General features: G+C 47.4%; 1 non-coding gene and 2 pseudogenes across 1 annotated transcript; all 3 read right to left on the bottom strand.

The window, feature by feature from the left end:
- Positions 1–28,759: 28,759 nt before the first annotated feature.
- LOC144778571 (28S ribosomal RNA) lies at positions 28,760–29,778 on the bottom strand (annotated as a pseudogene).
- A 13,558-nt stretch (positions 29,779–43,336) lies between these two features.
- On the bottom strand, positions 43,337–43,490 carry LOC144779673 (5.8S ribosomal RNA). Its single transcript, XR_013600708.1, has one exon. It is a non-coding gene; the product is annotated as a 5.8S ribosomal RNA (ribosomal RNA).
- Positions 43,491–61,836: 18,346 nt separating this feature from the next.
- Positions 61,837–65,559, bottom strand: LOC144781601 (18S ribosomal RNA; annotated as a pseudogene).
- Between the last annotated feature and the right edge of the window lie 6,530 nt (positions 65,560–72,089).

Genomic DNA, 72,089 nt, shown 5'->3' with positions numbered 1-72,089 from the left:
GTTTACTGCTTATTTACGTATTTGGCTTCGTGTTGCTATGGAGATGAACCTTCGGCTCTTGTCCTAGATTTTTGCACACAAGGAATCAAACTTTATTGGGGACGCATACATATTCATTCATTACAGTCCGTTGTTTTGAATATGGTTCTGATTTTGTAGCAAAAAGAGTGGAGTATCTTTATTGTCTAGTAGTCTGTATTTTATTTGTCTCAAGTTATTCAGGTATCGATCTTCAAAGATATTGGACACTGATAGTAATTGGTGACTATATTGAAAGACAGGACCCAAGGTTTACACGCAGTTGGTCAGCTCGGATATTTCATTGAGTCCATTTTCCATTGTTCCCAGGAACATAATTGTCTTTGCTTCAATACATGACAGTGTGTTTTCAATGTTTTTTCCAGTAATATGTCTTAGTACAGTCCATTTGATGTCATTTGGTCCATGACCTTTCTCTATACAGTGAGACACCATCGGCGCATTTAGTGTATTACATCTAATCCTTGATCTGTGTTGCGGAATGCGCGTTTTCACCGGTTGACTTGTTTTGCCGATGTAGGCCTTGGTGCAGGAGCACAAAATACAGTATATAACATTATGGGTGTTACAATTAGTAAAATCATCATGTCTTATATTCTTGTCCCCATATGTAAATGTTTTGCCTTCTAATGTACTGTCGCAAGAAACACAGTTTCCGCATTTCTTATGTCCCTTGATGGGAGGCAAAGAAAGCATTGTTCTTAAGGAGGTTTCTTGTTTTTGTATGGATGTGTCTGCTCTTACAAGCATGTTCTTAATGCTTCCATAAGTGCAAAAATAGGTGTTGTTTTAAATGGTTTAAGGCCTTTCACTGCATTCCAATTTTTCCGGACAATTTTCTGTATGTCATTTGTTAGGCCAGAGAATGTGGTCACACATACTAAAGGCATCTCTTCTTTCTTATTACGAGGACATAGCAATGAATTTCTCAGAGTGAACCAGGCCCTCTTCATGGCCCGTTTAAGGAGTATTTTGGGATAGTTCCGCTCCAGCAGTTTACTCAATAGTTCTTTCGCGTTGGTAAAGTAGTCTTCTTTCTTTGAACAATTTCTTCTTAATCTAAGAAACTGGCTCAGGGGTAAATTTTCTCGAAGATTTCGCTGGTGGAAACTCGAGAAATGTAGAAAAGTATTTCTATCAGTTTCTTTGGTGTATAGAGTAGTGTACAGGGATGCGTCATCGTGTCTTATCATGAGGTCCAAGAAGTTCATTTCTACTCTACAAGAGTTCAATGTGAATTGGATTTTAGGGTTCCGATCGTTCAGCCAGTTGACAAAGGCGTTACGTTCGTCTTCTTTGCCCCTCCATAGCATAAAAACATCATCAATATAACAACGCCATATATTGATATGGCCGTCGTAGGGGTTGTTAATGTAGATCCACTTCTCTTCGTAGAGTGCCATAAACATGATGGCCATTTCTGGCACAAAGGGACATCCCATCACCGTTCCCATCACTTGCAGGTACTGTACAATATTGAAAGTAAAGAAGTTATACTTTAAACACAGTTCAGCTAGTTGAAGTAGAAAATTTGACGGAACATTGTGTGGTCTCTCACGATTTTCCAAAAACACTTCTATGGCCTCTAGGCCACCTTCTTGGGGGATGTTTGAACATAGACTTACTATATCAAGTGTTACCAATATTTCATTTTGTTCGTCAAAGGGTTGGTTTTCCAAAAAATTTATTGTCTGCATTGTATCTTTGATATAGCTTGTTGTTGAGCACACCAAAGGTTTCAAGAATGTATCTATGTATTTAGCTGGACGTTCTAGTATTGAATTGACCCCCGAAATGATGGGACGTCCTGAGGGACATCTAGCAGCAGCATGCTGTAAGCATAGTCAGCCTCCTGGGCCACTGTTGCATGCTCTCCTGACAGTGCTGAATAGCACTGGAAGGCCTCATGCTGATGTAGTTCACCCAGCCCTCATGGTCCAGTCCCCATCAGGGCAAAGATGTCAGGCCAAAGGTCTCTGGGACCTGGGGGTGTTGTCAGTGGTCTGAAGCAGCCACCATCATCCGCATCTGCATGCACGCAACAGGGGCTCCAACCAGCACTAAGATTGGATTACAGCTAGGTAGCCAACCGAGCTAGGCCCAGCGTATGCCATGTCCCGATCAGAGGGTAGGCTGTAGTGGCTGCTGCAGACCTCCGGGAGCCGCTCCTCTGTGGAAATTGAGGGCACCATGCAAGCAGCAGAGCACAGGCAGCACAGAGCAATGGTTGAACAAATGCTTTATATCTCAATGGAGCAGGATATTGTAGGATGAACAAAGCTCCGAAGGAGCTCGCCTAGCAGGCGGCCATCTTTGGCCAGGCAATATCCGCCCCCTGCAGAGAGGGAGAATTATGCAACAGCAGCTCCAGCCTATAACATATAGCTCTAAACTATACATAAGGGGGTCAAGGTGATGCTGGTAGCTTGGCTTGTACAACTGTGGCAGAAGAATCCCTATCATTAGGATTAGCAACACAAGAGGCCTCAGTAACACAAAGTCAGATTGGAATTCATGAGGAATTTACAAGATTCTATAAGAGTCTGTACAGGCGGCACCCACAACGCACTCTGGCAGAAATAGACACACAGTGAGGCTCTCCTGTCCTTATTGGCAGAGGTAAGCGAGGCAATTGCTTGGCTGATCACAGAGACAGAGATTATAGGGTTAAGCATGTAAAAAATGAGTTCTATTCGAAATACCCAGCACTACTAGCACCTCCTTTGATGGAAATGTACTGGGAGGCACTAGAGAGTGGCACATTGCCAGTTACCAATTGAGAAGCCTTTGCAGTATCTGTCCTAAGACTGGGAAGGGAACCAGTTGATGTATACTCCTACAGGTCTCTATCAATGCTAAACCTAGACTATAAAAACATGAAATACAATTCTGGCAGATCCACTGTACCCTTGCATCATGACTCTAACATACGATGACCAGAATGGTTTTGTCCCTGGGTGCAGTAACTTCCTCAATAATATAGGGGTTGTTTAGCTACTTGAGAAAGCCCCAGCAGACAAGTGCCGTGATGCAATTATTCTCTCTGTCGAGTTACAAAAGGCATTTGATATGGTACAGTGGGACCACCGATATCCAGCAATGGAGTGTATGGCACTGGGTGAGAGGTGGATTCGATCGATCATCCTACTTCATGCAGCAGTGAGTGCTTGAGTGCATACGGGTCAATGCTTCTCTGACTCCTTGGCGTCCTGTTGCCGAAACATTGTGGAGGATGTAGAGCTGCGTGTGCAGCTTCTTAAGGAGCTGGGCTGAGTTTCTGGCTTCTAAAATAACTGGTCCGAAATGTGCCCCTTCCTGATATTGCCAGACCAACAACATTCCCCACAAGCAATACTGCAGGTGGGTATCACTTGGTTACACGCTTTCTGCTACTTGGGAGTCAATGTGTACCACAGGGACAGATCTCTGTACTGGGGTGAATGCATGACATTGTTCTGCATTCTGTCCATCAACTGTTGTTTTTGCATGTGTCACCCTGAGTGGGACTGGTATGCTCAGACGTGAGTCTCGCGCCCTGCCCTCCATGCCACTGGAATCAAGCTATCCTGGCTGATGAGGGCTGAAAGCCCGAAATTGGCCAGGATAGCTTGTTTCCTGTCCAGGGAGGACCTGGCTTGGCAGTTCGGGCTGGACTGTTCCCATGGGCACAGGGTTAAGACTTATTTGCATATGGCTGGGTTCCAACTGGAATGGTATGGTGAGCAAAAAAACGATGGATTTACGCCCAGATCTCTGTACTGGGGTGAATGTATGACATTGTTCTGCATTCTGTCCATCAACTGTTGTTTTTGGTTTTGTCACCCCGAGTGGGACGGGTATGCTCAGACATGAGTCCTGTGCTCTCCATGCCACTGGAATCAAGCTATCCTGGCTGATGAGAGCTGAAAGCCCAAAACCGGTCCTAGGGTTGCTTGTTCCCAGTCCAGGGAGGACCTGGCTTGGCAATTCCGGCTGGACTGTTCCCATGGGGCACATGGTCAAGACTGATTTGCATATGGCTGGGTTCAAACTTAAATCCCATGGTGAGCAAAAAACTATGGATTTAGGCCCAGATTTCTGTACTGGGGTAAATGTATGACATTTTTCTGCATTCTGTCAATCAACTGTTGCTTTTGCATTTGTCACCCCGAGTGGGACGGGTATGATCAGACGTGATCCCGTGCTCTCCATGCCACTGGAATCAATCTATCCTGGCTGATGAGGGCTGAAAGTCCGAAACCGGTCCAAGGATGCTTGTTTCTTGTCCAGGGAGGACCTGGCTTGGCAGTTCGGGCTGCACTGTTCCCATGGGGCACAGGGTCAAGACTGATTTGCATATGGCTGGGTTCAAACTGGAATGGCATGGTGAGCAAAAAAACTGCGGATTTAGGCCCAGATCTCTGTACTGGGGTCAATGTATGACATTGTTCTGCATTCTGTCCTTCAACTGTTGTTTTTGCATTTACATAAACTAATACTCAAGGTCTGGGGTCAGTGCATGTTTCATTTTTCTTGTTCATTTGGATTATGTAAACAAAGGTGCTTTTTCAACACAAATTTCAGAATGTCCCGATGAAAACTACAAAAAAGTATCAAATGCAGCGTGTACTGAGGGGACTTACCGTCAAAAGGACAATTTGGAAGGTTGTGACTCCACTTTCCAGATCTAGGTCAAAACTCCACCTTTAGTCTAGAAGTTCTCTTTGGCTGTCATGGCCTGGTCCTGGGACCTGCATCACCATTACCTTGCAAGGGTTCAACATAACTCGACTTGTAAGTGACCTATTGTCACTAGTGATTTTCCCATCGACCACAATGTTACATTTTCACTGTATTATTTTTTACTGATTTTATATTTCTTCAAAAATCTATAATTCTGGTTATATGTATGGTATTCCATTTGTTTTGGTGTCTAATTAAGATAAAAATACACTAGATTTTTATCAACTGGTTTCAGATTTCTCTTGTGTAGTGTCCATTACTTAGTATCCATGTTAGTGCTCTGAAATGCTTAACATGTTCCTCTAGCAAAGCTGGACTGCTCTTTGCTGCACTTCAAGGACTGAGCTAAGGATTTATTAGGGTAAATCCAAGGACCATCGTAGGGGTTTGTGGCAGGATTGCTTGTAAAGTTTAACCAGCATCATCACATAATACTCCACCTTCCTATACATATTCTAGTTCTCATATTCTAGGGTGCCACAGCGTAGAGGTCTCTGGGCGTACTGTTTGAGTACAACAACGGACAAACCTTCCCAAATCACCATCTCTATCAGCGAACTCTGGCGGAATAACTAGGGGCATAGATGGCGATCCTGGGCTTGTAGAGACCCGCCGGAACACCAAGGCGGACTCCAAGTCCCAGGAACCTTTCCCTCACACCACCTGGGCCGGGAGCAAGCCGCGCCCACACCTTCAGGAACTTCAAAAGACCTCGCCGCACCCGCTCTGCGGGTGCCGCAGCATAGAGGTCTCTGGGAGTACTGTTTGAGTGCAACAACGGACAAACCTTCCCAAATCACCATCTCTTTCAGCTAACTCTGGCAGAATAACTAGGGGCATAGACGGCGATCCTGGGCTTGTAGAGACCTGCCGGAACACCAAGGCGGACTCCAAGTCCCAGGAACCTTTCCCTCACAGCACCTGGGCCGGGAGCAAGCCGCGCCCACACGGCTCCACCAATATAACTCTTATACCTCGCCCGCCTCGTGGGAGAGCGCGGGAGCGTCCCGGGAGAAGCCCGGGACAAGGGCGGGACCGTTTTTGGCCGTTAGTGGCCGGAAGAGGCCGGGTCGGGACACCCCCCTTGGGTTTGTCAGTCCGTCACTCTGGTGTTATAACGGTTGGTGGTTTATTGTATTTGTCTTTGGTGTAGTGTGTGAGCTAATAATCAAAACCATATTCACATACTCCCCGTATTGACAGGGGTAAAACATGGAGAAGAACAATCCTGTCATACCACCCCCTGCCCCAAAAAATGCCCCATTACCCAGCTTGACAGCAATCGATCGCATGCTCCAGAAAACCATAGGGGTGGTGGTCAACGCTATAGAACATACTGAACGCCGCCTCTCGCGTCCACCCGGCTCACTTTCCCCTTTGCTCTCTACTAACATATCAACATTTACGATTAATTCCCAAGATTCGATGATGGCACCTTCTTTTGCTGCCCTTCCTGGGGGTCACCATCTCCCAACAACTCAAGACACTGCCCCAGCTATGGGCAATTTACCTCATGAGTCCCTGCCTGTATTAACTAGGTTACCTACACCCCTACGTCTTTTTTAAATGGGTCTACTCCTGGCCCTCTTCCTCAGGTAGAAGATGTAATAGTTAGTGAGTCTTGTGACACACCATTAAGCCCAATTTTGGTCTCTCCCTCATCCCAGAGTGTAAATAACGTTAGCCCAGGGTAACTACTAGAGGGCAGAGGGCCAGGAATAAATCCCAATATGCTAATTTGCAAGGCCCAGTGGCCAAAAAATCTGAGGGGTTTGCAGGGGGTTCCAAACAAAAGAAAGCTGCTGCTAGAGATAACGCAACAAAAGGGAATAATGTTAACAATACTGTCCCGCTAAAACTATCCATTATAAATAATGATGTAGGCCCTTACATTGCAAACACAGAAAAGCCTGCTAGTTTCCAACTTTTCTCACCTCCCCTTCCCGTAATGATGGACTCTTTGATAAAATTGAAACCCTCATGAAATCTTTAATGGCTCCCCTTGTGGAACGGGTAAAGAGTCTAGGTGAAAAAATAGACAACTTGGAGCAACTGATGAAGAACACTACGTCCACCTTAGGTCATGCATTGGTCGGGGTAACTACAAAGCCCACTGAAAAAGAAAAACAACCGCCCTTTTTAGTTCAACAAACTAGCTCAAAAAGTATTGCCCACCCCCCACCTGATCCCAGCTTTCTAGACTCTCAAATAACGAAGACCAAGGGAACTACGGGCAGGCCTTTGCAGAGAGTCTAGAGGAGACCGGAAACACACAAGATGCCCAGGGGGGAGGATACCCTAGGAATAGCTACAGAAAATCCGGGACAGTTGAGTAATAACACCAGAGAAACAAAGGTTCCCACCCCGCAGCCTAGACCAAAGAGGTTTTTCACATGCATAGACTTACCCCCACAATCATTACTATACACGGTAGTGCTAGTTGGTGTCCCGGAATTGCCCTAAGGAAAAGTAGAGTCTTTCTTCTAAATAAGAAATAAAGCCGCATACTGGCTGTTTAAGAACAGACCACTTCCGTCTGATATATCCGGGAAAATATTATTTGCAAGAAGGTTAAGCTGGTTGGGGTATAGGAGAAAGGACCTCCCAGGGGACTGTATCGTCATCAATTTTGGGGACAAGCGGGCGGTTTGAGTTTTTTCTACCCCCAACTCCCCTCCCTACAAACAACTATAACCCGAATGGAACTTGCATATACAGACTTGGAAGAGGGAAGGGGAAGCAGATACAATATTCCAACTTTTAATTACTTTGACAAACTCTCCGATCTGGAAAGGGTGGATTGACTTCAGCCCGGGGACTCTATCTCAAATAGTATGGCCAACACACATACCCTTTGCAGAAAAAAAGGTAAAGTGGAACATAGGGATGATACACATAAAGAACCCCTCCCAACCATCAATAATGCCACCCACCATGAAGAATTCACGGGAACAATTATTGATCGTGTAACAAACAAAGACGTTCCATATATGAAGATACTATTTTGGACCGTCGCAGGGCTACGTGCAAAGGTTGCGAACGGCGTCTGGTTAGACTTCGTTCTCAGCTTTAGCATCTTATGCCTACAGGAAACAAGGGCGCCATCAGAGCTACACATTGAGGGATATAGAACATTCTTCTCTCCAGCACTACCCTCTTCCTCTAGCAGAGCCAAGGGTGGATTAACTATTTTTGTATCAAACATCCTCCATTTTACAAGCATAGTCCCCATAAAACTGGATACAAATTTCCAAATCCTCATCCTACACCACAGTAACACTAAAGCCCTTGTCATTGTGAACTCTTATAACAACCTTCCCATAGTCGACCTAATAAAAACCATAAAGGAAATAAATGTCTCCCTTTATGAATTACCAGCTAACGTACGGAAGGAGCTGACCATAATCTGGGGCGGGGACTTTAATCAGACTCTTTTCAAGCAGAGTGCGAGCACAGTTTGTGGCATTGAGGATGAAAATGGAGACCCGATAACTCATTTTCCTCACACTCTGGTTGGGCATTGTCTGAATGAAACTCTCTGTGGTATAGAACTTGCCCTTGCTAATGATTTGGTGAATCATCTCATCCCGGTTATACCTACTTTTAATGGTAGAGGCAGGCCAAGTGCAATTGATTTCATCTTTATCTCAGTAACAGCACGAAAAGATCTGATTAACTGTAAAACCTACGATATCACTATCAGTGACCACTTTCCAATCAGCATTACCCTAAATCTCACCAAGAATGATGAGAGGTTTAATATTAAGATGGCTGTAGGAGAGTAGGGTCTGCTATCCTATGGTCACCCCAAATTTTAGCTTTTTGCTTCACTGGTTTATGACTTAATGTGGCTGTGGGCCTGCTAATCAGACCCACAGCCTGCTGTTCTCTCTCTAAATTAATGCCAATGCACATTAGGTGCATTACGAAATTGGAACTGGTTCACCTTATTGCCCCCTGTAACAGTGTACCCCAGGTACCCAGGGCATAGGTGCTTCCAAGGCCTACCAGGGGCTACAGCACGTATTGTGCCACCCCTGGCCTGGCCTCCATATTTGACACAACTGGCTGATCACTCAGCTGTGGTAAGTCTGTGTAACCACCCCTTACTTAGGTATAGTATATCTATATCTAAATTAAAATGGACAAATATGTTCCTATCAGCCACTCCTATGGAAGGCCTCATCAATCCTGGAGGAAGAGTGCTTGGAAATATGTGAGATGGTGCTCTGGCATGAGCTGAGCCTGTCTGCAGCTTTCGGAACCATGTCCTTTAGCTGTTTCATGATACTGCCATACCATATACTCTTAAGTGCATTATGAACCTCGCGGTTAAATGCTATCTTTGGTTTGGCTTTATCAAAAAATGTCGAGTAAGGTGTCATACGAATTGGAATACTACCCCCTCGCCAGTTCTGGTGACGGGGGTAGCATTCTACCCTTCTAGAGGGACACGACATGTACATAACCTGAAACCCGGGTAAAGTTAAACATGAGCCTCAGCATCACAAAATGGATGCTGCCACCACAGAAACAAGTCTGACCTCCTGCTGCTGGGAGTCCTTCCAGCGAGGGATGCTTGGACAATGGGTTTCCTGCCTTGGGAGGTGCTAGCACCCCCCCAGACAGGGTTTTGTGTATTGGGTAGGACAGGGCTGAATAGAATCAGACATGCCTGGGGCACACATTTGCCAGTTCAAACCGATGCTGGATCTCTCCAGCCCCAGTCTTGGCGCGAAGCTGCACAAAGGAAAGGGGGTGTAACCGCCCCCCTTCCTGGTCCCACCCAGAGGAGGGACCTAGTAGGTGATCCGGCCCCTAGAATTGGAATAAGAGTAGGAGCTGTGTCCCAGGACTTCAGATCATCCTGAACTCGCCTTGAAACTAAGAAGAAAACTGGACTTCGACATTCTGCTGCACAGAAGACTGAAGAGAATCTCCCTTGTGGCCAAGGAGTGACCACCCTGTGAATACAGGCACCAACCAGCAACTCGACGTCTGCTTTGCCGCCACCTCCCGCCAGAGCCCGAGCCCAGAACCTGACAAGACCCAGACTCCCAGACATCTCAGAGCCCGATCCACAGTCCCTGAAAAGAAGAGACCCGTGGAGGCACCGAGAGACGTGGGGCCGGACATCTTGGAAGACCCCTGAGAAGCTGACTGCGCAGCACCCGAGGCACCCTTGATGCTGTGCTTTGGGGTTTGAGAAGCCCTGATACGGAGCAGCATTTTCACTGAAGATCAGCCGCCCAGCATCTCCACGATCTGCATGGGGCCCTTTTGCACTGTGCCACTTGACGCACCATCCTGGCCACTTGCCACGTGGCTAGCGGCCATCTTGGCAAAGAAAACGACAAACTACACTGCTGGTCTGATTGCTCCAGACTGGCCCTTGCTCCCCTGAATAGGAGCACCCGCTCTGATCTTGCTGGTCCGAGTGATAAGCTTGCATTGATTCCTGCGTGGCTTGCATTAGCCAAGGCCTGTTTGCTCCGATCAAGAAGCCGACACCGCCAACAGCTAGAGCCTTTGTAGGACAGCTTGTGACCAATGCCTGGGTATCCTCGACCTCTTCGTGTCTACGTGGCTGCAGAGACAATCTTCACATCTTCACCTGTTTGCACCCGACATTGCCTGGTTTCATCCTGGTTCCACGGTAGTCACTGGCTAGTGACTTTGAACATTGTCCCCTCTGCTTTCAGGTCTTCACCTCTTCATATCCACCCTTGGATCCACCGGAACTCTCCTCGACGTCCCGCCTGCAGCATCTTCAGCTCCAAGCACCATCGACCTGCGTGACGAAAGCTGACACTACTTCGCACCTGTGCACCCGCTTCCTGTGGGTGAGGTAACTCAGCAATGCCAGTGTTCCCACACTGGTATACACCTCTAGTGCTTGTGTCTAAAGTTTTATCCTTGTAGGTCCATCGGAAGGTTCCTTAAACACTAACTTTGTAACTTTTACGCACTATTGACATTGCATTGGTGCATGCGTGCGCTTTAAGCGCTGCACCCGAGTCCCGCGGGCCTTTCCCGACTTCATCACTGCTAGTCCCAAACAGCTCCAGCGATTCCCCAGGCCCTAGGCCTCTTTCCTTTTCCCATAGTGGTCCTTATACCACTATTTTAGTATATGGTTTAGGTGGCCCCTAGGGCAACTTTTGTATATATAAACTGTGTTTTGTTTTAACGGATTTGCTTCTGTGCTCATAAAGAGTATAGGGGATATTTGTAGAAATAAATCTATATATATTTTCAATATATATCTGTGTGGTGTCCTTTCATTTGGTATTCAAGGGGATTGTGTATGGTAAAACAGCTTGCTTCAGAAGGCAAATCGGGGAAAACATGGCGGCCGGCTAACAGCAGGTCGCGGGTGTTTGGAGGTGTGGCGGTGTGAGCGACTGTAGGCGAGCACAGGTGGCGGTTCTTGGAGCGTTTCTGCTCATTTTTTTTTCAGTTACGGGCACTGAGGCGCTGAGGCTTCGGAGGTTGGAGACTGAGTCGGTGGAGTCGGCGTTCACCGCGGCAGCGTTTCCTGCCGCGTCTTTCCCCGCTGAGAGGGAGAACGCGCTGCCACGGAATTGCGTGGCAGCAGGAGAGATTGCAGGAGAGATTGCAGGCAGCGGCTTCTCAATTAGGCTCAGAGGCTCGAAAAGTACAGGCGGTGGCTTCTGGAGCGTTTCCGCCCGTTCTCTTTAAAGCGCCCGAATTTTTTCCAGGTTACGGGTGCTGAGGTTGTTTTCTTTTCGGAGATTGTAGCTGCGGTATCAAGGATATAGGGGCAAAGTGAACGAGTTGCAGCAGAGCTGCATGGCGGCAGAGGGTTCAGATAGCCCTCGGTGTGAGGACAGACTGGATGTGCTGGAGGAAGCAGTGGAAACGGAGGAGGTGCGTGGTGTGGGTTCAGTCGAGCCCACGAAGGTAGCTGGTTGTTGGGGGAGAGCTGCACATGAGCTTGGGAGGGAGCGCCGAGCAGCAGCAAGAGTAGGTTATAAAGGGAGAGGTGGTATTGGTAGAGGTATCGAATCAGGGACTGCTCTAGGCAAGTGTAATTCATTGACTAACAAACCTAATAAAACCAGCAAGGAGGCTCTTTAGACTTCAATGAGGAGCGTGGGGGTTTGTTAGAACATAAGCAAGCAGCAGACCTAGCGGGATTTGAGGTGTCTGGATATAAATTGAGGAGCGCTGCAAAAATTACTGCAGCCCCGGATACTGCTAGGGCACAAGGGCAGGATAAGGCTCTCACCCCCATCAAGGAAAAAAACAAAAACTCATGCGAGGTTAATTCCAAGAAAACTATAAAGAAAAAAAACAGTTAACAAATATAATAGCAAGAAAACTAGTATTTTGGAGAAAAAAATCAAGACAACGCCCTCACTTAACTTTTTTTTTTTAAGGTTATCCCTAAAACTTTAATATTGAAGCCCAACTTGGTAAATTCTGCCGAAAGTGTGACACCGGCATCAGGGGACGAGGGGGCCAGTGCTTCACCGATAGAAACTACTGCTATAGATTGGTCTGGTGTTTTAAGTCCTAATCGATATCAGCTTCTTATGGCCGATATGGAGGGGGAAGAGCTGGTGGATATGGGTAAAGTGCCGGCAGTGCTAGGACTTGAGGAAATAAATGAGATGATTTTGTCGGATTCGAATTCGGGGGCAGTGAATGAGCTGATTTCCTCAGACCTGAATAGGGGGAAAATTCTGATATGGCAATAATAGCCCTTTTGAAGAAACTGGACTTGGATATGCATAAAGGGTTTGAGGAGTCTAAGGCGATTCAGGAGAATATACGTGCTTCATGTACTAGCCTGGAGACTAAATTTAGCGAGCTGAGCTCACGTTTGGTAGTTTTAGAGGTTGAGGCAAAGGAGCTCCGAGATTCTGTTGCAGACAACTATAGAGAGATCGAGGAAATTAAGTTCAGAGAAAGGGCGCAGGAAGAGCGAATGGAGAGACTTGAAAATATGCAGAGGCGAAACAACTTAAAGATACTGAAATTGCCAGAAGGAAAAGAAGGGGCTGACATTAAAAAATGTGTAGCCCACCTTTTAAAATCTGAGCTGGAACTGGAAGAGGACGAAGAGACGATCTATGCAGATATACAGAAGGTCCACCAAGATCCTTTTAGATTAAATGCTAACCGTACCAAGCCAAGAAAAGTTTTGATACATTTTCTGACATTTAGTTTAAAAGAAAAAATTTTGTCAGTCGCTTTGAAGAAAAAGAATGTCTTGGTGGACGGGGTAAAAATTGAGGTGAGGTCTGATCTGTCACCAGTCACAGCTAACAGGCAGTGGGAGCTAGGCAAACGCATAGAACCACTTAGGGCTTTGGGGGCTACAGTTCAATTAAAATTTCCAGCCTTTTTAAAAGTAATGTGGCGGAACAAGATGCACAATTTCCGGGTAGTAGAGGAGGTTGATGCATTTATTGAGCAATGTCAAGATATGACCCGGCAAGCTGCCGTATAAGATACATTTTTGATACAATGTTTACTATTAAGCCTGTGTTTATTGGTGTAAAATGTTATAATAAAATATGATGCACCGCCACAGAAAAGCACCCACATGGCCTTCGCCAAAGGGAGGATGGTAGGGTTTTCCACGGGAGGGGTGGGTCGGAGTAGTTGGGGCGGTAGGGATGGTAGGGGGGGGAAGGGGTGGGAGAAGGGGGAAAAAAGTCCTTAGAAGCTTAGCGACCACCAAAATGTGTGTTATGTTTTTTTAGAGATCAATATGAGTGGGGCTAGCACAGGTGATTTAAAATTTTTGTCATGGAATGTTAACGGACTACGTACAAAATCTAGCAGACGAGTAATATTAAAATAATTAGAGGATTCAAAGGCCCATATCATAATTTTGCAAGAGACGCATTTGACCTCAATAGAGTGTAAGGAGGTCATGCAGGGTCAAAGGTGGGTTGCACATGGGTTTTGTACTTCGCAGACCATAGTTACAAAGGGTGTTGCTGTTTTGGTTAGACATGGGGTTCATTTTTGTCTAGAATTTTTTTTAGCAGACCCAAAAGGTAGATGGCTCATTTTAAGTGCAAGAATTTATTCTGAGTTACTAACCATAGTTGGATATTATGGCCCAAATCTTGATGAAGTAGATTCTCTGGACACTTTGGCTAGGGAATTGTTAGGATCTGCTGGTAAAATTATAATGGCCGGGGATTTCAATGCAGTTCTGGATTATAAATTAGATCGATCTGTAAACTCACGTGGGCATATGAATCCCAAAATGTCAAACAGAATAAGGTTGCTGATGACTCAGTTTGGGTTGTGTGATATTTGGAGATTTAATCATGGACAACAGTTAGGATTTACATATTATAATAAGAAATATAAGCATAAATCTCGGATCGATTATGTGTTGCTGGATTTAAGGTTAGAAGATTCAGTTACAGCAGTGGGGCATGTAGGCGTTCATATCTCTGACCACTCGGCCATTACACTTAATATTAAAATTAAAACATCTGAAGCAGAAACAACCTGGAGGTTGGATCGCACAGTACTTTTAGATCAAGAGTGCTTGCAATTTATTAGTTCAGAATTAGAGTTTTTTTTGGATGCAAACTTAGGCACTGCAAAGATAGAGACAGTATGGGAGACTTGTAAAGCCTTTTTGAGGGGCAGACTGGGTGCCCAGGGAGCAAAAAAACGCAGAACCTATTTTAATAAAATTACTGATTTGGAAAAGAATATTCGAGAATTAGAGGTTAGTATCAATTCCTGTGAATGTATAATGGAAGAGCAGATGCTGAAAGATCTAGAGGTGTTAAAACTGGATCATAGCAGTTATTAACCACAGAATTAGAGAGAAATGGGAATCCAGTCAGTTGGCCCATTTCAGTTATAGTGAAGGGTGCAGAAAGCTACTGGCTTGGAAGGCCAAGAAAGATCTAGTACGTAATTTTATTAAGGAATTGAATTTGCCAGGTATGAGTGAGCCTATTACTGAGAGCAAAGGTATTGCGGATGCATTCTTTGAGTACTTTTCAAACGTGTATAAGGACGATTTGAATCCTGGTACTTTGGAAATAGTAAAATGGTTGAGGCTGGTGGATCCGCTTCCAACTGAGTTAAAACAGGTATTGAACGGAGAGATACTCTCAACTGAGGTAGAAAAGGCTATAAGATCAGCTAAGAGAGGGAAGGCTCCTGGGCCTGATGGTCTACCAGTTGAGGTCTATAAAGTATTTATGGAAAGCACCGTGCCTCTATTGGTTCAGCTATTTAATGATATTTTTCGAGGAAAGGCGGGGTTGCCGGACTCGTGGAATGAGGCAACTATTGTTTTAATTGCAAAAACTGGAAAACCACCAAGTGATCCTAATTCGTATAGGCCTATCTCGCTGTTAAATTGCGATTATAAAGTATTTGCAAAGATAATGGCGGATAGGCTTAGTTTGGTTATTCCTAAACTAGTGCAGGAAGATCAGAAAGGCTTCATTAAAGGTAGGTTCCTTAAGGAACTCACTTTTTCTTTAATAGGTACAATAGATTTGGCCTCAACATATAAACTCCCACTAGCAGTAATAGCGCTTGACGCCGCTAAGGCGTTTGACTGAGTAAATTGGATCTTTTTAAAAGCACTTTTGACTCATTTAGACCTGGGTTCATATTTTACTAACACACTTCTATCACTGTATAATTCTCCCACCTCTAGAGAATTGAATAATGGGATCCTAACTAATTCGATTAAAGTAATGCGGGGCACCCGACAGGGATGTCCCTTATCGCCTTTATTGTTTGACCTTTATATAGAGCCTTTGGCCTGTAGGATTAGGGGTTCTGATAAGATCCTCCCTTTCTCGGTAGAAGCCTGGTCCAAGAAAATAGGTCTATATGCTGACGACATTATAATTTATACTTCCAATCTCCAGCAGACACTGGAAAATATATCAGTAATAACTAAAGAATTCGGAGCTGTCTCAGGGTACAAAATCAACGAGGATAAAACGGAAATTATGAGCTGGAATTTGGATCCTGGCCCTATAAAACGCAAATTAGAAATGAGATATCTGGGGTTTAGGATTACTCAGAACTTGGATGAGCTAGCAAAAATTAATTTTGTAAGAATTAAAAGAGAAATAGGGGGTATGCCCTGAGGATGGAGTCATTTGTCTATTAATCTATATGGCCGCACAAATTTGATAAAAATGATGGTTCTTCCAAAACGAACTTTTCTATTTGAGACAATCCCTCTTACATTTAAAGGAGAATGGTTTAAGAAGCTTCAGAGTGAGGTTAGTACATTTATATGGGCCGCAAAAGGATCTCGTCTCTCATGGACTAAGATAAGGCGAAAACTGCTTAAAGGGGGGTTGTCAGCCCCGGATTTTCAGTTATACTGTTGGGCTTTTCAGTTAAAAAATCTTAGAATTCTTTTGAACACTCCACCGACCTCAGGTATTGGTGTATTGTTGGCAGCAATGCTAAAAAGCTGCCAATATAAGGAATCTGGTTTTCTGTGTAAATTTGCGGATCCAAAGTATTTAAAAAAAGTGCGTATTAAGGTACTGCGGGAAGCAGCGGAACTCTGGTACTGGATTAGGAGGTTACTAAAAATCCCGTATTATGGATATTATACTTCCATTTGGGACAGCCCGGGATCTCCTGCATGGACCAAAGATGCCCTGGCTATTCCTCTAAGATCAGCAGGGGTAGAAATATGGGGGCATCTTTTTCCGGATGGAAAGTTGGTTGGGTGGAGTCAGGGAGCGGCCATTTGGGGGCAGGCTATATCGAAATTTAAATATCTGCAAATTCATAGTTGGGCCTGTAAAGCTGAAATCATCGTGGGACTTCAGAATGAATTGGAAGAGAAGATCTACTCAAGTCAAGTGTATAAAAAGGAAGTAGGACTTTGGTACTGGTCAATGTTGGAGACGGCGGACGGCCAGTTCTCACTACCAGAAACTCTGTGGAGGGATTGCTTGCCGGACATCGCATCTGACACTCAATGGCAAGTAACTATGGCTATGTTGTACAAAGTTGTCAAACCCGCAAATTTAAGGCAAAATCATCTTTTTACACTCCACAGAGCATACTGGTCTCCACATAGACTTTCAAAGTTCAAGCCTGGAGGGCTGGTGGAATGCCCAAAGTGCAGAAGTCCCAATGAGAAGGATATACACATGTTCGTGGAGTGTCCAAATATTAAAGAGTTTTGGGAGGAAGTAAGTAAGCTATTGACCATACTATTAAGGTAAGCCCTGAACTTATTATAACTGGAAGGTTGAATTTGCAGATAAGAAGCATGGATGATAAAGTTAAACTTGTATTTTACTGGATACTTTTGGCTCGTAGAGAGATATGTAAATTGTGGGTGTCCCCGCTATCTCCAGGGATCTCAGACTGGTTGCGAGCTATGAAATTCACAGCTAAAATGGATACTTTGGGTCCGACAAAAGTTAATTGTAAATTTTGGACATTATCTTTGGCACACTTTGGGTGAAGAGTGTTTTGTTTTTTAGGGTAGGGGATAGGTGGTTCTGTAAATAATTTAGTCCAATGATTAAGGTCTTGGCCTATCTCGCCGGTGGTGTTTTCAACATGACGGTGGAGTTCACCTATGCACCAACCTCTTACAAAGGGCGGCATATGTAGAGAGGTGGTCGTGGGGTGGCACTACTAGTGTGGTTGTCAACCACCTCGGTATATGAGATAAAAAACCCATGGGCGGTATCGTATGGTTGGAAATGGGTGGCGTAAAGGCTAATGAGGATAAAAGAAAAAAAAAAAACAGCTTGCTTCACATGCCTTTACAGAGTTTAGCCTAAGACTGCTTAGTCCATGCTACCCCTAGGATAGCTTGTCTATAAGGTTGACTTACAACCAATCATCATAAGGGTTGCTTGGCATGGTACAAGGTGATCACTAGAACTAGTGAGCATCATATACCAGGCCAACTTCTCACAACGGCCTTAACCCAAAATAACCTCACATTAGATAGACTCAATGGCTATTCGCTAAGGTGAGAAAAGGTGGACCCCCTGGCCATTACTACCAAACTGGTTACAAATCTAAGACCAGTCCTTGAGAAATGTCTTGACCCAGCCACCACTAGTGAGGTCATTATGGCTAATTTTTTAACTTTAATAACATCGATTAGGGAATCCCTTTTCGTTAATATGAATACAGGAAAAACTAGTAAGAAGGGATGGTTCGATAGTGCTTGTACGAAAGCCTACCAGAAACTAAAAGTAGCATTAAACAAAAAGGACAGAATCCCTAAGGAAATAGCTGTCCATCTGAAAAACTATAAACAGGCTCTAGAGCGTAGGAAGAACACGCTGAAAAAAGACCTCTGGACCCAATTACATACTTCTTGTTCCATAAGGGACAGTGCCGCCTTCTGGAAGGTCGTGAAGTCTCCTTTCTTAACTAATACAACGGTTAACCCCAGCCTTGATGTTGCGATTGATGAACAGACGTGGGTTGATTATTTTGAGCGGATATTCAGCTAACCTTCATCTGCAACTCAATTATTTCCTCCTGGGTCAAATTCGATTTCTTTTCCGCTGTCCATTTATATAACTCATGAGGAGGTGGAGTTAGCCTTAATGGCCAGCAAAAACGGTAAAGCACGGGGCCCCGACGGGGTTCCAATTGACTTTTTTAAATTCAATATGGAACTCTGGTCGCCTATTCTAACTAGGGTCCTCCAGGCAACATGTGACGTGGGCCTTATTGATTGATGGTCCCAATCCATCCTTGTGCCCATATTTAAAAAAGGGGACCGTCAATCACCATCTTTGTACAGGCCTATTTCCCTGCTGGACTCGCTGGGGAAAGTGCCGGTCGCGTTATTCTAGAGCGTCTCCAGCAGTGGGCTTCAGACAATAAAGTTCTGTCTGACCTGTAGTTTGGGTTCCGCGAGGGTTTAGGAACAATAGAGCAAGCCCTTAATCTTTCGCTATTAATTGGTAAATATGTAATGGCGAAGGGAGGGGCCATTTACATGGCATACGTTGACCTTTCAGCAGCATTTGACTGCGTTATTCATAATAAGCTGTGGACCATCCTAGCTGATATGGGAATAGAGTCATCTCTTATAACATTCTTGCGAGAATTATATTCAGATGCCACAGCTAGAGTTAGATACGGCGTGGGGGGCGAGCTAACAAAGGCGTTTAGAGTAGAACGTGGGGTAAGGCAGGGTTGTGTCCTAGCCCCGTTTTTATTTAATCTTTATACCAATGGCCTGGAAAAAGCCATGGTTACGGGCTGCAAGGACCTCCCCATTATAAATTTCCAAATTTTTTTAACTACGCCGATGACCTGCAATTGGTGTTCCCTCTGAACTCCCCTGAGGCAGTATCAGAATTCCAACAGGTCATGTGCCATATCCAGGGATGGATGAACCTAAATCACCTGAAGCTTAACCCAGGCAAGACAGAGTTGGTCCTGCCTGGGAAAAGCAAAATCAGCTGGGGCCCACACTTCTGGCCTTCTGACCTGGGAGTCCCCCCGACCAAATCCAATACTGTTAAGAGCCTCGGGGTCACCCTCTGTAGCGATTTATCCCTTAAAGCTCAGATTGGAACGGTCGTATCTTCCAGCTTCTTCCAGCTACGGAAGATTAAGAAAATCTCCCATGTGCTGACTCATTCTGCCCTTATTCTAGCAGTGACTGCCCTAGTCTTATCTCGTCTCGACTATTCCAACAGTCTTTATCTGGGTCTTCCTGTAGGCCAATTGAAGAGGCTTCAATACGTTCAAAACCAGGCTGCTAGACTCATCCTTAATTTACCTAAATGGCACTCTATCAGATCAGGAATGGCCGAACTCCATTGGCTACCTATAGATCAAAGGGCCATATTTAAAACGGGCTGCATTATATTTAAGGCCTTACTAGGGAAAGGCCCGAAATTCATCATCAACATGTTGTGTAGACACAATCCGTCACGTAATCTCAGATCTGCACACAAAAATCTGCTGACTATCTCCTCTGTCAAGAGGAAACGCCAAGGGGGCAGCTCCTTCCAGTATTTGGCTGCATCCTTATGGAACTCCTTGCCTTCTTCTCTGAGACACAGTGACAATTTGCTTACATTCAGACATGCCTTTAAGACCCTGTTATTTAGACAGGCATACCCGTAGACTGGCTTTCTCTCTTTGGTCATTCTGTGTTGTGTTATGGTTTCCAAAAGTTCTAGTAGCGCCAAGAAGCCCATGGGCGTACGTGCGCTGTATAAATAAAAATTTAACATAACATAACATAACATAAATAAGCACCCAATACTGATCCTACTCTACGCGGATGACGCTGTAATTTTAGCCCGCACCCCCATGGAGTTACAGCGTACCCTCGTAATGTACCACGATTTCATGGCTAACCTTGACCTAAAGATAAACATCAAAAAGACGTTTGTTATGTCCGCAGGTTCGAGGATGAAGAACATTAAGTCCATGTATATTGAAAACCAAAAACTGGAGAGCACAATCACGTATCTTACTTGGGCGTAGTATTTGATCACAAATGCTCCTGGAAGTTTGCCATTGAATCAAGGAAACTTACTTTTAAGAGGACAACAGCTGCCTTGGTTAACTTTGCAAATAAATTAGGCAGGCGCTCCACAGTAGAACTCCTTGAAATCTATAGGGCAAAATGTATTTCAAGTGCAATATATGGGGCTGGGGTTTGGGGATTTGCCAAGGTTGAGGAGGTGCAAAGGGTGGAAAAAAACGTTTTAAGATTCCTCCTGGCTGTCCCGCAGTGTACTTCGCCCTATGCATGTCACGTGGAATTGGGATTGACTTACATAACAGATCTGATAAGGATCCAACCCCTTCTTTTGTGGCACCGCATATGGTCGTCCAGTGAAACCTCTCTCTGCAGGGAATTCATTGAGGACTGTATTTCCCTCGACAAAGCACACAGAATTACCTGGATAGCGTATGTTAGGCAATTCTTCAGCGACCTTGGCATGCAACAGTATTACATTTCTCCTTCCACAATTGTAGTAATACCAAGGAAGCGGTTTAAAAAGGCTTGCTTGACCCATCTTGAATCCCTATGACTGTCTAGTGAGGTTTCTAAAGCCACCGTGCAACACTCACTACAAATTCAAACATCAATGACGGTCCAGCCCTATTTAACTTTTGAGTTTTCGGGCTATGAAAGACTCTTGCTAACCAGGCTAAGACTAAACATTTTTCATCATCTGGTCACCTTCCCTAAGATGAACACCTGGGAAAAATTCCTTCAACCTTGCCTTTGTGACGATAGTTCCCCCCAAACTACGATCCACACAATACTGTTTTGCAAATTCTATCAGGATTTGAGGAAACAGTGGCTTGCTCCCATTTTAAAAATCATGGGCCTACGCAGGTGTCGCCCGGCATTTCTTGCTCTTCAATTTCTAGACGCTAAACCTTTTGCCAAATCGATAGTAAACTTCCTGAAATTGGCCATTAAGCACAGGCAGTATCTAGAGTAATAATGGCCTGTTTCTTCTTTGATAACAAGGTTGGTCTGTTTTGCCATTGCCCATAATTCTGCTGCACCTTTTATCAACTTTAGTATTTCGAAGTTTTTAACCTGTAAGCTCTTAAGTTGATTGTATTGTTTCATTCTGTGTACGTGTATTAGCATCTTATACTCCAATTGTCGTAGCTTCCATATTAGGAGTTAAAAGTGCTTTCCTATGGGAGGAATGAACATTGAGAAAACCCAATTGTTGTTAATTTTTTAAAAACTGTCATTGCTCTGATATTTTACTTCCTTTTTAATCTGCACTCTGTTTATCAAGATGTAAACATATTGTGCTTTTATGGATGTTTTCTCTACAACCGAATAAAGCTTTATTTGATATTTGATAGTTTGCAGCTGCAGGAGCATGAGCCAAAAAGTGAAGGAAATTCTCCTGGAAGCAGATTTCAAATCTGTTGGTCAACCATCAGTTCCTCTCCCATCTTGACTGAAGGAGTGTTTTACTTCACGGCATCCAGGAAATACATCTGAGTCCCCTAAAGTTTGTCCTCCATGTCAGGGCCCGCTGGATGAAACGTATACTTACTTACATGGGTATCCCAGAATGTTTAATTCTGTAAATAAAACCTACACTTGTCCCTTAAATATAACTTTTTTGTGCTGTGGATGAACTGCCATCTGCCTTTGAAATGAAATTAATGATTAACTAACTTCTCCTGAAGGGAGTCCTGTTACACACTACCTTTCATACGCAGAGACCCCTAAAAAAACCTGTATACAAGAAAATTAAAGATTTGAAGTAGTAATGTTTTTTGATTGGATTATAAATACAAGGAAGAATAATACTCTAAATGACTAGAGATGTAAATGAAATACATTATTTGCCTGTGATAGATAGTGCTTGAAGAGACGCCCTCTGAGAGAAGGATGCTTATACACCTTTTGATTCAAGACCTAAGGAATTATGACAAGACCGCTTCCAATGTAGATGATTACATTTGATGACAGCATATCAATGTTACTCAGTATCAAAAGTCATAATATCATAGGTTCCATAATATTTTTAAGGATTGATGGTACGTTTATTGTTTTCCTTTTTTTACAACATAGCCTTATAACCTGCCATAGAATGCTATACCGGCCATTATAGACCCTCTCCAGCGTTAAAGACCAGAGCCAAAGGCAGGGGCCTTTAACAAGGGAGCAGAACTGTAATGCCAGTATAGCCAAGCTACGGAGGGCTAAAAGGATTCCGCCACTAGAGGGCATAATTTTCTGACATATAAAAACAAGGCCTCGTGGAGCCTGAATGTTGGAGCACTGGGCTTCTATAATAGCCTTATAGACCGCCGTAGAGGGCTAAACTGGCTATTAAAGGCCCTCTCCAGTGTTAAAGGCCCGAGCTGAAGGCGAGGGCCTTTAACAATGGAGAGGGTTTTTATTAGTCGGTATAGCCCAGCTACGAAGGGCTATAAGGCTATTACAACATTCTGCCACTAGAGAGCGGAATGTTCTAACAAAAAATAACAAAGCCTTATGAGAGCGTGAGGGGATTGGAATCCCCCAAGGCTCCCTGAAGCCTTTGTTCACAGCCAGAGCTGTGAACAAAGAAACATTGGAATGTTGGTGCTCCAGGCTTATACCAGCCATTATAAGCCCAGAGCACTCCATTGTTTTCAATGTAGCTCCCAACATTCCGATGTTCTAATGGTCATTAGAAGCCTGGAGCACTCCATGGTTTTCAATGAAGAGCCAAACATGTTCATATGATATTTAGGTTTTAAATAGGTATTTCTTTAACATTGTTGTTTTTATTATTGATTGTATGTGTTTTTTGTTCACAATGTTTAATTTAGTTTGTTATTGTTTTTAATGTCGGCTTTTATTGGGGTGTTTTTTAAAAGACTAGGCTAATATTTTTATTTCTTATTTTAATGAATAGTAATCATAATGCTTTTTGAGTTATTAGGTTTTATATGGGTTTGGGCTGATAGGGGTTTCAATTAATGTTTTCGGTTTCTTATTTAATAAAATAATTCATTATTTTTATTTAAACAAAACTTTTTTTTTTTTGTGATTTGGGTTTTTACACGCCTTTTTCATTTTTAAAATGTACAGATGGAATTTGTGTTTGAAAAATATGTGCATTTGTTTGGCAAACATTTTCAAACTGATGTATTGTATTAATTGTATTAATAAATGTGTTTCAGGACAGGTTTGTGTTTATTGTTTTAAATATTTTTGTCTCTGAGTTATTCAGTGGTTGTAAACTTTTTTATATAGTGTTTAGGTCTAAATTGAGAATGCAGTTGTCGCTATACCTTGTGTTTTCAAATGAAAAAAGACTTTAAAAACACTAATGACAGAAGGTCTGTGGCCAAGCCCAAATGTTTGTTTTCCTGAGCACATATTTTGCCATGGGCAGACGTTATGTGCTTCTGTTGAGAAATAGTTCTTGTATTGCACGTTATGCCTTATGGGAAAGTTTATGCATAACACAGTGAGGCTGAGTGAGGCGCACATTAGAATTCGTGCCTGTATCACTGTTGTTGCTCGTGCTTGCATATCACTATAGCGCTTCTGTAAAAGTACACTTTGAATGCTGTGAAGATCCTTGCCTGCTTGCACAGACATACTTGCCCCGTTTCCACGTTTGTTTTGGCTGCCATTTTGTCACTGTGCCTCCAGGCCCGTAGCTCCTCCCTGCTCCCGCCTCCCAGCTGACCCTCCCTGCCCTTCCCCTTCCACTATCCACATATGACTGATGCCCACGCGCGCAGAGGTCGCGCCGAAGGTGCGCCAAAGGTAAGCCCGTCTACGCCCGTCCACTCCTGGCCCGCGCCCAGCGCCAGACCCCCTGGTCTCCGCAAAATCCATTCCGCCTGCATAACATATGGCGCCGCCACTCTCCTTGCCCTTAACCCCAGACGCACCCCACAATACTGCGTAGCTGCCCCAGGACACACCCAAGGACCTTTCACCTGCCTCCCCTGCAATTTCACCTGCATTAGGACCCTCACCAGATCCTCCCCCTCCAAACACAACTCCGACTCCAACCACCTGAAGTGTATCCTGCTGAACACCCGCTCGGTCCACAAACACGCCACTGAACTCTGGGACCTACTCGACACCACATCACCGGACGTTGCCTTCCTCACTGAAACCTGGATGAACACCTCATCAGCACCCGACATCGCCATAGCCATCCCGGACGGCTACAAGATCATCTGAAAAGACCGCACCAACCAAACAAGAGGAGGCATCGCCATCGCCCATAAGAACACCATCCGAATCGCGACCAGCTCCGACGATATCCTCGCTACCGCCGAACACCTTCACTTCCAGATCCACACCGACCCCAGGACCACACTTAGAGGCACCCTCATGTACAGACCTCCAGGAACCCGCACACAATTCAATGAACTTCATCAGCCCACATGCCCTCACCTCCGAGAACTACATCTTACTTGGAGACCTCAACTACCACCTGGAAAAGAACAACGACAGCAACACCACCACCCTTCTGGACAACCTATCCAATCTCGGACTCAAACAACTTGTCAACACCCCCACCCACCTCGCCGGACACACACTCGACCCTATCTTCACCTCCAGCAAACACATCTCCTTCAATCAAACCACGGCTCTCCATTGGACGGACCACGACCTACATCCCACCACAACCTATTCCCCGAAGAAACCTGAACAAAACCACCACCGACCAACTCCTCACTTCGCTTATTCAAAACCCCCCTGCCACATCATCGGACCCAAATCAAGCCGCCTACCATTTCACACAATGGATTACCCACAGCGCTGACGAACTAGCACCCTTGAAAAACCACCAGATCAAACAAGGAAGCAAAAAGGCCCCTTGGTTCAATGATGACCTTAAGAAATCCAAGAAATTATGCCGGAGCCTCGAGAAAACCTGGAGAAAAAACCCATCCACTATCAACTTGACCACCTTCAAGGATGCCACCCGCAAACACCACCAACTGATCCGATCCACCAAGAAATCAGCATTCAAGGATCAACTCGACAACAACACCCACAACAGCAAGGAATTATTCAACATCGTCAAAGAATTTACCAACCCCACCGCCGGTGCCAACGACATTACGCCCTCTCAAGACCTCTGCGACTCCCTATCCTCTTTCTTCTACAACAAAATCGCCGACATTCATAACAGCTTTGGAAACCGACCCGAAGAACAACCCACTCCACCCACCTCCGAACCAAAACAGCACTACCACAACCTATGCGCCTGGAACCCAATCACGACTGAAGACACCTTCCGCCTGATGAACTCCATCCACTCTGCACGTTACTGGACAATGGAGAAACAGTGGCCCTCATCCTACTTGACTTCTCCGCCGCCTTCGACACAGTCTGTCATAACACCCTCATACAACGCCTCAGCAACATCGGTATACAAGGGAAAGCGTTGGACTGGATCATCTCATTTCTCGCCGGAAGAACCCAGAGAGTCCGCCTTCCCCCTTTCAAATCAGAGGCAACCGAAGTCATCTGCGGTGTACCACAAGGATCATCACTCAGTCCCACCCTCTTCAATGTGTACATGAGTCTCCTCGCATCCATCGCGCGACATCACAACCTCAACATCATCTCCTACGCTGACGACACCCAGCTGATCCTCTCCCTCACCAAAGATCCTAACACCGCCAAAACCAATTTACACGAAGGAATGAAAGAAGTAGCCGAATGGATGAAGAACAGTCGCCTAAAACTAAACCCGGACAAGACGGAAGTCCTCATCTTAGGATCATCCCCCGCTGCATGGGACGACTCATGGTGGCCACCGGCTCTAGGCACAGCACCCATACCCACAGATCACGCACGTAACCTGGGCTTCATCCTAGACTCCTCCCTATCAATGACCAGACAGGTCAACGCCGTCTCATCATCATGCTTCAACATCCTACGCATGCTCAAAAAAATATTCCGCTGGATCCCCACCGAAACAAGAAAGACAGTCACCCACGCACTAGTCACTAGCCGACTAGATTATGGAAACACCCTCTACGCTGGAACCACAACCAAACTACAGAAAAAACTACAACGCATCCAAAACGCCTCAGCCAGACTCATACTTGACATCCCCCGTCAAGCTCACATTTCCGGTCATCTGAAAGATCTCCACTGGCTTCCCGTCAACAAAAGAGTAACGTTCCGTCTCCTCACTCACGCACACAAGGCCCTCTACGACCTAGGACCTGAATGCCTCAACAATCGACTGTCCTTCTACACACCGACCCGCCAACTACGTTCATCCAATCAAGCCCTCGCCACAATCCCGCGCATCAATAGATCCACCATGGGAGGAAGATCGTTCTCCTACTTAGCAGCCAAAACCAGGAATTCTCTCCCCACTCACTCGCCTCACACAGAATCACCTCTCCTTCAGAAAGCAGCTAAAAACCTGGCTATTCGATAAATAATCCACCCACCTTCACTCAAGTGCCTTGAGACCCTCTGGGTGAGTAGTGCGCTATACAGATTACTGAACTTGAACTTGAGTTGGTTATGGCAACAATCCATTGATCAAGGCTATAGGCATAAACTCTTTTCTATGGAAAGTAATAATAAGGTCAATAGGCTTGACTTCATTATTGTGAAAAAGCATATGCTAGAGTCAAGAGACCCTTAAGGGTGGCCTCTCATTGCATGATGTTAATGTTTGAAGGCAGTTTATTGTGTTCCATTGAATTTCATAGATTATCAAAGTAGGAAAGTGTTTTGATGTTGTTTACCTCCTGTGACCAACCTTTGGGTAGAAGAGTTTCACTTTGACAGTCTAGGTTATGCTTTTTTAGGAAGGATTGTATATTGTTTTGCTAAATTTAATTTTGTATGTTTGCAATTTTTTGACTACAGAAAAGAGGAGCTTTTCCTTCGCTCAATCGTTGATTCTTTTAAGTACAGATTTTGATTGGGAAGAAGATGTGGGCTTCCACTAAAAGAGTGGTTGTTTTGCACATTTTGCGTTGGAGGGAAGCTTGTGCTTAGTACAGTAGAACTGAGTAGGTTATGATGACATGACATTTATAAAGCTGCCAGGCTGGGGAGAGCCTCCCCAGGCCCCAGTGGAACCCCGTCCCCAGTGCCTGGACCCTCGCCTGGCTTGCAGGACAGGGGGGACTCCCGCAACCCGGGGCCCGCCACACGGAGCACAAGCCCAGGGCCCGGTCCCAGTTTCGGAACCCTAGCCAGGCCAGGGAGAGCTTTCAGGATGGGGGGCTCCCGCAACCTGGGACCCTGAGATGCAGCACGAGCCCTGGGTCAGGTCCCAGCTTCTGAAATCTAGCCAGGCTGGGGAGAGCCTCTCGGGCCCTGGTGGACCCCTGTCACCAGTGCCAGGACCCTCGGCTGCCTTCCAGGATGGGGGGCTCCTGCAGCCTGGGACCCTGGGATGCAGCACGAGCCCCGGGCCCGGGCCCAGAATCTGAACCCTAGCCAGGCCAGGGCCCCGGCAGACCCTCATCCCCAGCACCTGGACCCTGGGCTGGCTTCCAGGACGGGGGGCTCCAGCAGTCTGGGACTCTGGGATGCAGCTGACGAACCCTAGCCATGCTGGTGAGAGCATCTCCGTGCCCTGGCGGACCCACATCACCAGTGCCCGGACCCTCGGCTAGCTTCCAGGAGAGGGGGCTCCAGCAGGCTGGGACCCTGGGACACAGCTCGAGCCCCAGGCCCAGTCCCAACTTCCGAACCCTCCCCAGGCTGGGGAGAGCCTCCCCGGGCCCGGGCCAACCCCGTCACCAGCGCCTGGACCCTCGGCTGGCTACCAGTATGGGGGCTCCCGCAGCTTGGGACCCCGGGAAGCAGCACGAGCCCCGGTCCAAGCTTCCAAACTCTAGCCAGGCCGAGGAGGGCCTCCCTGGGCCCCAGTGGACCCCTGGTCCCCACCACCCGGACCCTCGGCTGGAACCAAGGAGGATTAAGCCCAGCCCACATCCTAACTCTGACAGCCTTCCCGGGAAGCCCATTTTTATCAACTTACAGAACGTTGGGGGGGGACAAAGGTTGGACAAAGGTTGGAGCTATCCCAGCAGCCAGTCCTGACCACAGGGCCATCTGGTCGCCCTGACCGAAGGGCCATCTTATCGCCTGGCCTGCAGGGCCATCTGGTCTTGCAGCCAGGTGACTAAATGGCCCGGGATGGCCCAGCTGCCCGGATGGTCTGGGAGGGTGCCATACCCTGTCACCCTTGAAGTCCGGTGAGGATAGCCGAGCGCACCGAGGCAGCCCCTCGGGAGGGTCTTTCCGCTGGAAGGGGAGGCCCAGTCGGCCCAGGCCATCTGGTCACCCTGACAACCCGCAAGAGATGGTGGCACCCATCTCCACACCCCAGTGGGGCAGGGACGGGAGGGGGAGACCCCCGTGCCGGAAGACACGTGGTGGAGGCGGCCTTCTGCGGGCCCACGTTACCCCCTCTGCATCCCTCCCAGCGGCCCGGCAGCAGAGGGACCCTCCTCTGGGTGTGGTGGAGGAGGTCCTCAGCGGGCACCCAGGCACAGAGAGACAAAAGCTTGGCTCAGAGGATGACTTTCAATAGATCGCAGCGAGGTAGCTGCTCTGCTACTTATAAAACCCTGACCCAGAATCAGGTTGTTTTTGAATGATTTAGCACCGGGTGCCCCACAAACATGCAGTGCACTAAGGGCGATGGAGGCGGCCCTCTACCGTCTGCGCTCCAGTCCCCAAGCGAGCGGCTCTGTGCACCGCCCCCCCGAGAGGCTATCCCAGAACAACCGAGGCTCCAATCGTTACGGTTTAGGGGGGATTCTGACTTAGAGGCGTTCAGTTCTAATCCCACAGATGTTGCTTCACCCCATTGGCTCCTCAGCAAAGCACATACACCAAATGTCTGAAGCTGCGGTTCCTCTCGTACTGAGCAGGATTATTATTGCAACAACACACCATCAGTAGGGTAAAACTAACCTGTCTCATGATAGTCTAAACCCAGCTTATGTTCCAGATTAGTGGGTGAACAATCCAACACTTGGTGAATTCTGCTACATAATGATAGGAAGAGCCGACATCGAACGATCAAAAAGCAACGTCTCTATGAACGCTTGGCCGCCACAAGCCAGTTATCCCTGTGGTAACTTTTCTGACACCCCCTGCTTGAAACCCAAAAAGTCAGTAGGATCGTGAGGCCCCGCTTTCGCAGTCTATATTCATACTGAAAATCTAGATCAAGCAAGCTTTTGCCCTTCTGCTCCATGGGAGGTTTCTGTCCTCCCTGAGCTCGACTTAGGACACCTGCGTTATCGCTTGACAGGTGTACGGCCCCAGTCAAACTCCCCACCTGCCACTGTCCCCAGAGCGGGACGTGCCCGTCAGGCACCGGGCGCTTGAAGCCAGAAGTGAAAGCACCACGGGGTTCGCCCCCCGCCTCCCCGGGTAAGTGAAAAAACAATAAGAGTCGTGTTATTTCACCGGCGGCTCGAGGGCCTCCCACTTATCCTACACCTCTCATGTCTCTTCACAGTGCCAGACTAGAGTCAAGCTCAATGAGCCTTCTTTCCCCACTGATTCTGCCAAGCCCGTTCCCTCGGCTGTGGTTTCGCTAGATAGTAGGTAGGGACAGTGGGAATCTTGTTCATCCATTCATGGCCGTCACTAATTAGATGACGAGGCATTTGGCTATTTCTGTACCACCTCACCGTGGCTCATTCTGGGTTATTATGCTGCCCATCAGTGAAAATTCGGTTTTGCTTGCAACAATACAACATTCTTTCGCTCCGGAGTACAGCCACACTGAACGCTGTCCTCACTGGAACTGGGATCACGTATAGGCCAGAGATAGTACACCCTGCAGTACTATCCCAACAATTTGAAATTGTCTACAAACAGTCCTGAGAAATTAAAATATGATTAGCAGAACATCAATAATCAATGTATGATAATTAACTGTATGCGATTATTTGAGACCTATTCATCATTCACAACATTTCAATAAGTATGATGTACACAACTATTTCCAAATTGTTATAAGCACAGATTTATACAAAATACAAAACTACAAATTGCACATCTAACTAGAAAAAGCACATCTATAAAATTCTAAAAATTCACATCTATAAGGTTCACATCTATACTAAATCTTGTGTCAACTATAAACCTATATGTTAAAACAATATGCTTTATAAGGGTGACGTGTGCTGTAAGAAAGTGTACATCTCAGTAGAAGCTTGATACTCAGTTGTCCATGAATACTTGGTACATTTTAAGAGTGTCTATTAAAGTAGTCAGGCAAACATTTTTCTTGAATGGGAATGATATTTGCAGACCTAAGTCAGCCAGAACAACATCATTACATTGAGGCCAAATGCCACAACATCCAACGATAAAGCCATGAAATTTTACATGTTGCATTTTGTGAGATCTTTGATTTGCTGGGACAGATCCTGATAGTATTTCACTTTACTCTCAAACGCTAATTCAAGGGAATTCTGAGAGTTTTCATAGCAAATTGAAACATCATTCACTACAGCTGTACCATTTTTGGTAAACACTACATCTGTTTTTTGTAGTTCTCCTAGATTATTCTTAACACAAGGTTCCCTATATGCCATCCAACCCCACCTTTTTGCTCTATCAATGAGCAATTCCAGAATTTTATTATGTCTTTTTATCCTAATGTCCTTAGTTTTAGGACATGCGCCTGAAATATGAGAAATTGTTTCCCAAACATCATTACAATACCTACATGTAGCAAATGTACGATTTCTTCCCCTAGTGATGGTTTCTCTAGTATATAAAACATTTGCTCTTAACATCAGCGCAGCTATGTACTGGTTTTCTCTCCTTTTGTTATGCTTGCTGATCCAGAGGTTTGAGGTTGGATTACTTGCTAAGTATTTTATACCATCACCTTGGACAGGGAGATTTGCCCATTTCTCAAATTCTTCTTTTCTCCAATCATATGTTGCTAACAAAATAAAAATATTAGCTCAGAAACAAATGCCCACATGCATCAAACTGAATTGCATTCGCAAACGGTGCGAATCGCAAAATTCGGCCGTTTGCGAATGCAATTCATTGTTTTGGGATGCATTAACCTTTTTGGCTTTTTCGCAATTTAAGACATGGCAATTTATTTGCGATTTCTTAAATTGCGATTGCATTTAAGAAATCGCAATTTTGCGATTTCTTAAATGCAATGCATCATCTTAACAAAATTGCGAATTCGCACATTAGAAGCGTTAAATTAACATGAAGTCAACCTTCATGGTAATTTTAGAAAAGTTTCAAAAATGCACAAAAGTGCAGTTTTAACACTTTCATTTTACACTCACACATGCCCTTGGGTATGTATGTGTGAAAAATGGACTGTATGTTACATTTCAGGGGTGCAGGGGGGGGTTCTTTGGACCCCCCCTGCACCCTAGAAATTGCATTCTCATTTTGCGATTCCTGAATTGCGAATCGCAAAATGAGAATGACTTCCCATTGATTCCTATGGGCCTCTAGGCCCATAGGAATCAATGTAAAGGGATTCCTTATTTGCGATTCACAAAATTGGGAATCGCAAATAAGGAAAAATAAGAAATCGCAAAAAAAATGTGAATTTTTAATGAATAGGTATTTGCGATTTCTAAATTGCTATTCCTTAATTTTCGCAAGTTAGGAATCTCAAATACAAACAATGATGAATGTGGCAGGTACTGTCTAAAATGTTTAGTTTGTGCGTTTTGATGATGTTATACATTTTTTCATTCATATCTTCTCCTGCATACGTGAATGAATAAGCTATGTACAGATCTGGAGCTGCCCTGAGATACAATAAACTGTCGACTTTATTGAGACCAATTTCATTACAAGACAGGAGGCTACATTATGCATTAATCCTTAAATGCAGTCTCACAAGCAGCCGCTTACATCATAGAAAGAAAGAACTAGAATGCAGTGACAACATAACAACAATATAAGGCATGAGCAACAACAGAGCTGCTCTTTTAAATGCGGCTCGCCAGCAGATATGTTGGCTCTATCTACTATGCTTTCAGCCCTATTCTTTTGCCTAGGCTACTGTTTGTTTAACTCTAATAATTAGCAATTGTTTATTAACTGTTAACTCTAATAATTAGCAATTGTTTATTAACTGTTCCACTTCTTGTTTTCAGCCTCGATCTTACCCTTTTACCCAGTTTTCTTCCCAAACCTTTTCACCCTCCCCCGACTTCTAATTTATGGTTGTCGTCGCCCACCCTCCCCTTCCCCTCCTCACCGAGTATTCGAGTATGGGTGTGGGCCGTTATCCTACTCGGGCGCTCGATCTTTTAAGCGCCCCTTCTTCTTCATTGCGCGCCTTCCCTCTTCGGATACCGGGGAATGGCCGCGGATGATTAAATACTGCCTCCATTTTATTGGATGCTTAAATGTTGCCCCCATTTTATGATTATTTAAGTCTTTGGACGCGGTCGCTTTTCACCTCCTTGCGAGCGCGACTCGCCTTCCATATTGAAGAATGGACCTCGGCAGCGGTGGCGTCGCGCACGCTGCCTCCCTGGGCCCATTCCTCTAATCCTTCGACAGCGGGTGGCTCGAGCGCGTCAGTTGCATCGCGGTGGCCAGCTGCTGCGGGGGATTACCGGTTCTCACCTGTTCCTGACTTTATTTCAATTTCAACTCTTCGGAGCCCTTTAGTTAAAAAAAAAACAAAAACGTTCCCTAGCTTAGTAACAAGATAAACTCCCCTAGAACTCGTCTGATTTGGGAGATACCTACCCCTATCCAGTAATTATTTTCCCAACTCTTCCCAAGCCCATATAAAAAAAAAGTCAAGATTTAGAATTTAAATTTAATTAAAAAATAAATAAATAAATAAATAACATAATAATATTTATTTTAATAACAGTTTAACCTAGTATAATATTACCAATATATTTTATATTTATTTATTAAATAGTCATATAAATAATTTACTAGGATCTAAATTCCTACTTACCTTCTCACTCTTTGTCCTCTACTGCGATTCCTGTCATGTCTGACATGGAATCAGATGACGCAGTTGCCAGTTCCCCATATCATACAAATGACTCTTTCAAAATCTTCTTGCGAAAAGAGATGAGGTCCTGCATGATGGACACACTCAAGGAGGTTATGTCATCTAAGAGACCCCTTCTTTACGATCATGAGTACACCCCTCCTCGTGATCCTCAACTCGTACATTCCAAGAGCAGCAAGAAATCCAAACACTGCGAAGGCACTTTTGCAGGTCGTGGAACCTCAAATGAAATGGGAGGTCCTAGCACCTCATACTTGCTGGGAGGCCCCCGCGCCTCAAAAGATACTGGTGTCCCTCGTGACACAAATAGGATGGGTGTCCGTGGTGGCACATTCTTGGCGAGTGTCCCTAGCGACACGAATCTTGGTAGTGCCCATGACGATGCAGGTACCGATTCTGATGAGTACGAAGACTTCAACAATCCATATGATGAGTTTGTTCTTGATTTGGATGATCAAGACCTTAATGATTGACACTTTAATAACCAGTTTGAGCTTAATTCTTCCCCCTCCACGAAGGATGCTATCCTCGACCCCCTGGGTGGTGAAATGTTTTCCCCCTCAACATCTCCCACCCCAATAGTTCAAAATGGTTCCCCCAAGATCATGTCTCCAAGTTCATCACCAGATGGATCAGAAACTGTCTTGAGAGAGAAACTCGTAACACCCTCAGGTCTGAATGCCCTAGACCCTCTATTGGAGACAAGGTCTGACAGACCCCTAATCTCGACCCTGACCTTATTACACTTTTGTTTAAACTAGGCAAATACCCTAGGAAGGGCCTCGAGAGAGCACTTAAAAACTGACAAGATTGTCTACTCGACATTCTTGGCCCCCTTACCAAGATCCTGGACTTGGCCGAAGACTCTCATGTCTCTAACTCCCCTCTCGATACCAACCTTATTAGAGGCTGGAGCCAAAGGGCAATCGTCCTACTTGGTAATGCTAACTCTTCCCTCAATATTGAAAGGAGGAAGACCATCCTCAATAAAATAAATCCCAAACTCGGCGACCTGGCCGAAAAGGAACCTTCCCAAAACCCAGAGGCCTCTTCTTCGGAGAGGACATGATTAAATCTATTGGGAAGTATGTTTCAACCTTTACTGCCTTGGATAAGGCACAAAGCAATATGAGGCATGTCTTCAAAAGCAATGTTTATGGACAAGCTGGAAGAAGGGGCCATTCTTCCGGCTATGGCTACTTCCGGCCCTTCTCATCCTCGAGAGGCAGAGGAGCTTCAAGCAGAGGTTTCTACGCTTCCAACCGCCGAGGTTTCTCTTCCTGTGGATCTTCCAACATCAACCCTCCAAGTTAGTCTTTCTGTCTCTCCTTCCCCTCAAAGGTCGGGGAAGACTCAAACACTTTTACCCTGTTTGGAAATATTTGACTCAAGACCCGTGGGTTCTCGAGACAGTTCAGGGTTTCAAAATAGACTTTGTAGATCTCCCCTATCAAACACACACACCCAAGCCTTTGACTTTTTCTGTGGAACATCAGGAGATCGTCAAGGAGGAAATCTACTCTTTGCTCCGAAAAGGCGCTATTATCGAAGTACCATGGTCCCTAAAGAAGTTCGTCAGTACTGTCTTCTTGGTCCAAAGAAGGAAAAAGGGTGGAGACCAGTTATAAACCCACGAGAAGTAAACAAGTACCTAGTGTACAGACACTTCAAAATGGAAGGCATTCACCTCCTCAGAGACCTTCTTCTTCAAGGAGACTGGCTGGTCAAGTTAGATCTAAAAGACGCCTATTTTACATTCCCTATGGCAGAAGAACACCACCCCTTCCTTCTATTCATCTGGGACAATCACCTCATTCAATTTCAAGCCCTCCCTTTCGGGCTGTCGTCCGCCCCTTGGTGTTTCACGAAGATCATGAGATCTATTGTCTCTCTCTTGAGAGAAAGAGGGATTCGCATAATTATCTATCTAGACAATATCCTCATCATGTCGCAATTTCACTCTCAACTCTTGGAAGATCTCAAGACCGCGATGAATCTCATTGAGAGTCTCGGTTTCATTATAAACCAGGAAATATCCATTCTTACCCCCTCCAAATCTCTAGAGTTCCTCGGGTTCACTGTAGACACCTCAAAATGTCTCCTTCTTCTTCCCAACATGAAGATTGCCAAGATTCGTAAAGAGATCAGGTTTGTTCTAAAACAGCATTCTCTTACTCTTTGAGAATTGGCCAGACTTCTGGGCTTACTCTCTTCTTCCATTCAAGCCATCTTTCCGGGTACCCTCAACTATCGTGCCCTCCAGAGAGTGAAATCCAAAGCCCTCAGATCTGGTCTTTGGTACAGAGACCTTGTAACCCTAGATCAACAAGCCAGGTCGGAACTCTCCTGGTGGCTGGACAACGCCTTTCCTCCCTTTGTCATGATCCAGAGGGTTCTTCAGAAAGTGAGACAAGAGCAGTGCTCCCTGATTCTAATAACTACCTTCTGGCCCTCTCAAGCGTGGTTCCTGACGACCTTGGAACTGTTGTGCGACATCCCCTTCCTAATTCCGGCAATGAAAGGCCTGCAAACGGCGAAGATCACCACCTAATACTTTCAGGGAATTGAACCTTCTTGCTTGGAAGGTGTCAGGCAATCTAACAAGCAGTCTGGACTTTCGTCATCAGCTCTCACTCTCCGCTCTCACTCTCCTCGGAGAGTCCTGGGCACCAGGGACTCACTACAGGTACAATAACATTTGGAGAAAGTGGTTTTGTTGGTGCATGGAGAGGAACTTGGATCCCGTGGAGGCTCCTATCGTCAATATAGTTAATTTCCTCGTCCAATTATTTGACAATGGCCTCTCCTATAGATCCATTAATTGTTACAGGTCAACTATCTCTGCTGGACATTCTCTCGTCAACAGTAAGACGGTAGGTAAGAACGTTATTATTTGCAGAGTTTTAAAGAGTATTAGACTAAGAAGTCCTCCTCGACCCAAATACCAATCCTTGTGGGATGTTAAACTTATCCTTGACCTTTTTTCTCTTGGCCTGATAATTATTTTCTTAACAGGAAATGTCTTTCCATTAAACTTGCTACTCTCTTATGTTTGATTTCTTGTCGTAGGGTAGGGTATCTGATGTTAAATCTCTAGATATTTCTAATAGATGTTATGACATGTATGGTGTTAAGTTTGAAATCCTTAGGAGAAATAAAACCATGTCAGATTCTATCTTTTACCCTCGTTTTGACCACTGCCAAAAACTTTGTGTTGTTGATTGTATGAAAGAATACAATTCCAGGATGAAAGACCTTCGCCCTCAGGATGCCAATCAACTTCTCATTTCTTTTGTTAAACCTTTTAAACCAATCTCTTCCTGCTCTATCACCAGATGGGTCAAGTTGGCTATGAGCTTCGCTGGCGCTGACCTTTCTAAATTTCAAGCCCACTCTCTCAGAGGTGCTATGGCTAGCAAGTCTTTTTGGTCTGGTGGTAAGTTAGATGACATCCTTAAAGCTGCTGATTGGTCCAATGCCTCCACTTTTGCTCGTCATTATTGTAAACCTATTGAACACATGTCCGATGTTGTTTTACAAGGCTACCAACATGCATAATGTAGCCTCCTGTCTTGTAATGAAATTGCAATTTTCCTATTAACATGATCAGAGAATCTGGATTTCATTAAAGACACGGAGGCTAACATTATCCCACCCATCCCTCCCTTGGACGGAGTATCTATTCTTATGTTGTTGACTATTTGCATTTATATGCTGTTGATTCTTGGTCTTGTTCATGTTTACAATATGCATTTTATCTTTGATGCAAGGTTCTTTCAGCCTTTTAATTTTTCACTTTTCTTTTCAGATAACTCAACCTAACGGATCGTCTCCTGGATTTCTCTTTGTTTCCTTCTTCCGAATTCCCCTTCTTCATTGCTCTTTAGAATCCAAGTTGCATCTCGAACTTACCAACTCTCACCTTTTGCTTCATTGAATTTAAAAGAGGCAGCTCTGTTGTTGCTCATGCCTTATATTGTTGTAATGTTGTCACTGCATTCTAGTTCTTTCTTTCTATGATGTAAGCGGCTGCTTGTGAGACTGCATTAAAGGATTAATGCATAAAGTTAGCCTCCTTGTCTTTAATGAAATCCAGATTCTCTGGTCATGTTAATAGGAGAATCGCAATTTTTGTACATAGTTTTGGTGTACTGAGGCCCCCAAAACGATATTTTCGAATATAGGAGACCATCACATGTGTATGCAGGAAGGTGTAGAAAATGTTTGACATACTTTTTTATTGTTTGATCCAGAACATTTAAAGTTTTTGCTTTTGTTCCTGTCATTTCCAATTTGAATGATAGTTTAGAGACCAAGTACTGACACAAAATGTATATTTTCTGCCTGGGCTTAAGTGGTAGATTATCAAGTTTTTGAGTCCAATTGACAAGAACCTCATTAATTATGTTGTTGCTTGTATGACCAGTGTGTGGATCAATGTTCAATCCAAGGTATCTCTCACTTTCTCCTAGATGAATGTTTTCAATATTCTCTTTTGCAAACTGCCATAGTTTACAGTTGTTAATCAGGATTTTATTTTTATGGTGACTGATATAAAATCCATGTATCTTTTTCACATTAAGTTTTAATCCTGTTGTTTTACTGAACTTTTCAATGATTTTCAGATTTGTACTTATTCCTTCCCAGGTGCTGCTGAGTACTGCGATGTCATCGGCAAAGGCGAGAGTGCTGATTTGCTCAATAAGACCATCTGATCCAAATGTGAAGCCCTTGCCGTTTTTCTGAAGATCGAGATCAGAGGATCCATGACAATGTTAAATAGTAGTAGGGATAAAGAGTCACCTTGTTTAACTCCAGATTTCATTGTTATTTTAGGAGTTGCTTCATTGTTCTTTCCCTTGAAAAATGTTGTTGAGTCAGTGTACAAGTCTTTTATTATGTGTCTGATGTATGATGGAACTCTGTGCCTTTCGAGACTCTGTATATTGTGACCATGGCTGACAGAGTCGAAGGCTTTTGAGATATCTATGAACACTACTGCTAATGAGGGACTGTTTTTTCGTGCCTCTTTTATGATATTTTGCACAAGAGTCAGATTCTCGAGTCAACCTCTCACCTTCATGAAGCCTTTTTGTCTCGTATTCAATTCAACAAAAATGAGAGTCTTTTAGTTAGTATTTTTGTGAATGACTTCATGAATGCAGTACCGCTGGTAATTGCACGCCAGTTACTGATATTTTTAAGTTCAATTATCGGTACATTCTTGGGTATCAAAATTGATCGGTTCTTTTTGATATTTTTTGGTACTCTTCTCATCAACAACCAAGATGATAAAGTTCTGGGCAGCAGTCTTGGTTGCCTGCTGTGCACTTTATACAAGCCATTCAGACCAATCTTATCAGGCCCCACTGCTTTTTTTAAGTCGGAGTCCTCGAAGGCATAAGTTATTTCGAGCAGTGTTATTTCTTTACATAAATTTCTAATTTCGTAATCCTTTGGTATCCGATCAATCAGCATGAATTTAGTTTTTTTCTTGTTTTCTTTCTCAATTATGTTTTTGCAGTATTGAAAAATGTCATCAGCACTGATTTGGCAAGTGGCATCTTCTGCCCCATCAGTGATAATCCTGGCAATTTTCTTTTTGTCTTTTTTAAACATTGCCTGGTATTCTTTATAGCTGCCCTTTGCTTTGGCATAATTTTTCTTCTGTGTCCGATTAAGCCTTCCGTTTTTCTTGTCTTTTTTTGTTATCTTGTTCCCTACTGAGGCATTCTGATGCTCATCTTGAGCAAAGTTCATCGGCTCATCATTGAGTTCACTTGCTGGTTCATTTGTTGGTACACTTGCTGGTGCGGGACTTATATCGGTGGTGTTTTCTGAGATATAAGTCACTACCTCATCCTTCGGATCCATAGCAGATTCTATCTTCCAGCTCATCAAAGTTCTTCATTTTTTGTGCACGTTTGCGATTGATAAAGTCTCTGCGATTTTCTGTTGTTACTTCCACTGTAACCTCTGGTTCATCGCAAGAGTAATTTTCAGAAACATTTGATGCTTGCAGTATATCTTTTGCCGATTTGTTTGCTTTTATCTCTTCTTTTTTCTGCAATTTGTTTTCTGTTTTTATCGTCAAAATGTGGGACCATCAGCGCATTAATATTCCTCTTGTTTTCATATACGTTTTCCAATGCTGCTAGTAGCAGAATATCTTCCTGTGAACGTACTTGGATGCGCATGCCGAGCATGTTGAGAAACACCAATCTTTGTTCCAAATCTGAGGTCACATAAGCTGCACAGGAATGGCAGCTCTCCATTTTGAGGTCTTCCTTTACATTTGGCATAATGGCATGCAATATTGTGCTATTCGGCTTCTTTGTCACATTTTGAGCAGTACGTTTTAAGATAGAAGCCTGTGTGCTTGTTGGAGACATGTTTTCTCAGTTCTTTAAAAGTTCCCAATATGTCACCACACAAGTCACACTTATCGTTTGGGTATTTCCAATAAGTGACTTTTTTGTGTAGTCACTTTTCTTTGTTATTACATCTTTGCTGACCTCGTACACATCAGGAAGATTTTCAAAGTTTGTTGTATCAATGTCATTCTTGGCTGAGGAGGCCACAAACTTGATGGATTCGCTGAGGTCTACTGTTGTGTCTTCTTCTGCTACGGAGGGTGAACTAGGGCCTATATTGTGATCTGAATCATTGTTACTTGTTGCATTGTTTGAATTCACTTGTTGCATTAACTTTGACATTCAGAGCACTGGGCATAAATCACATCATGTCAACACCCACCTCAGGCCTTCGCAATGCTTTGATTTAATTAAACAGCCGGATTTCCCTGGTCTGCACCAGTACTAAGTCAGCTGCTAGGCGCTGGCTGAGGCACAACCCCAGGGAGGGGGCACGGGGAGAGGCAACCACCGCAGCTGGGGCATCTTGTGTCCAGAGTAGCCGCCGCCCCGGGGGAAGGCACCTCACCCAGCAGCGACACGCCTCCATCCCCGCTTCGCGCCCCAGCCCGACCGACCCAGTCCTTAGAGCCAATCCTTATCCCGAAGTTACGGATCTGACTTGCCGACTTCCCTTACCTACATTATTCCAACATGCCTGTTAGAAATGGGGTAGCGTGGTGAGGAGCGGGCAGGCCAAACTCCAGAGGACATGTGTAAAGCATCCACGCAGTACAAACAGGCGACACACAAGGCACACTCCAAAAAGAGATGCTACACAAGGTTGTGTAAGGATAACTTTTGTATTGTATAAAACACAGGATAATAATCACAGTCATCTTTACACTGCGCCAACTGGTGCCAAGTCAATATGTACAGAGGGATTATTTACATGGCAGGGCCAATCGGGCCGCTGCCAGAACCATTGCGAAGGACAAAGAAAAAGAGAAAAAGGTAAGTTCATCAGTCACAATCCTGCAATAAAAACACCAGGGCGTGAAATTAAGCATTAGGCCTGAACACCTGCAAAGGAAACATCATTGCATGACAGTAGTATTCGGCCTAGGAACCTGTGGCATAAATCACAGTGGTATTAACACATTAGTCGGGTGCTCAACCCCATGAACAGGACAGCCTTCTCCACGTCTCTGCAGAGTTCACTTTAGGGGGGGAAACATTAGTCATACTAATAAAATGTCTCATCACTTTAAGCACACACCTTAGCATTGGGCCTACTCACATGACATGAGGTAACTTGCAGGAGGTTCTCAATATGCATGAACCATGAGACATCACATTAGGTGTACAACCCTCCCTGGCGTAAGTGCGTGAACATGGGGCCCCTAAACCCTAAGCATGGCATTAGTAATCAGTATCAGCATTAGGTAGCCTGAATCTCATCCTGCATTAGGCCCCAATCACATTCGCATAGGGCCTACCCGTAGTAGCAGTTGGCATGTCCATAGGCAGGAAAACATTAGACCTGAACCTGAATCATAGGGCAATATCATTAGGCGTAAAGAACATCAACAATAAAGAAGCACACCTGACATCAGGGGGCACACATGGTAATACCTAGACTCAATGCCCAAAGTTGCTGCAGATTAATCTTGGGCACCACTGCTCCTAAGGAGCCCCTCTCCTGGGGCCCTTGAATTAACAATGTCCCAACCGGGGCAACTGCCCACTGTCCAGCGGGGCAGTTGGATCCAAACCAGTCATGGCACCTACAGTGTCTCTGGAGCCCCACCCCAGGACTCCCGGAACATTGCGGCGGCCACTGTCCAGAGGGCCACTATGGGAAACAACCCAGTACTGGTCACCGGTTAGAGCAGCCCTCCAAGGAATGCTGACACCGGGGGCGGGCACCGGCTCGGCCCGACACCCCCCCAACCACCATACAACTGAGTCCCAATGCAGGCTTCGGCCGTCTTCTCAGGCAGGGACTCCTGGTCAGCTGACAGGCTGCACACAGACACTCCGCTGCGGCCGCCGGCCCTTCCCTTCCTCCTGGGGGTCCGCGAGTCACTCACCGGATCTTTAGGGAGCAGATCCGGACTCCGGGCTGCAGGTTCCAGCACACAGGGTTCTCCTTTACTCACGAGGGCCCCGCTAACATAGGCGCCCCTCCAGGCTTCATTGGAGGGCTCTGTGGATTCTCTACTCATGCAGGGCTCTCCTCCACTCACGGGGAGCCCTGCCGACAACAGCACCTTCCTCTGCTTCACCCAGGCCCCCAGGACTTATGTGTGGAGCCCTCCGGCTCCAAAACTACCCGCACTTACTGCTTCCGCCCACAATCAGGCTCCAGGATGCCTGACTTCCTTCGGGGCAGGGCGGGACTTCCTGGTGATGCTCAGGCCGGCGCCAATCTAAGTGCGGCTCCCCTGGCGTCAGCGGAGAAACCCGCTCGGCGCTCCGGGACTCCCGGGCCGTCAGTGGTGATTCTTTACATGCAATGAGGGGCAGGCTCCCTCTGATGTGGAAACACCACCCGAGGTGGGCACTCGCTCACTGATGAAGGCAAACGCATGGTGGGCACCCGCGGCAGAGTGCACACACGCGGGGTAGGCTCCCATCAGTTTTAAATAGACACAAAAGGGCGGCAATACACGGGGTGGGTACCTGCGTTTCCAATAACAGCACAGAGGCGGCAATCACGTGGGGTAGACTCCCGCTCCGCTACCATTGCCCACAATGCCAGTGGAAGGGTACAGATGGACTCAGGTGCCAGCACACAGGCCCATGTGGCAATACCTCCTGGCAGCAGGTCCCGTCACGTTCATGTCCAGGCTCTGACTGAGCACACGGTGGCACAGCCCCCTTATTTATACGCCCCTCACCCCACCTACATGACAGTGCCAGAAGCTTCTAGAAGCGTCTGGGGAAACTGGTTCTAACTGGCTCAGGGGGAGGAGTAGAGCACCCTGGGTGCCAGGCTTTCCCTCCAAAAGCTGGGATGGCTGGGTACCGAACAACTAGACTGCTAACCCACCATAGTTAGGTGGCACCACACACAGCCATGGCATCCATTTTAACAGTGACATTTCACCAAGGTGCATTCTGGCAATGGGGCAATTACCGGTGCGCACACTATTGCATAACATTTACCATGGCATCTCACACCACACATGGCCTATACATTTCTCAAGACTGGGTAAGTGCCCGACACTCCAGCGCCATCCATTTTCAGGGCAAGTTGATTCGGCAGGTGAGTTGTTACACACTCCTTAGCGGATTCCGACTTTCATGGCCACCTAGATGCCTGGATGCCAGAGCAGGGGCCTGGCATCCAGGCAGCACGCGCCCTCTTTCCCCGTATTGGATCTGGAGGGGTTTTGCTCTCCCCAGGAAGCCGGCCGCGGAGGTGGGAGCTTGAGGCGCGTGCACACGGGCAGCCAGTGGGACGCCACAGACAGCCACGCGCAGCATGCAGCCAGGCGCCCCGGGACGGGTCCCAGGACGGACTGGGTCCTGGTGCAGAACGGTCACCAGACCCCTTCTCAACAGCCAGGCAAGCAGGCAGGGTACCTCAACGGCAGGATCCATCGAGGGACCCTGCCACGGGCGATCTGGGGGTCTGACCTGTGGGGGGACGAAGTGAAGCGGAGCTAACCCTGCGACTGCTCCAGCCGCATCCCAGGGGAAACCCCAGGGCGATTGACAATCAAGGGACACTCAGACAGGCATAGCCCCGGGAGGAACCCAGAGCCGCAAGGTGCGTTGGAAGTGTCGATGATCAATGTGTCCTGTAATTCACACTAATTCTCGCAGCTAGCTGAGTTCTTCATCGAAGCGCGAGCCAAGTGATCCACCGTGAAGAGTCACAGGCAACTTTTCGAAAACGTTCACCAACCTACGGGTGCAGGAGAGGCGGGAGGAAGGTGACACCATCTGTCCACCGCCTGAGCGGCGAGACAGCTCCGGCGCCCCGTTCAAGGCTTCCCCTCTAGGAGTCAGACTGCACCGTTATGAGAAAAAAACATTGCCAGCGCTCGGCCCAGGAGTCCACCACCCTCCCGCAGGCGAGGAAGGGCTCTCCTGGTGCATCAGGAGCAGGCAGCCCCACAGCCGCCGGGGGGGACCGCACGAGTCTTTAAACCCCTTGGCCCGGCCGCACGGGACCAGGTCAAACTGGGTACCTGGCATCGAGGGAGGATTGCCCCACCTGCACCTCAGCCATCCGTCGCCAGGCAGCCCTGCACCGTGCACCAAGCTGGCTTTTTTTTTTCGCGTCCTCATTTCCACCATGGTATAAAAATGCCGTACAGAACAAGCCTTAAATCAGCGGTCTCAGTATTAAAACCGGGAGGGAGCAAACGTAGTGGGGGGACCAACCATCCCTCAGCTGTTTCGGGCTTAGCCTCATACTTCGCAACCATTGGGGATAGTTACAGCCAGGCGTAGACCGGGCTACGACCGGATAACTGCTGTGCACATGGTGAACACACCAAAAAGGCACCATAGCTCAAACAAACATATGCCAAAAAGCTCTTTTGCTTTGATTCCCCGGCCTAGCGAGGTCCATTTGTGCCGTCTGCAGAATAGATGCCAGCCAGTCACCATGGGAAGGAGGTAAGGGGTCCTTCCACTTCCTACAAATCTCCCTCCTTGCTAAGAGAACAGTATAAAACACTAGGCTTCTAGCTGCGTTCTGTGTTCCTGCTAGGATCCCAAAAATGGTGAACAACACTTACAACGCAACTTTTACATCGCAGAGCCTTTACAACGCAACCATTACAACGCAAACTATTACAACGCATTGCTCTGGGGGGCGCTCTAGGATAGGGAATAGGTTAATTTACTATCCAATAACCTTCCCTAGTGTCCACGGGGACTGGAGTTGGAATAGTAAATTAAACTATTCACTATCCAGCGCCCAAAAGCACTATGCGTTGTATGGACTGCGTTGTAATTCTTGCGTTGTAAAGGCATGCGATGTAAATGCATGCGTTGTAATGTCATACATCCCCCAAAAATCACTAGAGACAGATCAATGATAACTGGGAAACCCAATGATGTTGTAAGGGTATTACCAATTGCTTCCCAAAATGTAGCTACCCGAGGACATTCAAAAAACACGTGTGTGTCTGATGCTGCCACCATTTCACACCTACCACATGCAACTGGATTACCTATGGCAAATTTAGATAGTCTCAGGGGAGAGTAATACGCACTATGAAGGGTATAGAGGGGGTTTCTATGTAGCCATGAAGGCTTTACAATACTCTTTAAGAGCTCAAATGAGGCGGACCAAAGTTCTTGCACATCGTGGTCAACTAATGAGGAACCCCACAGCTGGACTGGTAAATTAAATTCCCCATCCGTTTCCTCGAGTAAAAATTTGTACCATTGCGAGATCTCTCTCTTAGTTGGTCCGATGTTCACTGAGTTGGTAATTAGTTGGCTATAACCTCCAAGTGGAAACCTGTTTCTTTTAGTGGGTAGAATTTTATAAGCCTGCGTCCAGCTGCTCATTTGTAAGTATTTAAACCTCGATATGGTTGAGCCTATCCTGTTCTGGAGGTGCTCCCATGAAAGCAAGTCCCCTTCGTAGAAGAGGTCTTCCCATACTTCAAGGCCCGCCTCTCTTAAGGGCACGGCTAAGATGTTTTCTAGCCATGCTGGACTTTCAGGTAGCCCCCATAACGGTGTCTTATCGCAGACATACCCCTGTTTAATCGAGTTTGTTACCTCACCCCACATTTTTGCCAGTCCATAAAGGACCTTCAGTTTAATCTTTTTTAAAAATTTCGGGTTGCCAAATTTAAATAGATAGCCCGACTGACTAATACCTTCCCTGTCCAACATAGCAGAAAACATTAAGCCCACACCGTGGTCAGCGGGCCTTTTTAATAGCATACGAGTATGGGACAGCTGAAACGCCCAAGCATATAGTTTTAAATCAGGGGCGGCTAAGCCCCCCTTCTCCCATCGCCGTCTAAGCTTCTTCCAGGCTATTCTCGGCAATTGTTTGTTCCAAATGAAAGATGTGATATCTGACTGTATTTTGGATATATAAGCCTGATCAAAATAAAGGGGAATTGTATTAAAGAGAAATGAAATTTTGGGCAGAATCAACATTTTTATCAAATTAACTCTCCCAATCAAGGACAATTGAAGGTGGGACCATGACTGCATTAACTTTCTACATTCTTTAGCCACTGCTGTGAGGTTTACTAGGGCAAGTTTATTGATATCTTTTAATATGTTTAGGCCCAAATACCGCATTGACTCGCCTGCCTGTACCTCCAACGCACTCACATTATCGTTCCAGACCAACATCTCTGTCTTTGTCGTATTAATCTGATACCCCGATATCCGACCGAACCCCCGAGCAATTTCAAAAATTACAGGGAGAGCGGTAGTCAAATCTGATGTGAGGATAAGCAGGTCATCGGCATAAAGGGCAACCTTCCTCTCCCACCCTCTGTAAGAGAAGGGTCTAATAGAGATCTCTCCCCTCAGTAGTTGCGCGAGGGGTTCGATATAAAGATCGAACAGTACGGGGGAGAGCGGTCAGCCCTACCGTGTCCCTCTGGTTATAGAGAAGGGGTCCGACAGATCTTCATTGACCAATAGGTGCGCCGTTGGATTACTGTACAGCAGGCCAACTGCACGACGGAACCCCGCACCCACGCTGAACTTGGCCAAGGCACCCGACAGGTAAACCGAATTGACCCTGTCGAAGGCCTTAGTTGCATCCAGCTTGAGGGCGGTCAAGGGCAGGTTCTGGGCCACAGCTATATCAATAGCTCCTATTAAGTCATACGTTAACTCGTATAACTGTCGCCCCTTCACAAAAATTTTTTGATCGGCATGAAGGACCGAAGGAACAACCAGGGCCAGCCTAGAAGCCAAAACTGTGGTAAAGATCTTATAGTCCACATTTAAATTAGTTATTGGCCTATACGATTCACAGGCATCCTTAGGTTTCCCAGGTTTCAAAATAAGCGTGATTGAGGCATTGTCCCATGATGGAGGTGGGATATGACCTTCAAGGAGAATCTGATTAAAAAGCTTGGTGAGAAAGGGAACTATCTCGGCCTCTAGAATTCTATAGATTTCTGCCGGTATCCCATCGGGCCCTGCAGCCTTTCCTTGCTTGCTTTTTTTTATGGCGGCCCAAACCTCTTCTTCAGTGATGATACTATCCAAAAATTGTGACTGTTCATGAGTGAGGTAAGGTAGATCGATGTTTCTCAGCCAACCCTCAACAGCCTCTGGCCGAATTCCATTGTCCTCCTTGTAGATGGATTCAAAAAACTCCCTGAAGGCCTTCCTGATATCAACGTCTGATGAGAAAGAGTTATTACCAACAGCGGGTATGTTGTTCCGGACCTGATCTACTTTGGTCTTCCAGGCCAATAGTTTGCCTGCGCCGTCACTGTACTCAAAATGGGCCAACTTGCTTGCCTCCCATCTCTGCTGCAATCTGAGATTCAATACTGATCCTAAGCTAGCTTTCAAAGTCACCATTTCCTTTCTTCGACTATCTATGGTAAAATCGTCAGCCCCAGGACTAGTATCTATGACCTTTTGGAGTTCAAGTATCTTTGCTTCAATGGTGGAAATTTGCTCCCTATACTGCTTCCTTTTGTGCGATACTTTCCCTGTAATAAGACCCCTCAAGAAAGCTTTAAACGAGTCCCAGATGATCCTCGTGGCTGCTAAATCGTTGTTAATTAACATAACATTATGTGCCTCCGATTTGAGGAATGCCATGTCATTTGGAGAAAAAAGAAGTGACCGGTCAAAGGACCATCTAGAGGGAGACCTCTCTGTTCCTTGAACTAGTTCCAAAACCACAGCAGAATGATCCGAAAGATGTATTGGTAGGCATTCAATGGATCTAACATGCTCTGCCAGCCTCAGACTAATTAAAATAAAGTCTATCCTTGACTGATGATTATATTTTTAGTTCCGAAAGGACACCCCTAGCTGTCGACCGGACCTTTCTCTCCATATGCCCAGGTAACCGTATTGTTTCATTGCGGACTGTAACACTGACCTAGACTTGGATAATACTAAAGATCGACTATTAGCAGATTTATCCAGCAAAGGGTCTAGTACAACATTAAAATCGCCAGCAATGATAGTAGGCTCTGGAAAGGAAAGCAGATGAAGGAAAATAGCCTCCAACGTAGACGGATCATCCTGATTAGGACCGTAATACCCAAGGACTGTAATTTGAGAACCAGCTATGGCCACAGATGCGATGGCCCATCTGCCACCTGGGTCCACCACTTAAGATATCAGCCTGGCTTTGGCTCCTTTTTATAGATAGAGACCCCTCTAGTATTTGTAGTCTGGCTAGTAGAAACTGCAAGTCTATCCACCTATTTCTCTTGGTCAGGTCAAGCATTTCTAGATGATTTAAGTGAGTCTCCTGGAGTATAATGACCTGCGCTTCCGTGTCCCGCAGGTATTGCATAATTTTATTTGCTCTTGGTTTGGTGCGCAGGCCATTAACATTCCAGGAGAAATATTTTATATTACCCATTTTTGTTATAAGAAACAAACAAAGAGGAGAAAAAAAAACAGATGAGGCTATACCAACCCCTCGCTGCCCAATTTTTTTCTCCAAAAAACTGTATATTCCCTTCCCTTCTAACACATCTTGGCTTACTGAGGACCTTTTTGCCACCCCCACCACCTACCCTACCTACGTGACCCCCCACCCACCTCCCACCCCATGGAAAACCCTTGCGATATCTAACCGGAACAATGTCCAGTTGATAGCGCCCCTCCGCGAACTCCCAGAGAGATACGCCCGCCATTTAAGCATGAAAACTCGATCAAGGGATAATACAAAATCCAAATATTTTCCTTTATGACTAGTAGGAATTTAAGATCGCAATACACTAGATAATGAAGATAACGAAGGAAAGAGAAGAGATAACTTAGGCACAAGAAAGCATCACTAATACTAGGGTACATAAGAAGAGTTAAACCACTCTAATCAGCTATCTATGCTGCCTAATCTATTGGCTATTTATATTTTATTTTTGCTACCCAACTGCATCAGTAGATCATCGGCTGCCTGAATTGACCTGATATTAATCATCTTATTATTATACATAATTTTCATGGCAGCCGGGAACATTAGTTGGGCTGTGGCCCCCAGCGCCCTAAAGGCTTCCAGGCGCCTCCCAAATTCCCATTGTTTCTCCAAAGTTATTCTTGAGAGATCCGACCTAATTAAAAAGGTAAACCCCTTCCCAGCCATAGATTTTTGTTTGAGCGCCAGATTGAGAATATTCTCTTTCATCACATACGTATGGAAGTTGACTAAAATTTTGCGGGGCTTAGATCTCTGGGGGTTACGCTTGAAGGGATCTCTGTGAACTCTTTGGATATCCAATGCTAGATCTTCCAATGATTGCTCCAAGCTTAGGGACTCTTTCAACAACACAGTAATAAATTGTTTTATATCTGAACCCTCAGAACCTTCCCGTATGTTCAAAATGCGGAGATTCCCCCTCCTTGCATTGTTTTCTAATTACTCCATCCTTTCGCTAAGTGCAAGCTCTTCTCTGGAGAGTTTCTGGATGTCAAGTTTCGCCTGGTCCAAATAAGTCGTTAGTGATGCTGTTGTCTCTTCAAGGACACCTGTTCTTATAGTGAGCCCATCGATTTTGTTATCGAGGGACTCAGAGTAGCTCCTTATTTCGGCTTGGTTCGCTGAAGACTCCGCAAAGCCCCTTCTTATTTCCATCGTGAAGGCAGAAAACATACCTAATATGGAAGCCGGAGTTATATCGTCCTTAGCCTCAGATCCAATTTGGGCCGTGGGACATTCAGTCTGACCAGTAATGTTCTCCACATCGGCCCATACTCCTCCAGTGGCTCCAACGGCACTAACTTCCATACGATCTACGTCTCCTAGGTCTCCTGAAGGGGTAGCCGAAGATGGTCCCTGCTCTAACTCCAACAGTCCCGGAGGAGGCTGTAACCCCAATCCCTCTTCCCGGTCCAGTCGACTCTCTTGTGGAGGCTGAGCCTGATCCCCTTCTCCAAGGTCCAACGTATGAACAACCAGATCTGTTGCCCCTTTTTCCATTCCTTCTTCCTCCACAGCTCCATGACCTGGTAGAGGAGAGACTATCTCCATTAGCACCGGTGAGGGAGAGGATTCCAAAACAGATGCCATGGCGTGATCCTCTGAAAGATGCAATATTTGAGGAACGACTTTAAAATAGGAGCTGAGTGAAGGAGTGATTTTTGACCCTGTAAATAGTGCAGTTGTAGGGCTTTTGTTCTTAGACTTAGACTTCAGACTGTGTTTGGTGCCTCTAGATTTAACCTCTATATTTAGATAGGAAGAGGATTTTTTTTAGTTATCACCTCACCAGTAGAGTCAACAGCCCCACCAGGCAGACCTGACTCCCCACCCTTACACTCTGACAAGACCGCTTTCTTCTTCCGCCCTCTCTTACTGTGAACTTTATTCAGGCTAGGTGGCACCCCCTCTGATGTACAAAGGTCCGCTGCCATCCCTGGTGCCCCCACTCGCCCTGATGATGCTACAGTGAAAGGGTCTAATGCAAACACAGCAGCCTTACCACTCTTCTGAAGTATTGGGTTTTTCGAAACCGGTAGCGAACAGGTAACCCAGCGGTGCCAGGGACAACACCCTAAGACTTCGGGTCCTTCCTGTTTAGACTACAGATACTCAGAGTCTTCTAGGTGAAGTTAAAGATCGGATTTATTGGCTGCAACCAAGTAACAGGTATCCTAGAAGTACAACACGGTGTATATTCTCAGGAGACTGCTCAATTTTACAAAGCCAGCCTTCTCTTTTTATACAAAATATTATGCTTCAGGCAAACATTCTTTAGTTTACAGTTGACCATTTACATATTTTCACTACAAAGGAAAAGCAGAGTCATGATGACAATCCCACATTTCAGTTTGTTCAGCCCACAATCAATTATCCGGCAAGGCCCAGTATTTTCATCAGATATCGAAGGACCCCCAATAAAAACGGGCACCTCCTCCTCGTAAAGCAAGTCATAAAGTAGGAAACAGGGACAGGTGTGTGCAAGATTAGGCGTGGTTTGTGTGCGATGAAAGGTTTATGGCATGTTGTGCCTTGATACTATCTCGTTCGGCCACTGGGAGAGGAACTGACCGAACAGGTTTGGCCTTGGGCAGTGGAGTCAGCTTGCCCAGGTCGCAGAGAAGTCAGGAAAGGTGTACGTGTCCTTCAGGATCATGTTTGGCTTTAATTATTGGCCTATGTGAGGGCAACTCACAAAATGGCTGCCGTACACAAAATGGAACCTGAGGGTTCAGGACGAAAACTGAGATTTCAAGGTGAAATCGTCACTCGAATATGACGAAAATGCTTGTGCATAGTGTACTAGCCATTCTCGGTCTTCTGATATCAAAATCGTCATGATACGATGATGTTTATAACATGGGTCCAGAATTTCAAGTACTACAGACCCTCCTTTTGCCCTTACATAGGCAATAACCTATACTCATGCGAGTCCAGGTCTATATTCGTAAAGTCATTGAGATGTTGCTGTAGCATCATCACATTACTTAGCTCGTCCCTCGATACAGGCTTCCTTACACACGATGTAGCACAGAGGCCACATATAGCAGGAGCACACTGTACGCACCGGCAGAACAGGAAAAGGATGGCTAAGACCATCCCAATGACCATCAGAATTTTCCATCCCCAGCCGGATACCAGTTCAAAGAACCATCCCATTAACGACCAATCTCCTTTGTCCACATGAAAAGATTCGGAAATCTTATGCAGTTTGGAGATGGCCTGGTATATTGTTGGAGCGTTATCTGGAATGAAAACACAGCAACTCGATTGGATCACTCTACATACCCCACCTCGGTCTGCAAGGATGACGTCTAACGCGACCCTGTTCTGAAGGGTCATAAGACGATCCGACTGGAGCTCAGCGGTCAAGTTACTAAGGGCACCGGCAGTTTCAACTACGGCGGACTCAACCACCCTTGTCAATTGCCTTATGTTCCTGCTGTTAACCATGGGCCCCCAGAACGGTAGAAAACCCTTTACGAAGTCTCAAAATTCTTGTTCTGCAGTGTTCTCTTTACTGAAGACACCTCTAACTGTCCTTGTCTTATGGTAATCTGCCGCAGCTGTGTAGGTGGGAGGCAACAGGAACGAAACAAAGCATGTGCCCGAAAAGTCAGGGGGCAACCATGTATAGGCTCTATCATGGCAGATGAAATAGGTACCCCTAGCTGCTAGGAACGAAGGGGAAGTCTGGGACGCAAAAACATACGTCTCAGTACAGATACTCTTCCCTAACTGAGCTCTGAGATTTTTGCCAATACCTTGCAGACATAAGTGACCCTGATGGGGTACAATACAAATCGGGGAAGATCTCTTAGCTTGCTGTTTCTCACTCAGAGTAACTCCATATCCGGTCACGTTCCATCCTATATATACTAGTGTCTCATCTCTCGGGATAGTCTCATAGAATATATCTTCCTTAATCATATCTACTATACCCTTGACTAGAGCGCTATTCTTAGGATTGTCTGTCACAGAACGTAGGGGGTAGGTCTCTTGTGCGTAGATGAACATTGTTCTGTATGCCCACACAGACCCATTATGGCTGAAAGGCAGAACCAGATAAGGGATACCTTTATCCGTTGTGTGAGGCATAAGACCACACCCAACAGTTAGTTGTGTTCATTACTAGTTGGTGTTGGTGCAAAAGCTGAACGAAGGAGTTATTAATAAACTCTAATCTCCTAGCGGATTCATGTTCAGGAAGAGGTTGAAAAGAATGTGAGGGAACAGTAGAAGGAGGAGGTATGGGCGATGAAGTGGGTGCAAATGTCACTCGAAAAGAGGATAAAACATATCCAATAAAAAACATCATTACACTGAACAACATGAAAATACATAATATCAAAAAACGTTTCTTGGTCATCATTCTGCAAATTCTGGCTTTAAAGTTCATTGTTTTGGCAGGTCTCTCCATCTCGAAAAACTCCATCCTCTCTAAAATGCTGCTCGCGATGGTAGGGTGTTCTATGCTCAGGAATGCTTCTGTCAGTCCAGGGCAACTCCCTTAGACCAACCAGAACTGTCGACCTAACGTCTTCAGCTGCACCCCAAAGACTTGGGCAACCGCGACCCTACAGCAGAACCCGGATGGTGGTTCGAAAAACAAAAATAAAAAGTTTCTCAGATGAGAGAGCTGCACTTTCAAATTTTAGCAAAGAAAAGGAAAAAATGTATTTGTCCATAGTTCTCGGCCTCAGATTATATCGTTTCTTCCCAGGTACTGTCTGGTATTGAAACAGGAGTTCAGGCTCTGTAGTGTCCAATCGAATTGACGGCGGCACAGCTTCTTGCAAGAGATTGTCACTTTCTTTTTAAGTAATTGTTCCTTTCTCACGTGCATCACTGAAAGGCAGAAATTGAGGCACAGTTTCAGTCTCTGAGTCAGCAACACCCTCCTGGACCCACCGGTCGTACGGTAGAGGCAGAGGCACCCTCTTGCAGTGTACACCGTGGATCCAGTGCTTCTTCCCTTCCACTCGAACGGCTGATCTTGTTGAGAGAAGAACTAGGTGAGGGCCGGTCCACCGGGGCTGGTCATTCTTTGTTCGCTGGAAATTCTTGACCAGCACCCAGGATCCAGGGTCGATGTGATGACCTGGAGCTTCAGAGACCTGAGGCAGAGTATCGTGAACCTGTTGGTGTAAAACACGCAATTTAGCCGTCAATTCATACAAATAATCAAGCAGGACAGGGTGTTGGATTTCACTGAATTTTGTCGGCCTTGGCACTCCCCATATGTTGGCCGGACGGCCGAACACGATTTCATACGGACTAAATCCCACTCGCGAATGCACAGTCATTCTTGTTGATAGGAGTGCTAAAGGCAGAGCGTCAGGCCATTTAAGACCAGAGCTTGCTTGAATTTTGGCCAATTTTAGTTTTAACGTGCCATTGTAGCATTCTACTAATCCAGCTGATTGGGGGTGATTTGCAGCGTGGATTTTTTGTTGGATGCCTAGCCCTTCGCATACTTTCTTCATCACTCGACCCACAAATTCACTCCCATTGCCACTCCAGACCATTCTCGGCATTCCAAATCTAGGGAAAAACTCTTTCACAAGGGCTTTAGCTGTGGATAAGGCAGTGTTGTCTTTCAGGGGATATGCTTCTACCCATCTTGAAAAGGCACAAACAACAATGAGGACGTATTTCAAATTGTTGCACCTTTCCATGTGGATGAAATCTAGCTGCAAAACCTCGAACGGATACGTTGGAGGCGCAAAATGACCAGCTGGAGTTGGGGTTCCCCTACCAGGATTGTATTTCAGACACACCATGCAATTCTTGACCACATTCTCTGCACACTTAGGAATTCCAGCATATTGCCATACTTGAGCCAACAACTTACAAATCCCTTTCACACTGATATGAGCCATTCCATGGGCCATCGTAACCACTGCAAGCACATACGCATCGGGTAACAACCATCTCTGATGCTCTGACAATTCAACCCAACAACCATTGGCATCCATTTTACCTGTACTTTCTCTCCACACACTCAATTCTTTCTCTGTAGCTTCAGCTTGAATAGACTTCACACTCTCTATCGTGTCTTCACACATTCCAACGTCACCAATCCATCTTGCCGGGCCTGCAACATACATTCGACTCATCACATCCCTCGCTGTTTCTTTTGCGACTTCGTCAGCAAATGCATTTCCACGACCAACATCATCAGTCACCTTCTTGTGTGCACTGCATTTTACAATCGCAACTTGCAACGGCAAGGTAAGTGACTCGGGAAACTCATTCACCAACTGACCATGCTGTATCTTAGCTCCATGCGAAGTCAGAAACCCACGTTCTTTCCACAATCGTCCAAAACTGTGAGCCACACCAAATGCATACTGGCTGTCGGTATATATGTTCACTTTCATTCCTTTCGACAACACACACGCTCTCGTAAGTGCAATCAACTCTGCTGCTTGAGCTGAATTATGTGGGATACGTGCAGCTTCAACAATCGTATGCAAAGTCGTGACAGCATATGCTGCAGTCGTATCTCCATTCGGAAGCTTGAAGCATGAACCATCTACCCATAAGGTACCATCACACTTCACAAGAGGAGTGTCTTGAAGGTCTATTCTCCCTTTCGTTTCTTCTTCTGATCTGAGAAAACAATCATGCTGTTCAGAAGCACCTAACTCTGATACAATCGGCAACAACGTAGCTGGATTCAACGTGTTGCATCTCTTTATATGCACATGACTCGCTAAAAGTGTCAACTCGTAACCTGACAACCGAGCACTAGTTAAGTGCTGTGTCTTGCTCCTGTTAAACAACGTGTCCACTGCATGTGGAACCATCACAATCAATGTATTATTCATCACTAAACCAGCAGACTGTCGAATAGAAACAGCTGCTGCCGCTGTGGCTCTCAAGCAACTCGGCAATGCTTTAGCTACCGGGTCCAAAGTTGACGAAAAATATGCACATGGACGCTGCTTGTCTCCGAACAACTGTGTCAACACTGATAATGCACAACATTCTTTCTCATGGACATATAATGTAAAGGTCTTACTGTAGTCGGGGGTACCCAACACAGGAGCCGAACATAATGCATTGCACAATTCAGAAAAACTTTTCTGACACTCTTCAGACCATGGAAGGGGATTCGGTGTATCTTTACAGGTTAATGCTACCAAAGGTTTGGCCAGCAAAGAAAAATTTGGTATCCATTGTCTGCAATATGATGTAATACCTAGGAAAGCACGCACTTCTCTCTGTGTCCTTGACACACTCAATTTCGCTATTGCCTGAATTCTTTCTGGGGTCAGTTTCCTTCCCTCCTTCGATAAGAGATGACCTAAGTAGGTCACTTCTTGTCGACAATATTGCAACTTTGAAAGAGACACTTTGTGAGGTAAATCAGACAAATGGCCAACAACGACAACGTGGCTTCTTTACAGATTTTCTCAGTATCTGCAGCAACAAGTAAATCATCAACGTACTGATTAAGGGTGGCGCCATCAGGTAAAACAATCATATCAAGCTGTGTCTTTAAAGCCTGACTATATCTTGATGGGCTTTCACAGTAGCCCTGGGGAGCGCGTTTGAAGCGGAAACTTCGGCCTCCTAAACTGAAACCAAAAATATCCCTGCTCTCCTCGGCTATCGGTATGCTGAAGAAAGCATTCTTCAAGTCAATCACCGAGAACCAAGTGGCGGAAGCTGGAATCATAGTCAATAGGGCAGTGATATCTGGACCAACTGGAAATTGTGGCACAACAATCTTATTCACCTCTCTAAGATCAATCACAAATCTGTACACAGGTGGCTGAGAAGGATCAGTACGCTTCAAAACAGGCAGAACAGGACTATTGCAAACGTTACCTCTTGTCTCTTCAATTACGTCCTTTTCAATCAGGTCGTAAATGATCGCTAGCGATGCTTTTTCACCTTCGCTAGAAATCTTGTATTGGGGAATGCGTGGCATTTTAACTTTGGCTTTCAATGTCACAACATATGGCGGTATTTCCAAAAGACCTACATCATTAGGACCAGTAGCCCAAAGAATATCGGGAAGAAATGACAATTCTGTTGAAAGTTTGTCCTTCGATAAATACATTGGAGAGATCACTTTCTTACCCAGTGTAAGTTGTACTCCCGAAGGAGAACAGTACAGAGTCGCATACAATCTTTTCAACAGATCCAATCCTAACAAGTTTTCACCACAACCTGTCGTCAGAATAAGGGGTGCTTCGAATTCGCAAGGTCAAACAGAAAGGGACATAGGACTAGAAACTGGGTTCCTAACCGGGGCGCCAGAAAAACCTACTGAAACATTCATTTCGCCAGACAAAGGTGCGCCAGGGAGTTTTGAGTGCATAATAGAACTCTTTGTAGCACCAGTATCCAACAGAAAAGGCTGTGACACACCAGATGTAATAACCTCAACATAAGGTCCACTCTGATCTACTGGAACTGAAACAACTCCCTCTCTTTGTCTACGGCTGTCCTAGCATTCATTACCTTCCATATGCTCATCTTCTGCATAGTAGTCATCAGCATAGTACTGAGCTGTCCTAACAGACGCGTTATTCTGCTGATCAAACCTATTCATTGAATTTTGAGGCGGAAGGGAACGCGCGTTCTGGGGGAAATTTCCACGTCCTCTACCTCTAGGTGCTTGTGGAATACCTCGACCTCTTGCGCTAGAAACACCATTCATACGCTGCAACAAAGCAGGGCAGCTACTTTTAAAATGACCCTCTTCTTTGCAATATGCACACTGATTAGGGCCTACAGGGAAACGTGGTTGAGAAAACTCGACCCTCTGCGAGTTTCTCTGATACTGTTGATGTTGCTGATAGTTATTCTGGCCATCACGTGGCGGATACGCTTGCTGTAACAGAAACTTCGTCTTTAACTCTTTAGTTTTCTTGTCTGCTCTATACTTCTCATCTTTATCTCGATTTTCATAATACTGTGCAGTAGCCAATATTTGTGCTGAAGAGGAAACGGCCCAAGAACTTTCTGAATCTTTTAATTTCTTACACAACTTGGGAAGCACATTGTGCACAAATTTGTCAACGAACAACCGTTGATCACCTTCTGTACTCATATCTTGCCCACTGTGGTCGATAAACGTTTCTTCAAACCTGGTGAAGAAATCGGACACTGTTTCATCTTTCTTCTGCTTACATGCAGACAATTTGTCCCAATTCACTCGCATAGCAGGCATTAAAGTTTTCATGTAATTAATGATCCTACCAGGAAGGTCTGCTACTAAAGGCTCGGGTTTAGCACCACCAACTTGTCGGTCATTTGCAGCACTAAGATTAGCCCATGAGTCACCTAACTCTTGATCATGATCCGCATGATGAATCTTTCCCCATAAAGGCTGTGGAACAACATTTCCAAACAACATGTCTATATCGGCTAGATTCATAATGCAAGAGCCTGCAGTCTGTGACAATTCCTTGTAATACCCTGCAGGATTTTTACGTGGATCAGGCAATGTCTGTTTAAGGGCCAAGACTTCAGCTCGCTTCCATTGAACATGTACCCAGACAAACTGAAAATGTGGTGGAACAGCATCAACGTGATTAGCTACATCAGCCGCAACGGCGTCCTTCCATACTGGAGGAACTTCTCTCATTGGGTATTGTCTCACCTTCCTTTTAACAGAGGAATCAGACTCAAACAACGACCGAGAAACACCTTCACTCCTGAATGATAACAATGTCGCAACTGCTTTCTCAACATCGGAACCCACAATTGTTCCCTTTGCAAACTCGAACGGTACACGACACAACTCAGGCGGATTAGGCTCTAAATCATTTTCCTCTAAATCCTCACAAAGAAACGTACACATTTTCTCAAAAACGTACCTCTGTTTTGGTTCTTCCCACTGATGGAAGACATCCATAACAGACTCTAGCTCATATCTTGTTGGGTTGGTAACCCATTTATGTGCCAAATAATTCAATGTTTCCTTCTCCCTAGAATCAGGCAGTTGGCTACGTAACTGTTTACGCTCTGAGACAGGGGTTACACTTGTTGCTCCAAAGAGAGGATATAGAAGGTTAGCAACAGTGCTAGTCATTCTCTGTCGAACAGAAGGAGAAGTCGATGAAAGGACAAGCGGAAGAGCAGAGTGAGGCAAAGCAGACGCAGAGGCAGTGTCAGGAGAAATACCAGGAGTGGTAGTCGATATAGTGATCAAAGTTGTAGGAAGTAAAGGCAGAGCAGATGTCAAAGCCGGTGGCCCTTGAGGAGGCTGCACCGGAAGAGTAGGAGCCAACTGGAGAGCAGCTGGTGGCTGTGGAAGAACTTGAGGCACAACAATCGGGGGTTGCACGACTAAAGGTTGCGGAGGTGCTGTAGCACTTTGCGCATAAGGGGGTGGTGAATTCAATAAATGCAACATTAGGGGGTCTTTTTCAAGATCTTTTGGTGCATCTTGCTGAAGAGGCGGCAAAACTGGATAACATTTATCGAGTGCCATTTTACGTTGCCTGTGCAACTGCTCACTTGCCTGTTCTTCTTCGTTATCTTTAAACTGCATGGCAGCTTGCATTATCGAGATACCCCTTTCTCTCTTATTTTTCTTCACTAATTTAATTTCTTTCTGTTTGGCTTCCTTACGCCATAGGCGGAAAGAGTCAAACATCGCCGGCCAGGCTTTCTTCTTGAAAAGTTTAACCTCGAGATTATCTAAAATTTCCGTGTCAAAGCTACCATTTTGGGGCCATTTTAAAACACCATCCTTCCTGGTGTATCGGATCCATACTTCATTGTATGTGATCGGGACTACGCCATGCTTTACATATAGTTCATATGTTGGAGTTCCAATCGGAGGAACCGGACACGAGTCCTCCAATCGGGAATCCCTATTACAACCAAGACAAAACAAATTTCCAAGTCTGCTAAGACCAGGCATCTTCGCTCACTAGCCTAGCTTCAAACTTCAAAGGATTATCAAATACGATATTCTTGTGAATACACGAGTCCTTCGGCTTTGGTACTTGCAAGTTCCAAATCAAAGATCCCAAAGGATACCCAAACTAAGAACCAAACTAAGGACTGGGAGACGCTCCACTTATACTTAACTGAGGTATCGATGACGTCACCAGAAGACTCGTCTATCGTTTCGCTCTACCAAACATCAAGGGTCCAAATCAGGGCGATAGTCAGGGCAGCAGTCCTTCGTAGCCGTCGGGAAGCGGGGAACCTCGCAGCAAAGACTTTCGGACCACGTCGACATGCAGGAGTCGATGAAGTGGCGGCATTCCTCCAGAATTTTCACACGAAGCTCCTCACGAACCTCTAGCTTGGACCGGTACCGCTGATAATGTCCCATGTTGGGCGCCAACTGTCCTAGAAGTACTGGGTTTTTCGGAACCGGTAACGAACCGGTAACCCAGCAGTGCCAGGGACAACACCCTAAGACTTCGGGTCCTTCCTGTTTAGACTACAGAAACTCAGAGTCTTCTACGTGAAGTCAAAGATCGGATTTATTGGCTGCAACCAAGTAACAGATATCCTAGAAGTACAACACAGTGTATATTCTCAGGAGACTGCTCAATCTTACAAAGCCAACCTTCTCTTTTTATACAAAATATTATGCTTCAGGCAAACATTCTTTAGTTTACAGTTGACCATTCACATATTTTCACTACAAAGGAAAAGCAGAGTCATGATGACAATCCCACATTTCAGTTTGTTCAGCCCACAATCAATTATCCGGCAAGGCCCAGTATTTTCATCAGATATCGAAGGACCCCCAATAAAAACGGGCACCTCCTCCTCGTAAAGCAAGTCATAAAGTAGGAAACAGGGACAGGTGTGTGCAAGATTAGGCGTGGTTTGTGTGCGATGAAAGGTTTATGGCATGTTGTGCCTTGATACTATCTCGTTCGGCCACTGGGAGAGAAACTGACCGAACAGGTTTGGCCTTGGGCAGTGGAGTCAGCTTGCCCAGGTCGCAGAGAAGTCAGGAAAGGTGTACGTGTCCTTCAGGAAGGTGTTTGGCTTTAATCATTGGCCTATGTGAGGGCAACTCACAAAATGGCTGCCGTACACAAAATGGAACCTGAGGGTTCAGGACGAAAACTGAGATTTCAAGGTGAAATCGTCACTCGAATATGACGAAAATGCTTGTGCATAGTGTACTAGCCATTCTCGGTCTTCTGATATCAAAATCGTCATGATACGATGATGTTTATAACATGGGTCCAGAATTTCAAGTACTACACTTCAGGGCAGATAACCCCTCCACTGTATCCGCGACTGGTGTTGGTGACAGAGAATGAACTTGTATTTCCTGAGAGTTTGCTTTCCCTGGAGCGCAACGTGAGTTTATAACAAAAGACCCACCGCGAAAAGGCTGTCCCAGGCTTTGCAATTTCCTGCCTCTCCTCAGCTCCAGCGTGGCAGACCAGAGGCGTAGCGGTGGCTTTAACTTCTTAGCTGATGATTCCTGTGGTGTATTCCGTGGGTTGGATCCAACGGGATATTCAGGGAGCCCCCGAGGATAAAAAAAACCTCCGCTTCTGCCCCCCGGGACCGGCCTCGTTATGGACTCTTCGATCTCCTCCTACTTTTTCTGTGATTGTTTCCCGCAATACCGCGTGGTCCAACCTGCAAAACGGTAATTGTAATAATTGTGGCAAATGTGGCAGGGATCTCTGTATTATGCTATTACAATCGGTTATACCCCCAAAAACCGAATAACTAGTGCTCCAACCTTCAGGGCAGACGACGAGAAAGCAACCCGTCCGCCAGCGTCCATCACTCTCTCTGAGTCCCGCAGTTCCGCATGCACACAGAAAGCGGACTGCCAGCACGTCTCGTCAGTTGCCGAGAAGCAGCTCCGCATCGCTGAGCAGCCACCAAAAACCAACATATGTTATTACTCTTCAACGGGGATACAAACGGGGGCAATTATCGACTGGCTGTCATCCCTCATTATTTTAACGACATATCCCTCTAAATCCGACCATTATTCAGCACGGCGTTGCAATCTCTTCAGGAGCTCGTTCCGGAGCACCACGGCCGCTTAACCAGCAGCCGCCATGTTTTGCACCAAGCTGGCTTGTGCAGCCCACCCCACCATTGCCCATGCCAGAGGTGCTGGAAGGGAAGAGCCAGGCAGCTCCCCATCCTGCACACCTCCCACAGAGATGAGCCGGGGTCCCCGCGCAGGCCCTCAGCCCCTTCTCTTCCAGGCTGCCATGCCACATGAGAAGGGCCCCACCTCAGTCGCCCGGATCTCGGTCCACCCAGGAACGTTGGGCGTAGGAGGGTCCAGCCAGCTGCAGGTCCTTATAGCGGGGGTAGCAGCCCACTGCCATTCAGTTTACCCCCACCGTGGGGGTGGTGCCGTGTGAGCTTGAGCTCCATCTCAGGAGGGCCTACCGCTGTGCCCCTCTCAGAGAGAGAGAGACAGGAAATGGGGGGTGCCACCCATCCCCAGTCCTTCACACATCGGTCGGGTCCTCCCTGGAGGAAGAAGCCCACCGAAGGCCCGGTCCGCAGACCGCTCCACTGGTTGGGGTGCGCAAGGGCAAGGCTGGGCCCTGTGCCTAAGGTGCGTACTTGCAGGTGGCGTCCAAGGACTTCAGGCTGGCGCCGTCAGTCACTCTGGCCGCTCCACCGTTAATGATCCTTCCACAGGTTCACCAACAGAAACCTTGTTACGACTTTTACTTCCTCCAGATAGTCAAGTTTGATCGTCTTCTCGATGCTCCGTCAGGGCTGTTGCTGACCCCTGCGGGCTGATCAGATGACCTCACTAAACCATCCAATCGGTAGTAGCGATGGGCGGTGTGTACAAAGGGCAGGGCCTGAATCAATGCAAGCTTATGACCTGCATGGGAATTCCTTGATCATGGGAAATAATTGCAATCCCCATTCCCTATCATGAACGGGGTTTAACGGGTTACCCGCACCTGTCAGCGAAGGGTAGACACATGCTGATACTTTCAGTGTAGCGCGCATGCAACCCCAGATATCTAAGGGCATCACAGACCTGTTATTGCTCGATCTCGTGTGACTGAACGCCACTTGTCCCTCTAAGAAGTTGGACGCCTACTGCTGGGGGTCGCGTAACTAGTTAGCATGGAGGAGTCTTGTTCGTTATTGTAATTAACCAGACAAATCGCTCCACCAGAGAATGGACATGCACCTCCACCGACAGAATCGAGAAAGAGCTATCAATCTGTCAATCCTTTCTGTGCTTGGGTCGGGTGAGGTTTCCCGAGTTCAGTCAAATTAAGCCGCAGGCTCCACTACTGGTGGTGCCCTTCCGTCAATTCCTTTGAGTTTCAGCTTTGCAACGATACTCCTCCACGGAACTCAAAGACTTTGGTTTCCCGGAAGCTGCTCGGCGGGTCACGGGAATAACGCCGCCGGATCGCTAGTCGGCATTGTTTATGGTCGGAACTACGACGTTATCTGATCGTCTTCGAACCTCCAACTTTCGTTCTTGATTAATGAAAACATTCTTGGCAAATACTTTCGCTTTGGTTCGTCTTGCGCCCGTGCAGGAATTGGCGGCCTCGAGAGAGCCTGGCGCAGAGACCCAACACCAGACAACATGACCACCCTCAAGCTCGCCACTCGAAAACACCACCAACTGATCCACACCACCAAGAAAACCGCATTCAAGGAACGACTGGACAACAACGCACACAACAGCAAGGAACTCTTCAACATCGTCAAAGAGCTCTCCAACCCCAACGCCGGAAACAACGACATCACCCCATCACAAGACCTCTGCAACTCCCTCGCCTCCTACTTCCACAACAAGATCGCAGACATACACAACAGCTTCAGCAGACAACCGACGCACCCCACGACCGCACCAACGCCCCCCACCACCACCCTCCGCGCCTGGACCCCGATCAGCACGGAAGACACCCGTCGCACGATGAACTCCATCCACTCCGGATCTCCAACCGACCCCTGCCCGCACCACATCTTCAACAAGGCCGACGCTGTCATCGCACCCCACCTGCGAGACATCATCAACACCTCCTTCGACACCGCCACCTTCCCGGAGAGTTGGAAGCACGCCGAACTCAGCGCTCTACTGAAGAAACCTTCAGCGGACCCCAAGGACCTAAAAAACTACCGCCCCATCTCGCACCTCCCGTTCCCGGCCAAAGTCAACGAGAAGACCGTCAACAAGCAGCTGGCCGCCTTCCTTGAGACAAACGGATCCTTCGAGCACTCGCAGTCTGGCTTCCGGGCCAACTACAGCACGAGACCGCCCTCATCGCCGCCACTGATGACATCCGATCCCTGCTCGACAACGGGGAAACAGCGGCCCTCATCCTCCTGGACGTCTCCGCGGCATTCAACACTGTCTGCCACCGCACCCTAGTGCAGCGCCTCTGCAACGTCGGAATCCAGGAGAAGGCACTAGAATGGATCATCTCCTTCCTCGCCGGAAGAACACAGAGAGTCCACCTCCCCCCGTTCAGATCAGAAGCCACCGAAGTCATCTGCGGCGTTCCTCAAGGCTCCTCGCTCAGCCCCACCCTCTTCAATGTCCACATGAGCCCCCTTGCGGCCATCGCACGCCAACACAACCTCAACATCATCTCTTACGCCGACGACACCCAGCTGATCCTCTCCCTCACCAACGACCCCGCCACCGCCAGAGCCGCCAGAGCCAACCTACGCGAAGGGATGACAGGCGTTGCCAAGTGGATGATGAACAGCCGCCTGAAGCTGAACTCGGACAAGACGGAGGTCCTCATCCTGGGCTCCTCGCCCTCCACCTGGGACAACTCCTGGTGGACCCCTGGCTTGGTCAGTGCACCCAAACCTACAGACCACGCACGCATCCTGGGCTTCATCCTGGACTCCTCCCTCTCCATGACCAGACAAGTCAATGCCGTCTCCTCGTCGTGCTTCAACATCATGCGCATGCTACGTAAGATCTTCTGGTGGATCCCCACCGAGACCAGAAAGACGGTCACCCAGGCCCTCGTCACCAGCCGACTCGACTACGGCAACTCCCTCTACGCCGGAACCACTGCCAAACTCCAGAAAAGACTCCAGCGGATCCAGAACACCTCGGCAAGACTCATCCTCGACATCCCCCGACACAGCCACATCTCCGGACACCTGAGAGACCTGCACTGGCTCCCAGTCAACAAGAGAATCACCTTCCGTCTCCTCACCCACGCACACAAAGCCCTACACAACCAAGGCCCAAGATACCTCAACAGCCGCCTCAACTTCTACACTCCCACACGTCAGCTTCGATCGACCAACCTTGCCCTCGCCGCCGTCCCCCGCATCCGAAGAGTCAACACAGGAGGAAGGGCCTTCTCCTACCTGGCCGCCAAGACTTGGAACTCCCTCCCGACCCACCTCTGCCTGACCCAAGACCACCTCGCCTTCATGAAGCAACTCAAGACCTGGCTGTTCGAGCAGTAGCGGACCCCCCTCCCCAAGCGCCTTGAGACCCTCCGGGTGAGTAGTGCGCTATATAAATGCTTGATTGATTGATTGACCTCTAGCGGTACAATACACATGCCCCCGGCCGTCCCTCTTATTCATGGCCCCAGTTCCGAAAACCAACAAAATAGAACTGGAGTCCTATTCCATTATTCCTAGCTAAAGAATTCAGGCAACCGGGCTGCTTTGAACACTCTAATGTTTTCAGAGTAACGCTTCAGACCCCCAGAACACTCAGTCAAGAGCAGCAAGAGGGCACCGAGAGGCAGGGCTGGGACAGGCGGTAGCTCACCACGCAACAGAACTACAAGCTTTTTAATAGCAGAAACTTTAATATACGCTATTGGAGCTGTAATTACCGCGGCTGCTGGCACCAGACTTGCCCTCCAATGGATCCTCGTTAAAGGATTTAAAGTGTACTCATTCCAATTACAGGGCCACGACAGAGTCCTGTATTTTTATTTGTCATCACTATCTCCCCGAGTCAAGAGGGGGTAATTTGCGTGCCTGCTGCCTTCCTTAGATGTGGTAGCCGTTTCTCAGGCTCCCTCTCTGGAATCGAACCCTGATTCCCCTTTACCCATGGTGACCATGGTAGGCACAGAAAGTACCATCCCAATATATCGTCACCGTCACGGGGACGTACGATCGGCCCGAGGTTATCTAGAGTCACCAAAGCGACCGGGCGAACTTGGTCTGATAAATGCACGCATCCCGGGAGGTCAGCGCTCGTCGGCATGTATTAGCTCTAGAATTACCACAGTTATCCAAGTAACAGTTGGAGCGATGAAAGGAACCATAACTGATTTAGTGAGCCATTTGCAGTTTCACTGTACCTGCCATGTGTACTTACATGCGCATGGCTAAATCTTTGAGACGAGCATATGCAACTGGCAGGATCAACCAGGTAGACGCACCTGCTGACGGGGTGGGGGCTGCGGCGTGCCCATCTCCCCAACTGGCAACCTTTCTCTGCCCCTCGATCTCTATGTGAGCCTCCCAGGGGAAGGAGCCCACCCACCTGGGCGGGAGGGCTCGCTGGAGGGGTGTGGAGAGGTGCGGTCACATGGGCACCAACGGGCCTAGCCGTCTCCCTCGGGGGGTGAGATGGGCCGAGGCACAGCCTGAGCAAGACACGTGGGTGCCGGAGCCTGGCGGTGGTGGCACCCCTTGAAACGGTCATTCTTAGCTGCTGTGGAAATGTGCTAGGTATAGAGGGGTGATGGTGTGGCGCGCCGGGCCTACAGACCTGCTGGGCAGCATCATCCAAGGGCCTGGCACCACCTGACCACTTCCGCTCGGGCCAGACCACTGGGGGCATGAGCTGCCGGGGTGACTCGGCCTTCGCTCTGCTGGGTAAAGGGCCTCCCGCCACATGGCAGACCCTAGAGTCGGATGGTCCATGCGGGGCAATCAATCAGAGTACAGCTGGGACATCCCCTGGCAGGCCACCCTGCGCAGGGGGTAAGCTGGCTTAGCATCCCCTGCCTGCCAGCTCCCGGGCAAAGCAGACTCAGAGAAAAGGGACCATTGGGAAGGGGCCGAGAGACAGGTGTGTACCTGGGCCCCTGGGGGCCCGGCGGGTGGGTCCGGGTGCTGCCTTCCCCGTCTCAACATCGCCGGACCTCACGGAGGTCTGCCTGAGCAAACTCTGAGAAAAAGGACCATCGGTAAGGGGCTGAAAGGCAGGTGCATACCCGGGCACCTGGTGGCCCCAGCGGGTGGCCCCGGGTGCCGCCTTCCCACGTCTCAGCATCGTCGGACCTCACGCAGGCCTGCCTGAGCAAAATCAGAGAAAAAGGACCATCGGGAAGGGGCCGAGAGGCAGGTGCATACCCGGGCCCCTGGGGTGCGTTCCCCCATCTCAGCATCTCCAAACCTCACAGAGGTCTGCCTGAGCAAACTCAGGGAAAAAGGACATTCGGGAAGGGGCTGAGAGGCTGGACCTCGTCCCAGGCACCCTGCCACATGGCAGGACCAAGGACAGGGCCCTGGGTGGGGAGACCGCCCTCCCCGGGGCCCTCTTGGGCCCCGGTCAGAGCTCCTGAACCCAGCCAAGCAGGGGGAGGCTTTCCGGGCACAACGGAACCCTGTCCTGGACCTTTGGCAGTGCAGCAAGCTGGGGCACAGGGTCCAGGGCCAGAGCACCCGACCCAGGGCCCAGCGGGGCCCCTAGACCCAGCCGGGGCTCCCAGGCCTGGGGGTGCAGGGGTAGCCTACCCGGGCCCGACGGACACCATTCAGGGAACCCTGTCATGCGGCAGGACCGAGGTCAGAGCCCGGGGTGTGGAGGCCACCCTCCCGGGCCCCTTGGAGCTCCTGAACCCAGCCAAGCAAGGGGAGTCTCCCCAGGCACAACAGAACTCCGTCCCGGGCCTTTGGCTCAGCGGCTGGCCGCGGGACGGGGTCCAGGGCCAGATCGCCCTACCAGGCTCCCGGGCCCAAAATTGCAGAGGAAACCTCCCCGGGCCCGCGGGACCTCGTTCGGGCACCCTACCACACAGCAGGACTGAGGACATAGCATGCAGTGGGGAGGCCACCCTCCCCGGGCCCCTGGACCCAGCCCAACAGGGTGAGGCTCCCCGAGCCCACCGGACCCCATCCAGGGCAGCCTGCTACCCGGCAGGCCCCAGGACGGGCCCAGGGCTGGGGCGGCACCCTGGCCCGTCCAGATGCCGGCTGAGGAACGCTAGGCCGAGACGGGTCCCAGAGTACCTTGTCCTAGAAATCCAGAGGAAGACTACCCCCATTTCTGGGAACCTGTGCACACTGCAAGACGGAGGAGACCCTATGCACAGATGCACCCGACATCCTGGATCCCTAGCTTGGATCAGGGAGACAAATGAGCCCTCGTCGGAACTGCCAGGGCAGCCTGACCATCTGATCACCCCATTGGAAAGCATTGCATGCAACCAGATAGCCAAGGGGGCAGGTGCGACCAGATGGATGGGACGGAACAGATTCCCTTCTGCCTGCCCCAAGCCGAGCCTTCCTGGTAGGGCCCCCGCCGGCCCTAGCAGGGATCGAGGGCTCAAGCATGGGGAGGACCACTGGAGCTCTCGGGGCACGGACACCCGGGGGAGTTCTGCCCGGGACCCATGGAGCCCTTCCCGTGTACTTTGCCCGCCGCGGGCCGGAGGACGGAGCCCCGGGCACCTGGGAGGTGTTGCCGGCAGCCCGCGAGGGATGTCCCAAAGTGCCCTGCCCCTAGTAATCCGGAGGAAGGCTACCCCTCTTTCTGGGAACCCGTGTGCGCTGAGTGACAGAGGGGATATACCAGCCTGACCTGCTGCAGCCCTGGCTGGGATCGGGGAGGTGAATGAGCCCTCATCGGGACTTCCAGGCCAGCCCGGCCATCTGGTCGCCCTATTGGAAAGCATTGGGTGTGACCAGATGACCGAGGGGAAAGGTGCAACCAGATGGCCGGGATTGAAAGGACTCCCATCTGCCCGCCCGAGCCTTCGCAATAGGGTTCCCAGCTGCCCATGCAGGGCTCGGGGGCTCCGCTTCCCGGGGGCTCAGGGACCCTGGCTGTGCCCAAGCCCAGGGAAGGACCACCGGAGCTCTCGGGCCCGGATGCCCAGGGGAGGACTGCCCGGGACCCATGGAGCCTGTCCCAGGCACTCTGCCATGCCACGGGCCGGAGGAGGGCGCCCCGGATGCCTGGGGAGGTGTTGCCCGGGCACAGCCCATCTGGTCCCCGGCAGAGAACTGCCAGCCCGGGAGAAGTGTCCCAGCATACCCTGTCCCTAGTAATCGGAGGAAGGCTACCCCTCTTTCTGGGAACCAGCGCGTACCGAGTGATGGCGGGGACCCAGGGCGAAGGCCTGCCTGACATACTGGAGCCGTGGCTGGGATCCAGGAGGCGAATGGCACCTCATGGGGACTTCCAGGGAAACCCGGCCATCTGGTTGCCCCTTTGGAAAGCTTTGGGTGCAACCAGATGGCTTAGGGGGCAGGTGTGACCAGATGGCCGGGACAGAAAGGACTCCCAGCTGCCCACCCCAAGCCTTCATGGTAGGGCTGGGCTCGGAGGCTCCGCTTCCCGGGGGCTCGGGGACCCTGGCTGGGCCTCAGGCATGGGGAGGACCACCGGAGCTCTCTGGCCCGGACTCCCGGGGGAGGACTGCCCGGGACCCATGGAGCCCATCCCGGGCACTTTTACATGCCGGAGGAGAGGCATTGTTCGAGCATAGCCCATCTGGTCACCGGCAGAGTACCCCCAGCCCAGAGAGGTGTCCAGGCATACCCTGCCCCTAGTAATCTGGAGGTAGGCTACCCCTCTTTCTGGGAACCTGCACGCACTGAGTGACAGAGGAGAACCAGGGCGCAGAGGCGACTGACCTCCTGGAGCCCTCGCTGGGATCGGGGAGGCGAATGGCCCCTCATCGGGACTTCCAGGGAAGCCCGGCCATCTGGTTGCCCCATTGGAAAGCATTTTGCGCGACCAGATGGCCGAGGGGAAATGTGCGACCAGATGGCCAGGACCGAAAGGACTCCCAGCTGCCCGCCTGAGTCTTCACGATAGGGTTGCCGCCTGTCCACGCAGGGCTCGGGGGCTCTGCTTCCCAGGGGCTCGGAGACCCCGGCTGGGCCTCAAGCCCGGGGAAGGACCACTGGAGCTCTCGGGCCCAGACGCCCGGGAGAGAGACTGCCTGGGAACCATGGAGCTCGTCCCAGGCACTCTTGCACATTGTGGGCCGGAGGAGAAAGCCCCGGACGCCTGGAGAGGTGTTGCCCGGGCATAGCCCATCTGGTCCCCGGCAGAGAACCACCAGCCCGGGAGGGGTGTTCCGGCATACCACGCCCATAGTAATCCGAAGGAAGGCTACCCCTTTTTCTGGGAACCCGTGCTAGGCTTAGGGGACCCTAGGCGCAAATGTGTCCGAACTCCTGGAGCCCTGTCCGGGAGACAAATGAGCCCTCATCGGGACTTCCAGGCCGACCCGGTCATCTGGTTGCCCCATTGAAAAGCATTGCGGGTGAACAGATGGCTAAGTGGATTTGTGCGACCAGATGGCCGGGACCGAAATAACGTCAATCGGCCTGCCCGAGCCTTCGCAGGAGTGCTCCCGTCTGCCCTTGCAGGGCTCGGGAGCTGCAGGGCTTGGGGGCTGCAGGGCTCGGGGGCTTGATGGCTCGGGGCTGCAGGGCTCCAGGGCTGCAGGGCTCAGGGGAGAGGGAGAGCTCTGAAACAACACGCTGGGCCTCAGGCATGGGGAGGCCCTCAGGTGGTCCTGGGGCCCAGCCTCTTAGGTGAGGACTGCCCGGGACCCATAGAGCCTAGCAGTTCTCCGGGGCTCTGCACCAGGGACCCTTGGCAGATGGACTCTTGGCAGGCCGCAGGACAGGGGCTCCCACACCCCAGGCCCTGACTGAAACTCAGGCCCCTGGGCCAGTCCCTGCTTTCCAACCCAGCCAGGTCGTGGAGATCGGGGAGCCTGCCCAGGCATGAAGGACCCCTGTCCCAGGCACACGGACCCTCAGGACGTGCGCTCATTTACCACACATTTTTCCAAAATTCTGCGTAGTGTGCGTAGTGGTGCTATGCAAACTACACCCAACCCTAGTCATTACGTTTCTTTGCAAAGGTACTAGCCCCCATTACATTGTTACATCAAAGCAAAAACCAAGGAGGTCTATCTCTCCCTGATTTTAGAATATACTATATGACAACATAGTTATGAACCATATTAGAGTGGTCTAAGGATGAGAGAGAGAGCCGACAGGCAATATGGAATGGGCAATCATGATGCGACCCTCATGCAAAATGATCCGGCTATGTAAATCTATAATTCCTTGTAACGTCTGTTTAAAGAGTCCTAGTAGCACATTACTTAGGGGCCAATTACGATGTCGCTCAGAAAGGCTTATGGTTTGTCAGAATCTGACTTGGAACCCGGGGATCCAACCGACCCTGAAACACATCTGACTGACCGATTACGATAGTCGGAACCCATTTGGTCGTTTTGACTCGGTTCCCATTGGCATTCGGAGAAACCTAGTCAGTCGGAGCCGAATCGTACAGGTCTGTGGACCTCGTTACCGGCTGACGCATTACGATGTCGGATTCACACAGCCTTTCTGAATGGGTTTGTCTGACACTGATCAGGTGTCAGAATCTTAATTTGGGGACCCATAGCAGGCCCTCCTTCACCCAGAGACCTTCAGTTGGGGTTTGTGGGGGTGAAAATGGGTCTCCTCTTTCAAAACAAACACGGTGTGGTAGGCACCAAGGGGTGCCCGCCACAGGGTGCAAGGTTTTCCGCAACCACCTCTTTTGTCAACAGGAGCCTGTGTTGTCGGTTGGAACACAGGCTCCCATTGAAGTCAATGGGAGTCCGACCGAACGGTGTTCGGAAACATTGTAATTGTCCGGTCAGATCCCCAAATCTGATTTTGGGCGGAAACCATTCCGACACCGAGAATGCTTTCTGAAAGACATCTAAATGAAGCCCTTAATGTCTCAGACTGTTTGGCCTGGAGAGGACCCCATACCAAATACTGAATACCCCAATGTATGCCAACTCGATATCCTCTCCAGAGCTAAACTGAGGGACGTTTGACAGAGAGTGGCTCCAGCCATTTTTACTACCCTTAACCCTGCAGCATCACATACACCACTTGCTTCCCTAAAAATGCATAACCGAGTCGTCTTAAACCAATATCATAACCCCTAAGTCTTCTAGCACAGGATATCATATTGTCTGCTGCACAATGTTCAGCACTTCCCCCCAAAATGTGTTTACCATCAGGCATTCCCACCATATTTGCAGGGTTGTACTTTTGTTTCAAGCACAGAGGATTGAATTATTGCACACACATTATTTTATAGTGGACTTCTTTACTTTTAGTGTTCACAAAGCATTTATGCAGCTCTATCCTTAATCTTTCCCATTGTTTCTGAACAATCTCTTTACCCACAGCTTCCCTGTTCTCTTAAGCGGGACCACATTGGCTGTTCAGATGTCATCTGAGGTATCTTATAAAGGAAAGAGATGGTTCCCGAAAAACTAATCAATTTTGGTAGCAATGCTTCAAATGCCCATTCTCTAGTCACTGCTAATTTAATTGTGTGTTGTAAGACCCAATGTTGCATTTGGGCATGCTGCAGTCTTTCCCATTAGTCTACCTTAATATCTATTTTACATTGGTTAAGGGATTGAACCTCCCCTGTCACCAACATGTCTAATGTTTTACTTAATCTCTCATTCATTCACTTTTTAGACCTCACATCATTTAATCACTGGGTGAAATGAGAATTAAAATAAATCACAGTGTATGATGAGAGGCATGTCATTAGTTTCTTTTATCTCGCCACTTTATCCACACTGTCCATGCTGTGGCCATCGGTGTACTCAAATATCTGTTAGGTTGTCTATTTGATTGTCCTAGCCATACAATGTATAAAACATGTACCCAAATTCTGGGCATCATTTA

Source organism: Lissotriton helveticus, chromosome 1_1 (assembly GCF_964261635.1).
Source record: "Lissotriton helveticus chromosome 1_1, aLisHel1.1, whole genome shotgun sequence".
Taxonomy (NCBI): domain Eukaryota; kingdom Metazoa; phylum Chordata; class Amphibia; order Caudata; family Salamandridae; genus Lissotriton; species Lissotriton helveticus.
This window is presented reverse-complemented; position numbering and strand designations above follow the sequence as displayed.